We start from the raw sequence: 63,910 nt of genomic DNA on the forward strand, positions 1-63,910 counted from the left end.
GTATTACTCCGAATCAGAAATAAGGGCACGTACGGATACCAATCGATATGATCGATAACGCTCCTTTGCTTTTACAAACATATATAAATCCACTATTTCTTCACAAGAAGTTGTTCAACTTCTCTAATGTATTCTTCTGAAACTCAGGTATAAAATGTTTTACGGGCATTCTTAGTCAACTCTTCTTCACTTGCTGAGGCCTTTATCGACAAGCAAATACAAAATGAAGAAAACCAGATGTCATGATAAAGGTCGACAAAGATTTTATCAACTTTTATATGCAAGAAAGACAAAAAAGAACATTACATCCCTACCATCATCACTAACAGCTTAACATCTACAATTTCTATTTTATCTATCACTAACAGCTTAACATCTTCCAGGTGGCACTCTGTTAATGCGACACTGCAGAAAGGGCTTCTTAATTGTGAAGTGAATCACGTGCGGAGGTTGGCAGGTGGCATTCTGTTAATGCTTGGCAGGTGGTACTCTATTAATTATAAATGTCGTTAAAATAATGTTGTTGGAACGGTAAAATGAAATAGTTAATCAAAATGTGTTCTCGAATTTGAATAAAGAAGGCAAATGAAAACAAGAAAAAGAAAGAGGGAAAAATGAACGTTCATCTCGTTTTTAAATTTAAATCTCAGGAAATTAATATATAAATTAAAAAAAAAATCTATTTATTTTTATAAGATTTATTCCCTTTAAATTTTAAGAATAACAACATTAACCTCTTTCTATTCTGTCGTATCTTCTTCGTTTCTTTCTTGTTCTTAACTTGGGAGCAAATTATGGATGATTTTTTTTTAGAACAATTATATTACTCCCCCCCCATTCCATCCCCCCACCATCCCCCCACTCTATCTCTCTCCAAATTAGTTTGATCTCATTTCGATCTCGTTCCTATTTCTCACGATTTATGAAAAATTTTGCGAATCTAAAACCACGAACGTTTTCTACGTAATTTTCTCTTTCAAATGAGATCCATGATGACATACTTTCGGACAACTTGTTACAGAAGTATTTATCCCTCATCATGCAAGTATTTATATCTATACAGACATATGAAAATATTACTATCAATTATTATAAGTATTTATACTGACATATGAAAGTATTAATATCATGTATTATAAGTATTTATACTGACATATGAAAGTATTAATATCATGTATTATAAGTATTTATACTGACATATGAAAGTATTACTATCAATTATTATAAGTATTCATACTGAAATATGAAAGTATTAATATCATGTATTATAAGTTTTTATACTGATATATGAAAGTATTAATATCATGTATTATAAGTATTATATGCAAAAAAATACTTTCAAGTATAGATATAAATACTTACACGATGAGGGATAAATACTTCTGTAACGACTTGCTCGAAAGTATGTCACCATGGATCTCATTTGAAAGAGAAAATTACGTAGAAAACGTTCGTGGTTTTAGATTCGCAAAATTTTTCATAGATTGTGAGAAATGTGGACGAGATTGAAATGAGATAAAAAAAACCCACCTCTAAAAACGTGCATGGTCCCCCCATGTGATTTGAGATTCCCCCCACCCTCCATGAAAAAAATGTGCATGGTCCCTTAAATACTTTCGTACTTAGAGATAAATACTTTCGTTCTTAGAGATAAATACTTCTGTACGTAAGTATTAATACCTTATGAAAAAAAAAATGACAGCTGGAGTTTTTTGGCATTTTGTGCGGGGTTAATTGCGGGGTGGGAGGTGCGGGGTTAATTATCAACCTCCTTTTTTTTAATACTTTTTTTTTAGTAAATGTTAGACGTCAAGTCATCCAACTATTTAATTTAATGTCTACAAAGAATTGTTTCTTTCGGATTCCAAACCTGTGATTTTTTATACAAAGAGCATTGCCTTCGCTATTAGATGAAAGACTGGTTCTATTTTTTTTATTAATGAGATTACATGTTATTTTATATTATTAAGAAGTATGAAAACGTTATGCTATAAAATAGCATAAATATGACAAATTGTGTCAGATTCTAGTGATATGATAATTATTTGACACTAACATTTCATACTAAAACCCCTTCAAATATAATATTGATTTGTCCTCTATTTTGAATTTTGGACTAAATCGAACTCCTTAAGCTCCAAAAGATAGGGGCAATTTTGCATTATTTCAATATACCCTTTAGTTAGCATCAAGGAAATCAAATTACTTTTATCAATTAGGGGTGTCAACGAGTACGATACAGGTTGGGTGGAAGCATTTTCATATCTGTACCCATTATGATAACGGAAATATATCTTCATCCTTATCCGTCTTTTCGAATACGGTACGGAACGGGTAAAGGGATAAAAAAAGTGACATTGACATCTTGATTTGTGTTTCCGATAAAATATTTTTCAAAACAAGAAATTAAGAAAAAAAGAATAATGAATACAACTCCTTTGTATTATGAAAATTTAATAAAATACAAAACATTATTGTATCATGTATCATCGTCATACAAATATATCTATATATATAATTTTAGTTTTAAAATTTATCTTATACGATAATGGGTAAGATAATGGAAAAAGTTTGTTACCCTTCTCCGTACCCAATAAACAAACGAAAAAAAAATCTTACCTTTACCCGATAAAAATGTGCAATTGACATCCCTATTATCAATGAATTGGAGACACTTATTCTTGAGCTTGCTAGAATTGTTCATCTCAGCTACTTCCAGAGTAGAAAGAACAGTATCCATAGAGATACGCTCAACTAATTTCCACTCACATATAGCTTTTAACTTCTCTATTGCATAACGGTCTGCTGCCACTAGCAAATGTTGAAGAAAGGCAGTAGACGACATCGGCACTTCACAATCAACGAGGAGTTTCTCATTAACCGAGAACGATCTATTGTACATAAAATCAAGCATTGCTTTGAAAACTGAAGGTATCATCTCATTTATCTTTATGATGCTGTCCATATTAGATTCTACCATCGAGCCAAAGAGTTCTGCTTTAAATACTGGTGAATGAGCTGCCAAAATTAGTCTATGTGCAACAAAAATTTTACCGTCGACATTAAAAGTGACATCGGTATGTTCATTCTCCTCTCTGAACTTTTGAAGACGTTCACAAAGAAAGCCTGTGGATATTATATCACTGCCACTTTCTACAATGATTGAAACACGGAGTATAAAATAATCATCTTTGATATATGATTGTTCTAATTTGGTCCTTTCAAAAAAGTCCCAAACACCCCAGTTGCTTTCCTTAGATGTAAATGTGTGATATAACAATTTCAAAGTAGTCGTTGAAATATTTCCATACTTATCCAACAGTTCAAAACCAAATTCTGCTGTGACATCTATAGATCTTGTTTGAATTAGCTCTAAAAAGATGGACACATATTTGCCATTGTGATCCTTATTGCCTTGAGGGTAGTAACCAATAGCCCAATCATGTTGACCAACTTGGAATTTTGGTGAGGTGATCCATTTACCAATGCCCATGTTTTTAGTTTTTGAATGATTGATTTTGAACAAATAGCATCCTGTAGCCTTCACCATGATTAAAATTTCCATGGCTTGAATACAAAATTAAAGAACCAGTGAGATATAACATATATAAAGAGCAATTAAAGGTAGAAATAGAGAGATATTCAGTGAGAAATTAATGATGAGTTATTATATTGATACCTTGATGAGAATGAGATGCGAAGCAGCTAGGGCTTGTTGGAAAAAAAGAGCAATTTCAGGGGAAAGAATTAAGAGAGAGAGAGAGAGAGAGAGGATATATACTGGATTCATACTCTAATTAATAAAGCAAAGCATTCTTCTTATATTTTTTAAATTTCGAACTCTATATATTAATAGGCACTTTTTTTAGATTTGTATTATATTTTTGTTGTCTAAATTTATATTAATCAAACTTTTTATTAGCTATAACGATATGTTAACGACATAAATAACAGTTCAAATATTTACACTATTGTTTATTTTAAGGTTCAATCCAGATAAAAATGGTTACGTTCAATTTAAAATAAGAGAATCAAATATGCAAAAGAATAAATCTAGGAATATTTATTTAGGGTATTAATCAAGGTTCTAAATAGCGTTTATCGCGTCATAGCGGGGAGCCTCCAAAAAAAGCTATAGCGAATAGCGACGCTATAGCGAAAGCTATTCCAAATAGCGTTTTTTTATTTTTATAAAAATTATATTATATATTTGTATTAAATATGAACATTATTTAGTCTCATAGAACAATAAATAATATCAAATTGATTAAAAAAATTATAATATTCATATTGAACCAATACAAAGTCCAAATTGCAACTCAAAATATCTATAGTAATACTAATATCATAAACTATCGATCTTTTTCTATTTAAAATATCTTCAACATCATAACATAATTTATCTTTTTTTCTATTTAAATTTCAAAATAACCTAGAAATTGAAAAGAAAAAAAAATCATAATTCTAGTAAATAAACAGATTCCTTGAAGAAATTCTTGTTAGTCCCTAAAATTTTCATAATTTAGCAATTATTTATTTGATTTATCATCAGTTAAAAAAAAACCAAGAGCAAAATGAAAAAAATTATTATAGCGGACTTGAATTTAATATAATGTAATATTCATCAAAATTAAACAATATCTTCACCATTTATTTATTTTAAAGCTCATATAAATTGAAAAGAAAAAAAAACAGCAAATGTTGCATAGCACGCGCTATTTGCGCTACACGCTATACGCTATAGCGGACCGCTATTACCGCTATAGCGTCTGTAGCGCAAATAGCGTGTTTTAATGTCATAGCATAGCGTTTGGTCTCCAAAAACGCTATAGCGGCGCTATAGCGCGCTATTTAGAACACTGGTATTAATTAAGTAAAGGGTAAATTTGTCATTGAAAATTAAAAGAGGTGCCATGAGAAGAAAGGACGCTGTTAATCAAAGGAGCACAACCTATTAATATTCTCGGCTTCCTATTTATAGAAACCCATAGGAATATATACAAATTAATTAGAGAAAAAGAATATATTTGAAAATTCCAATAATAACAAGAAATAAGGAAGAATCGGGTTTATCTTAATTAAGAGAGCAAATAAAATTTGAAGGTTTTTATATTTAAAAAGTACTAACATGCATGTAGGCTGCAAACGAATCAAACTAAATAGAACTTAACACAGTTCGAGCTCGAGTTCAAACCAATTTCGAACCGAACTGGATTGATTTAATTGAATCTGGGTTTCGAACTAAAATGAAGAGTTCGAGTTTCGAATCGATTCGAACCAGTTTCGTTATTAAAGCAAGTTTCAGAACTGAAAAGAAGAGTATCCAATCGAACTTAACCCAGTTCGAATTTGAATTCAAACCAATTTCGAACCAAGTTGATGATTTAATTCTTTTCAGAACGATCGAAACAATGTCTAACCAAATTAATTACTAACTTTTGTCAAACCAAACTCAATCGAATCACGCGCGTATCTTTTTGTGAAGCCCAAGTGACATGCATGTTATTACAAAAGCATCATCAAACTAAATTTCTTTTTATCCTTGGCATACTAGAAGTATAGATAAATCCGAGTATTTTCCAACGTCTCAAGTAATTGAGTTGTATTGTAAAAAATTACAATGAGAAAACCCATGCCATCATCTATACACGAAAGAAGAAACACTACAACAAAGTAGACACTTTTTGCAAGGGAAAAAACGCATTTATGACAGTCGTCCGTCGCAAAAAAAAAGCTGAACAATGAAAGCAGTCCGTCGTAAAAAGTCATTTTTTTTTATCCTCACGAAAAGTGTCTCATTCTTGTTGTGAGACATGCAATTTGAAGGTCTAAGCCCATTTTCTATTTCTCACACTTCAAAAGTAAATTATAGAAATTAAGTTTATTTGCAGGAGCTGGATTGATTGAGGACACATGTGTGTGTGTGTAAAATAGTACTAACTTTGTAAAATGTATTGATATTTTTATACACAATGTACATGGATACAGTAGCGGACCGTGTGTCATTAGTTTTTTTAACCGTGTATAATTATGTTTACAGTAGTAGTGAACATTACCTATTTTATATTACGCACCACTAATTAAATTTATTATTTCCAACAAAAGAAGCTTAACGAAGTTGGTAAATTAAGGTTTGTTCACTGAAAATTATCTTCACTTTTGGCATGTGTTTTCTTTTGTATTGAAGCAATCTAATGCTTATGGATGGATATAGACCCAATTAGTACTGTACTTAAAATGTAGTCTATGCCAATTGAAATGGTATATTGGTACAGAGGCTACCTACTTTTTGGTTTTCTCCAGCACTTAAAATAATGAAGGTCTTTGAGTTGAGTTTATATCATTTAGATTGTTAATTTGTATGAGATTATCTAATAAGAGATGGACAAACTTGCTTTGGGAAACATTTCTTTTTTTTTTTTTAAAAAGAAAAGAAAAGGGAGGTCTAGCCTCAGATTTCATAAATTGCAAGATCAATCAGCAATGTGAGTTGGTCATAGTGTCCAAAAGTTACAAATTAAAGGTACTCAAGGTGAGCACATTTGCCAAAGAAAACTGTAAAACTGAGAAAAAAAAAGAGAGTAGAAATTGCCTAATTAAGCAAAAGATAATAAAATAAAATAAAATGAAATGGTTCCTGTATTGCCTAACTTCCTTTGGGAATTAAAAAAGATATTTTACTTTCTAGTCATATCTTTAGTTTCAAAGTTTAAATAGTCGATTAGAACATTCCAACAAAATCTTCATATTAAAATATGCTTAGAGACCAAATTTTACATTTTTTGAAAATATTTTCCTATTTCTTAGAATTTTTGAAAATCATAGCTTTTCATTAAATACAAAAATAATAAAAAGAATCATAAAAGCACTGATTTTCAAAAATTCCAAAAAAATAGTAAAAGTTAAAAAAAATGTAAAATTCGGTTTCCAAGCACAAATATGAATATCATGAAAGATTTGAATCGACTATTTACAATTTAAAAAAAAAAAAAATCTTAAAGCAAGTTAGCCCACCAAGCAGCACGTTTCATGTATATTCGTGGATAAAAGGATTTATGATTTATCTCCAGTGTTAACGATAGTAGAAGAAAACATTTGAATTCTCACAAGTACGTTTTACTCATAAATGGACGCCTGCACTTAAGGGACAAATGGAGGCCAATTAATGCGTAAACTTAACAAATTTATTAATATATAATTATACATGCAGCAGGATCATCAATTCATCATACTCCAAAGTCTAACTAATTAAGTAAAGATTAAGCCACGTGTCGCAATCCTTACACAACAACGTCAATACCCGGTCTATCTGAAAATTAATTAACATCCATCTTTGTGTTTTCCCTCCTCTTAATTAATTCCCCTGCCTTGCTCACTAGCTTGTCATTAAATTGCCAGAAAAGAATTAAACTAAAAGCAACAAATTAAGAAGCGAAGAAAGAGAAAAAAAATCAAGAAAATAAAGAAATCTAAAAAAGATTCAAGATGATGATAAGCGAAGAAGAAGCAGCAGCACGTCCACAGGCCAGTGAACCTGCCGTGTATCCTGCTGGTAGTTACAGTAGCATGTCTCAGCAAGGGTGGTGGGTATACCTCAAACATGTCTTTTCGAGCCTGGCCTTCCATATGGTGTTTGCAATTTTGTTGGCATTTATTCTCGTGTTTGTTCCCCCCGTTGCCAACATTTTTACTTCGATTCCAGGCTGCTTGGTGATTTATAATGAATTATGAAACTTGTAATTAAATAATTTTGCTCCATTTTTATGATTTGCAAAATTGTAAGGTATAATAGTTCTTTTCTTCCAGGTAATGGTAGTTAAAATTAAAGGCATTTTGATCTGGTGTGATAAAAAACACATACATTTTATTGTTCCATCTTCCAATCTTCCCAGAGTATATTGTAGTCCAATCAAAGAAAAGAAAATTAGTGATCTTTGGGATCGATCCTTTTCCTTTTAAGTACTCCAATTAGTTACAATATTTAATATATTCATCTAATTTATAATATATTGAATTTTATCTTAAAATCCTTGTACACAGTTGTTACCCAGCAATATCTCTTTGATCAGTCCCACCATCTACATTTCTTAAACCTGTTCAACCGGCCAGCCAACCACTTCTCCGTAGGCCTATTTACAGCGGCTGTCAACTTTTCTTTTGGCTTAATTGGTTTCTTCTCATACGAAAGGTAAGTAACTTGTCAGATCTTATATTGTTAAAATAGTGTTTGTAACTTCACAATACCTTAATAAATTGTACAGTAGTTGTAGGCTTGTAGCTGATTAGTTGCTGGTTTAATTATCCAGGCTTTCAATTTCTTCACGTGAAATGCGATTTTGGATGGGACGCAATAGTGGAATTTGTAATCATAGTATTGGTTACAGTCCTAAGCTTCACTATGTATAAATTATGGGGAAAAATTCAAGCTCTCCAGTTCAAGTTTATGGAAGGCCAATTCCTATTGGCTGCAGCTTTTACAGTTGCTTTTTCCCTTATTCAGGTCAGTATATTACGCTACTGGTTATCTCAGTATGATGTTCACTATGGATCTCTGATTTGCATTTTTTTTTTTTCATGTAGATTGTGTTCCCGCTTGCGAAAATACTAATCATTTTATGTGGTGTCATATTTGGCTACACAATAATTATACGGAGCCAAGCGCAAGAAGAAGATCATGATCAGCAATGTCCTCTGTAGAGCCGTATGGCTTTTTTGTTTTTCTTTTCCTTTTAGGTTAGAATAATTCTGCAAATTAAAAAAGCAATTGTTTTGGCGACTGATTGAGTACGTGTTTTTGGGTTCTTTCAAGATAGTTTGGTACATATATTTTTGCTTGATTTTTTTATAGTTGATCTAAGACTTACTGTTTCAAGTTTCTCATGATTAAATTTTAGCACAGTTTTCTATTTTTTCATGGGCTCTGCAAGTGTACGTAGAATATATACAAAAATGAGATATGATCTATCAATAACCAAAGTTATATATAATTTGGTTTTAAAAATAGAACCAAATTGAACCGATTTAGCATTGCAACCGAACCGAATCGAATCAAAATTTTATTTTAGTTTGTTCGATTCAAACCGAAATATATTAAATTTTTTTATTTAAAGCAATCGATTTATAATAAATCGAAGTATATTAAGAAATAAACCAAGGTATTAAGAAATACATTTTGGATATTAAGAAATAAATTGAAGTATATAAAGTAATTGATTAAGAAATAAATCGAGGTATTAAGAAATAAACCGGATCGGTCCGGACCAAATACATAATATATAAAAGTTCGGTCAGTTCGGTTATTTTTATTTTGAAAATTTTCAAACCGAGCCGAACCGAAGTTATAATAATTCGGTTTTAAAAAGCAAATCGAACCGAACTATTAAACCCAAAAAACCGAACCATTTGGTCCAATCTAATTCAGTTCGATTCAAAATTGACTAAACCGGACCCAATGAACACCACTAACTTTGCATGCACTCTTCCACAGGTGGAGGAAGTTTTTTCCTTTGCCCATTCTTAATCCGATTTCTCGTGATTTTTTGAGAAAACAAAACAATAGAGTATTTTATTCAATTTTTCTTTTTCAAATAAAATTCATATTACTTTAATTAGCTTACTGCAATGATAAATTATGATAGAAATATCTTATCTTTTTTCTCTTCTTTTGAAGATATTACATTTTTATTGTCAAAAGAATATTACTGTTGAAACAGCAGACTTAGCCAAAGATAGTTAAACCACTCTTATAATTTTTAAATTTTAATTATGTGTATAGAAATTTTATTGAATTTTATTTATTTTAAATATGTTATATAGTTCAATCTCTTCAATAAATAACAAATGTTTGATTGTAACAAATTTTAGAAATTGCCTAGATCAACTGTCAATCCTCAATTAGCTGTTTTAATTCAACTTTTCATATGCACAGATCAGCAAAAATTAAGAAATCCCAAATCTCTACCAAGTAACCCTAATTTGAAGGAACGCAAGTGCCCCAGTTTACTGGAGTTGAATTTTGTGGTCTCGTGAATAGGTTTCTAAGTGTAAAACTAAATTGAAGGAAAAATTGCATAGAATAATAACAAAAATGTGTATCTGAAGTAGTGCTAGAGGCATCGATCGATGGATTGATGAATCGAATATTTACCTGAGAGAGAAAGAAAGAGGAGAAGAGAAGAGAAGACTTAAGAGCGAGAAATTGCGCTGGAGGGAGGAGAGGCACCAGAAATTGCACTGGAGACTTGCTTGGAGTGGGAAGAAATCGCGCTGGAGACTTGCTTGGGTGCTCAGGAGAGGGAGAGAGGCGTCGTGAGGTTCTTCGAGTTCTCGACAATGGTCAAGGTGGAGGCGGCAAGGAAGAGAGAGAAGCGGAGGAGAGAAGCAGGAGACGTAGACGGGAGGGTAAGAAAATAAGAAATTTACTTACTATTTTACCCTTCCGAAAAAAATTTCGGAATAAATTAACATAAGATTAAAGTATTTAGCTATCTAATCTGAACCGTTCAATAAATAAAATTAATGATTATGATTGCATTTTGATTTTGCTGCACTGTAGACAAGCCCTATTTATATATATAATTTTGGATGGATTTTGCACTGAATGATCAGTGTTGTCTCCTTATCAGCCGTCCAATTTGAATCCAACGGTTCTCAACGATCAGCAGTTTGTTCTCTCCTTAATCTGATGACACGTCTTTCCCTTCCTCCACGCGTCCGCTGCTACAACTCTTCTAAATCCTTTCTTCTTTCGCCTTTCTTTGGTGTTTCTTCTCTGATACCGGTTTCTCTCATCTAACATCCCTTCTTCTCTCTTCGTCTCTTTGAAAAACTCCCCACCTCTCTCTCTCTGCCCTCTCGACCGCGCCAGTATCAGAGCGGTTGCTGGCGCCGCCGTTGAAGCAGTCACTTACGCGCGCTCCTCCCCTTGAACGCCGTCAAGGATTTGAGCACCTCTCTTCCTCCTATTGAGACCAGGGATCAGTGAGGTACAAGTTATTATATCCTCTTATTAAATTCTAAAGTTTAATTACATTATTCATTATCCAACAAGTAGATTTGGTTCCAAATCAGTGTTTCCGACTTCATTTTTATAAAGAAAAGAGATTGCTTGCTCATAGTTTTTTTCGCATGGTTTAGTTATGCCTATTCTTTGATGACATCTCCTCAAATCTTGAATTTCCGATACTGGTAAAAGTGACCAGTGTTGAGATAGGGAAATTGATTTTATTTTGGTAAACCATTGAAATAAAATTGACCAAATTAGGGCTTCATTAAGGTTGGGGTATCTATAGAGATAACAGTGAGGAGAATAGAGTAGATAGGAGATTAAATTCAGGGACCTTTAAGCAAACTTCCCCGAAAGATAGATATAATGTATGGAGTCCAATGCCTTCTCAATTTCCCCTTTCTTGCAGTCCTCCTAAAATAGTGTTGTTGGTCACCACATTAGTCTCCTACCATTATAAAATCATGACATTTAAGTTATATATAACTTAATTAACCCTCTCTGATCTGGTCCTGACCTGTTATTTTCCAGCAACATTACCAGTATCTCTCCTAGAGCTATTTAAAAAAAAACAGGTACGTATGATCTGAGAGTGGTTTTGGGCTTGAAAAAAACAGGTACGTATTCAAAAAGGAAAGAATTTTCTTATTTGCAAAATTTTCCTGTTAAGATCCGAGAGAGGTTTTGGGCTTGAAAAAAACAAGTACGTATTAAAAAAGAAAATAAGTTTTGTATTTTTTTATCTATGAATTCTGCTATACATGCAAATTTTAAAGGAGCACCTCTCTGGCCTTCTATATTAATATGTTGAGGAAGATTATTGATTTAGTAGGGGTTTTAGACACCGAAAAGAGAAACATTGAGAAAGCAGATTGAACAATTATTGAACATTGAGAAAGCAGATCGAACAATTATTGAACATATCAGCCTAGATTGATGGTAAATATTGGAGAGTGATTGTTGTCATTTTATGAAAATTGGGAAGGAATAGATTATGGAACTGGTATTAATAAATCCTCAACTTTCTCGAGCATAACTATCAATATGCTTCAAAGTACATGAAGTTTTGCAAATAACAGAAATGTGGTGGTTTTCAGCAGCAACAATATAATTTATTCTCTAAATCTCTCCTCTATTATTTGGGATTCCAACCTTGATTTCTTCAATTAGATATCAAAAAATCCTCAACCTTCTCTAGCATAACTAAAATCCAGATTTTACATTGCATTGCTGACGTCTTTCACTGGGTTATTGTTGTCAAATAAACTTAAATATTTCCTGATTTGGCCAATGTCTAATAATTTGGTTATTTTATACAGGCTACTTATCGAACGCGAGAAGTCTCATCTCTATGTATCGAAAATCTTGAATATTATGCTAAAGGTATGGCCATATTTTGTTTTGAGCATATGTGTTCTTTCAATTAGTCTATATGGCATTTTTACAGAAAAATAGCTTTCTTTGTTCTTATACCAAATGTATTATGTTGTTATGCTTTGTAGAATGGTAACCTGACTATAAAACCTGATACAAAGAGCAATAATTGGGTAATACAAGCATATACTAGATATGAGACCGATGACAGGTTTGTATCTAATCGATCAATTTTCTTGGATTGCAATTACGTGTATTTAATTGAGAGAAATGAGTTCCTGTGTTATCTAAAAAATACATAATACATACCTTTTTTTAATTGCCAAGAGGACACCACCTTCTTGGAGAATTAAAATGTATGCCCTGCCTTAATATTGCATCAAATGCATCTTCAAGTACAAGTTTAGTTAGTTCTGAAAAAATAATTTGCAATTAACACATAGTTATCTATAGTATATACTAAAGATGTTGAAGACTGACTAGGTTCAGGTCTTTGCTTATTGTTTTCATCATTCTAGGTGTTTTTGTGAAACTCAATCGCAGCATAAAATTATTTTCTCCATCATTGTGAGGGCTTTTCTCCTTTGGTGCTTTGGCATGCAACCATGTCCAGATTATTATTTTTCTAAATTTCTCCAACTTTCAAAATTTATTTTAAATAATTTATCAAGTAACTCTTATTTTATATATAGGGTGACAGATGTAGTTAAAACTGCTGGGAATGACGTTGGAGCAATACAAGAGATTGCAACCAAATGCCAAGGCTTATTCGTAAAACCACTTTTTTAATCAAATGGATTCATGCTTGATCTGGGATGTCTCCTTTATGCCTTGGAAGGTATCTTATGTTGTATTACTTGCAGCCTTTGTTCTTGACAACTAATTTGATATATGTGAAGTAGCCATCAATTGTGCATTGTAAAAGTCCTATTGTTACTGATATCTATGAAGCAGCCTGTTTGATGCCATTTTGGTAACATCACTTTGACATCTACAACTAATTTAACACTGCATGAAATAAAGCTTGACTGTCACCTAAGTTATTGCATCATGTTCGACAATCACCGTCCTTGGTACATAGGGAAGGTAGGCAATGCTTATGTGTTATTCCCAAATGTTTTTAAAGGCTTTCTGGAGTTTTCATATATGTCTCAGTACAACAAATGTTAGATTTGATTGCACATTTAAAAAATATATTAAGTTAAATGCATATTTACTATTCTGCGATCTTTGATATTTAATTTTTGGTTTTTCTTTAAGATGATACGAGTCCTTTTGTATTTATGAATTTTCAGGGGTAATTTTTCATAGAAGATAGAATGATTGCTCAAATTGATAGACAACAGCAAGGTTAAGGATGCTGGAATTTCTCAACTTAGGCACCGACTTTGGTCTTCTCCTCTTCTGCGAGAGAGGGCCAAAACATCTACAAAGGATCCTGAGATTTCTAAAATTAGATGCTTAGATTTCTGAATGTATGCGTTGACTTTGGTTAGTGTTTATCTTTGTCTGAAATTCTTTTGATGTTTTTGAATTGGCCTTATTGATTCCTTGATATTTTTTTCCCTGTTTTTCTCTAATTGTTAGAATTATGTAATGTACAAGAAAAACACATCAATGCACCGTACTTGACCTAATAAAAGATAGTTGCATAGTTGTTCTCAATTCCATTCATCATCAGCTGAAAATAAATGACTAAAATTAGAAATGCCTACTTAAATTTTTAATCTGGATAAAAAGTCTTCCAAAAATTTGACCTAATTTTATAATTGATTTTACTAATCGGATCTTATACAGGAAAACAAGTCAAATTCTTTAAAGATAGATTGTTTTAATTGTTTAATTTGAACTTTTACACCGTCAATGATTTTTTGCAATTGGTTCTTTACCACTAATTTATAACTTTATTTCTGTAATACAACAAGGATGTTATAGTATGTACCGTTTTAGAGTATTGCTTTTGCTACTAAAAAAGTATGTACTTCCATCACTAATTATTATGGCCTTTCTTTCTAGGTGGGTGGTGCGATTGTGAGAGTGGAAACATACTCAACATCGTGCAGCATTTTGCCATAGAGGAGCACAATAGAAGAAGGTTAGTCGATTTTTCCTTATTATATTTTTATTATTGTATTTTTTCTATTGTATCCAAGGCATGTGTTCTTGGCCATTGCATACTTGACCAGTATTAAACAGGAGTAAAGCTAGCGTGTGACATGCTCACCAAGAAAGTTTGGTGAGCATAACTCCAAAAGTATATCGGATCGACGTCAAATGCCAAATCCAAACCGTTGAAATCCATATACTTCATGAGTGATGCATATATATGCAAAATTTTGAAAGTTTCAAGTTTATTTGCTACACGGTCAAGTGGTCAACGAAATGAACATTTTATTATAAGTTATTTTATATATTCAATTTTTATTATTTCTTTGACCACTTGACCGTGTAGCAAATAAACTTGAAACTTTCAAAATTTTGCATGTATATGCATCACTCGTGAAGTACATGGATTTCAACGGTTTGGATTTGGCATTTGACGTCGATCCGATATACTTTTGGAGTTATGCTCACCAAACTTTCTTGGTGAGCATGTCACACGCTAGCTTTACTCATTAAACAGTACCAACATTCATTCAATTAAGCACTATATTTAGAGGTAATGTGCATGAAGAGAAAACAAAAAGGGCTAATTTTATGTTATTAAAATTTACATACATCCGCATGTAAAGTATGTTAATCAAGTTAATTATAGTCTTTTTAAGAGCAGAAATTCAACCATTAATTCTCAAATAGACACAGTACCATAAGCAAAAAGCCAAATAAAAAGTAACTGCCTTTACTTGCAGGTTGCCATTAGAAGTGGTTCTAAAATATAGAAGAGAACTTGATGAAGTCGATCACTCTCTTTTTGCTAGATTATTGATTGGAGTTAAAGATTTGTGTCATAGAGAAGCACATTAGGTTATCATCAACATCAATCCCCAAGGATGGAAGCCGGTTTATACACAATTTATATATGTATGACACTCCAAAAGAATTAAAAGTAGATTAGATAATTTTCAGTCTTCAGAAATTGCAAGAACTACATCTGGATATTGTCTCAAATCAAATATAAATGTGAAACGGACAAAATGTCATAGTCCAATATTTAGAATGTTTAAAGACACTTCCTTCAATTTGATATGTAAAAAATCACGTCTTAACTGCCACTGGTGAAGCAACGCGAGGCTAACCTCTAGCAGAGTCTAATCGTCGCTACGATTTAGTATCCGGCGCGAAATTTCAGGTGAAATAGGAATAGGAATAGGAATAGGAATAGGAATAGCAGCTGTTCCGTTATTCCAGTCTGAGATTCAGATGCTAAACATCCCCTAAAATCAACGGAAGGCGTCGTCATCAGTTTAACAATCTTGATCTTCCAAGAAGGAAAAAACCTGAGTAGAACTTAAAATCTCCAGAGTCCAGACCCTTACTCTGGTCGGTTCAAACCCTAATCTCCAATCTCCATTGGCATCTCGTATCCATGGGGAAAGCCAACAATAAGGCACACAAGAAGCGCGTGCCGGACTGGCTAAATAACCCCATGTGGTCTGCCCCCGCTCCTCTGGCTCCCTCCAGACGACCCTCCTCCGCGCCGCGTCGTGCCTCCGCCTCCTCCGCCAAAGCCAATGCCCCCTCCACCTCCTTCACCTCCTCCCGCCGCCGTCAAATCAGATCCATCCGAGGAGACCAGCTCCTCTGGCGCTTCAAACTCGCACTTGATCGCTGAATTCAGCACCGCAGTTAGGGTTTTAAATTGCTGTAAAGAAAATGCTGCTTTATTTTGTTATCTTTGTTTTTTTTTTCTGACGACCTGTAGCGTTGAATGAATAGTTATCAAAGAAGGTTGTGAATATGGGAGAACTACAGAGGCTGGCTTGCCAAGGCATACCTGATCATCCCGGTATACGGCCTACTGTTTGGAAGGTCTTGAACTAATTCTCTATGATTCTCTTTTTTCCATGATCTTTATCTAACTGCGAACTGCATGAGCAATAATAGCCAGATTAAGGTTCCTTGACACGCATTTTGGACAATCACCTTGGATTGGCTGAAGTTTGTGTTAGACTGTTAGCTAAGCTTCAGTCATGTGATTAACTGAACCTTCAACTAAATTTTAATGTCAGTTTAACTACCAATTCTGCAATTAAACATGACTTGACGTTAAATCTGCTTCAGTCAAATGTCAAGAGCGGAATTAAGCCTCTGTATAACAGATTGTTACCTTGGTCAAACTATGCATCTTCTAGTCTTCACTACCATTTTGTACAATTTGTTTTTGTAATTTAATTCTCTTAGTGGAAGTTAGAAATTAATTTGTGTTTTGTGATAGAGAGCCGCTTTTATTGGGATATCTGCTGGCTGACCATGCACTTTGGTATTATGAACTGGAGAAGAAGCACTCCCAGTACAATGTCTTTAGAGAGGAACTCCTCGCGAACCCTGTAAGTTGTTCCCAAAGTACCTGGTACTGTTACAATGATATGTTTCTGACATATATGGCCCAGAGAAAAATTGTTCCAACATGTAGGATCCAGTTTGATCCTCTTAAGTACTGATCGCCAAACTATTACCCATCATAAGTAGTTTTGTTTCTTGCTTTGATCAACATTTCATCTGCCTTGAGAAAAGAACTCCTGACTTGACATAATTTGGCAACTGTTGGCTGTAGCAACTGCTGATGCTGTACTTGATCAAGTGGGGGGGAGGGATTTCTGGATTTAGCACCAATCATCCTGTCTTTTAGGAGGCCAGTACCTATATATCTAGTGGCTGCATTGAAGAATGTCCACACTTCTTTACTTACACAGTCTTGCTTGTCAGTCAAAAATAACTCGAAAGATGGAAGAAGAGGAAGGCATACAGGAAAAAGACTTGAGTTCTGATGAAGATATGGGTTTTCTATCTAGGTCAGAGCTTCCTCATGGGGAGCATCCCTTGAGCCTTGGTGAAACCAGTGTCTGGAATAAATACTTTCAGGTTTTCCCTCACCATTTACCATTATTTTGTAAAGACCCAGCACCATGGCAACAACAACAAATATATAAAGTCACTGATCTTTGATAGAATTAGTATCAAACAGTATGAAATAATCCACCTTAATTCTTTTTTTTTTCTTTTTCTTTTTTGAAGAAGAAAGCACCCCACCTTTGTATGACATTTAAAATTTTAGAATTGGTTGGTCAAGGTAGTACAAAAGTGACCTTGTCAATAAAGGATATTCGTATTTGGGAACTGTTTCAGTTATGCAAGTTTTATCCTTTAGGTTGCTGCTCAGGATTATTCAAATTCGGTCCCAGATTCTCTTTTCTTTGCCTCTCCAGTTGCTTCACAAAAGCTACTTGGATGATATGCATTTTGTTGATGGTTAAAATGTTTTTTTTTTTTTTTTTTTGAGAAATAAGAGTTTTCATTCCATCCCAGTAACAATATCAGCGGTGTTACTGAAGTTCTTGGTTTATAACTTGTCTCTTGCTTTATAAAATATCAGCGGTGTGACGAACATTTTTTAGTTAAATAATTAAATTTATACAGTGAGATATTTGTGTTTTTGAATTCTCTTGCTTTATAAAAATAATAGTTAGAATTGATTGCATTTTGTTTATATTAGTAATGTGATTGTATATGTGTGAAATCAATCATCTTTATGTTCTATTTGCAAAATATAGTAAAATTAACTATTATATTAGTAATATTCATTATTCACCCGTTAATGTTTTGTTACCCGATAATTTTAACGGGTAAGAGTAGGGTAGGATAAGGTCAATTCTTAATGGGTATGGGTAGGATATGGATAAGATCAATTCTTAATTGGTATATGTATGAAAATGCTTCCACCCTATCCGTATCGTACCCATTGACCCTCCTACTCAGAAAGGAGGAGGATGTTCAACATGGTGTACTTGTGGTGTATTGTTTTATTTTCGGAATATTACTCAGTACATAGTGGACCATGTCTATACATGTAACTGAATACATATGATATGTTGTTTCTATTTGATACTAGGTATATATATACCATATCTGTCAGTCTCATCTTAGCAGTTTGAGAAGATTTCGAAATATTATTATTGTTGGTTCAAATTCTATCCATTGCGTACCAAATTTCTACGCATTGTCAAGTACGTTTAACCAGTCTCATCTTAGCAGTTTGAGAATATTTCGAAATATTATTATTATTTTCTTCAATGATTTCATTTTTCTGTGTTGAGCTCTGGTCAAAGTTTGTTTAAAGTAGAACTTAATGACCAGTTTGTCCTGAGATCTCCCCATTGGAGGTGTAGAGGATGGAGGAGTGCGAGAAGAAGGTGGAACTGTGGTAGATAGACAGTTGCCTGTTCTATGGCCCAGCCTACCGCACTCAAAACATACCACAACGTTGCGAAAAGGTGGTGGCCTGGACTGTGGTAGCTAGCAAGGTGACCTATATATGTCTCCGCACCAATAGCACATCGAAACCTTTCAGAGAGGCGCAGCACAGTGCACACAATTTATTATTATTATTTGTTTTTTGTAATCGCAATTTATGTATGCACCATGTGAATAGTTTGATCAAGAAAAAAATTTACACAATACGACAATAGTGATAATTTCATGTTGAAAACTAAAACAAGATATCAATGATTTCAATGGCTCTGTATGTGCTTCGTTTCAAACTGAGGTAATAAAATATCGCTATTTAAATACAGCCATTGTAATCTGTTATAATTAAGTAATTCTTCTTTTTGGTTCAATTAAATTGGATGATCAAAGCATGCCTTCTACATGGACATCAGAAGTAATAGTAATAATAATCCTCGACACAATCATGGAAAATGAGGCAATTAACAAATTTAAACGAGAATGCTTTACTCAGAAATTGATTTCCTTGGTATTTCGTACGAATTTTTTTTTAGAGAAAATTTCTAGTGTACTCATTCAAATTTTCAAAATAGCTAATTTCTCCATGAATATCTCATAATATCCAATATCCCCATGTAAACTTAATTCTCTTTCTTTTATCCCCTTTCATTTATTTTATCTCTTATTTAATTATTTTTAAAATTGTAATGACCAATTTATACTTTTATTAAAATGGAGATGTCCATTAAATATTTAATCTTTTCTTCTTCCCTGTTGGAGAAGCACCTCACCAGCTGGTAGCACCACAGTTCTCTCGATCCCTTCTAACATTTAATATGTTTCCTGTTCCCTTCGTTCTCTATTCATTTGCTCCCAAGAAGCACACCTTGTCTTAGCTTCCTAAATTCTATTCTCTGTCATTTCTCTTGGGACTTTCTTAATAAATAAGTTGTTAATTAACCATTCCAAATTCGTTTAAATGAGCTTTATCTATATCAATCTCACCTTCATTACAAGAATCCATGATCACAATATTAATTGAAGTACGGCTGATCGATTAAAGATTCTAATTGAAGCAATAGCAATTGTTCCTGACACTTATTGAATGAATAAATTTATGGTTGTCTAATTGAACCAACTTTAACAATGTACATCTTCTCATAATTAAATAAAATAACTCTGCCAAGTTCTTCTGGACATTAAGGTAGAGAGAAGGCTTTCTGAATCACCAAGAGAAATTAAAAAATGGATCCGATGATTTCATATTTTGAATTGTAACTTATTTTTTAGTGTATGACATTCCATACCTTGCATTGTGTTTTCTAATTAACACTAAACTGTCAGCCGAGTTTAATTCTTTGGTCGAGATTTGTTCGAATTTTTTAAATTTCAGCTCGCATTGAGTTTGGTAACTTGACGTCATAATTCTCAGGCAGGTTATTTGGGTTTGTGTATATGCGTGTCCCTTTGTGTTGGATTATATTTTGGCAGCCCCAAATGACAATATTTGTTAGCAAGAATTATATAATTAAACTGTCTAATTTGAATTTCTGTGTTAAATTTTAGGAAGATTAACTGTCTTCCATGACACTTAGAGGTACGTAAAAAATAATTTGATTGTTTGTAGAAACTAGAAGAATACGAATTAGACTTTTGTAAGGTCTTTGTCTGGTTCTGTTATTTTTTGTAAATATATCTGAAGAAACTGAGAAGGCTTTGACAAGGTGTACCTCTTGGGAGCAAGAGAATAGAGAAGAATGAGAACAGGAAATATATATGATCTTTGTGATCTTTGTCGTTGGGGCATGAGAATATTAGAAGGGATCGAGAGAACAATGGTGTTACCAGGTGAGGTATCTCTTCAACAGAAGAAAAGAAGAGTAGAGTGGGAACCAGATGAGAGAGATGGGATGTAGTAAATTGGTTTGATTGATGAAAAGATTAGATATTTAATGGACACTCCATTTTAATAAAAGGGTAAATTTGTCATTATAATTTTTAAAATAATTAAATAAAAAATAAAATAAATAAAAGGGGATAAAAGAAAAAAAGTAAAGTTTATATGGGGATATTGAATATTATGAGATATTCACGGTGAAATTGGCTATTTTGAAAATTTAAATGGGTACACAGGAAATTTTCCCTTTTTTTATTACCTCAATTAAATTGACTGACCCTATATTACAAATAAACCAAACCAAAACAAAGAAAATACTTGCAACGAACTTAAAACAAACCAGATCGAGCGACAAAAAGTCCTGAATAATTATTCTCCATGTGACCCACGTGATCAACCAAAAACATCACATCAAAATCAAAATTCTTAGCCTTGAATTATTAATTAGAATAGAACATAAAACGAGCAACAGTAATTATACTAAGCATATTATTGTGGAGCTAGCTAGTCGACATGCATCTTCTCAGCGGGCTCCGGAACTTTCTTTATAGTTGCTTTGATGACAAAGAAAGTGAGAGGAAAGTACATGGCGGCAAAGAAAGTGACCGTAAAGCACATCACGGCATATATGGGATACAAGGAAAATTTGAGCTTATTTTCTACATCAAAAAAGTTTCCGGCACTGAATGAGACAAGCATAGAAGCAAATGACATGAAGAGGGAGGTCAGCCCCAGGATAAGCTTCATGGGAAGTCCCCCATCGAAATCACTTACCTGATCAGCAAATTAATAAGAATTTCAGTTTTCTATGTTGAAATGTTAAAAGGAAGAAATTCTTTTTAAGATAGGGGTTTTGGTAACCTCGTAACCGGAGGTGAGTATTGCGAGGAACATGACAATAGATGTAACAGAGAAGCAAAGAGCGATAAGAGATGAGATGGCGAACAACTGAAAAACTGGGCTTGTACTGAGGACTGGAAATCCAGACTGCTGCTCTACACCTCCTGGAACTGTGCTTGCAGATGCAAAGACCACCGTAGCAACCAGACCAGCCACCACGGAACAAGACTGGGAAATGTTTGTCAGCCATGTGCTTCCGTCTTTAAGCAGTGAAGCATGCTCCTCTATGAACAACTCCTCTGGCTTCTTTCCATTCTTGTTGATTCTTGAGAATAATTCTTCATTAATTTTTCTACTACTACTACGCACGTACTGCACACCGCCATGCATATTACATATGTTTAGTTTTTATTTAAGTTTATTCCATTTTTAGAGAGAAGAGAGAGAGATCACCTGGTACCACTTGCTCTCCCATTGCATCTTAAATGCCGCTCCAGGGTTGCTCCATGGCCGGCTGTGGCTGAGCATGGCTGCAAGATGTAGAGCACTATTTTCATCTTTATCTACTTTCCCAAATATACCCTCCACAGTTGAAAAATTTTCCAGCATGTACTTATACACGTGGACCTGGCGGAACTCCACGGCTAATAAAATAATATTTTTGTTATCCTTGTCTCTGTCCATGACTGCCACTGGATAATTCTTGAGGATTTTTTTCACCATCTCTGTTATTCCATTCTTTGCAGCTACCAATACAGGGCTTGCTAAAGCACCTGTTGAAAAAATTGTAATTTGTCAATATTCGCAATTTAATTACTATAGTTGCTGTAATGAAAGGCTTGCTGAGCCTATATGTAAATAACTTTTTACTATTAATACAACAGTTGGCGGTATTTCACCGCCAACCATAAAAAAAAAATATGTAATTTATGTCAACAAAACGTGTAGCAACATGCTTTTGATTACTCATCTCTCTTTTATAACAGTATGCATAGGAAGTTTTCTATGGTGACTCTATAATGAATTTGTGTTCTATAATTTTATGCTTGAAAAGTAAGGTATCAATACCCTGATCTTGTGTCATCCTTGGAGGGGAAGCGATATTAATGATAACTGTTCGAGACTCATTATCATCTGGTTCCTTTCCACCGCTGGCTTCCTTGTATTTCAAGAATATTTTTTGATTCACCAGTTCATTCATTATTTTCTTTGCAGCTACCAAAATAGGGCTTGCTAAAGCACATGTTGAAAAAATTGTAATTTGTCAATATTCGCAATTTAATTACTATAGTTGCTGTAATTAATGAAAGGCTTGCTGAGCCTATGTAAATAACTTTTTACTATTAATACAACTGTTGGCGGTATTTCACCGCCAACCTTAAAAATAATTGTAATTAATGTCAACAAAACGTGTAGCAACATGCTTTTGATTTCTCATCTCTCTTTTATAACAGTATGCATAGGAAGTTTTCTATGGTGACTCTGTAATGAATTTGTGTTCTATAATTTTATGCTTCAAAAGTAAGGTATCAATACCCTGATCAGTAGCTTCTACTGGTGTCATCTTTGGAGGGACTTCTGAACCGATATAAAGAGTTGTTGGGAAATCATCATATGGTTCCTTTCCACCGCTGGCATCCTCGTATGCCCAGAGTGTTGAATGATTCACCAGTTCATTCATTATTTTCTTTGCATTTTTGTGTTGTTGTTTAATTTTCGTAATTGTTTTCAGTCTCGGTAATCCTTTAGGAAGACGTTATTCACAGAATGTCAGAATGATATACTAAATTAATATTGTAAACAGCTGAGCAAATTAAAGGTCGATAATAATTGGCAACTTTTCTTTCATTCAAAAGAATCTCAATTAACTGTTCCGAGTTATATTAAGAATCATACTCCTCTCTTTCTTTCTTTGGCCATGCACCGGGAAATTATAGTTGATACTATGGAGTCCGGAAACCATGATGTCATGGCATATGCCACCAATCTCCAAAATCTATCGGATATACCTCAAAGGATAAATCCAAACTATTCAAGCCGATCTACTTACACGAGTGATGCATTTATATGCAAAAATTATAAATTTTTGATGGTATATGATATCAAGTCAACCAGTCAAAAAATGACAAAAAAATGAATGAATTAAAATTACCTTAAAACCTTCTTTCTTTGACCACTTGATTTCATGTTGAATGCCATCGAAAATCAATAAATTTTGCATGTAAACATATCTCATGAAGTATATCATTTTGAATGGTTTGAATTTGTCATTCGAAGCCAATCCGATAAATTTTGAGATGGCAATACTTAGACTTAAATACTACCACTGATATCATGGTAGTCATACTTTGATACTATGTTTATATTTTGTCTTTTTCTCTATTTCTAAATACTTGTTTTCTATTGTCTAAATGAAACACCATCATGAACCAAATAAGTGTAAACAGGAATCGAATATTAATATCATTGCTATTTGTCTTTATCAGTCAAAATTTTACTTTTCTGACAAAAATTGTAATTCTAGAATTTTAAGAACTTCGAAAAGAATTGTCAATTACTTCATTTAGAAATAAAAAAAATGAACTGTGCATATTGAGCTTATAATTAGTTACTTCCTCATATACGTACGATATACCTTCTATAAGAACAACTAGTTCATCTTATTCATAGGCTCAAATAGGAGGAGCTTTTTATAATTATAAAATGACCTTTTTCAATCAAGGTACAATACCGATCACAAGAACTTTCAGCAGTTATAATTGGTATCAAAGAATAACTTGACATTTTCTTCAAGAAATTATGCAAACATATATACATGCACGTACCTATTCCAAGAACAACTAATAGGAGCTTAACGATCATCTTGAAAAATAAAATCATCGTATCATAGTTCTTCGGGTACTTTCTTCTCGGTTCCTTTTTTGCTTCAGCTTTCATGCAGGATAAAATTAAGGGGAACAATAAAAATTTATTAACACAAGTATGTTATCATTTTTTCAAAAATTTCGCTCTGTATTATTGTTTTAGTCCTTCATGAATCATTTTATGCTTTTAAATCTTAGCATGCCATACTGCCAAAAGTAATTCTTGACACAACAGAAAGAAATTCTCAATGATTATATCTTAAAATTTAATTGACGAAAGTGTATCTTGAAATTAATATATCGTACAAAACAAAAATTAAATAGAATGATCCAATGCCCGTGTATTTTATCCTTGCACAAAATTTAAAATGAAACAGTTTATCTTTCTTTTGTTTGTAAAGTAATGACGTCAAATTTTGACTTTTGTTTCGTACATATAAAGAAGCCAAGAAATCAATGGTTTATGGTGATTCATTTCCACCGTTGATTTTTTCATCCTTAGTAAAACACAAGTTTAAAATTACAATCTTAATTTAACGAGAATCCATTACTTTAAAAATAAATGAAGATCAATGGTTCACATGTACTATCTGAATTTATATTTTAAATTATTAATAAAAATGGACTTGTGTTCATGAGGGAACACCAAATACATTGATATTGGATTCTCCTTCATTAAATACTGTGAGGTAAATATAGTTAAAACATTTTTTCATTTACGGTTTTATAGGGTCTTTCGTTCAAATAGTTAATTATATGAAAGTCTCTTTCCATTAGATTAATAGTTTTATACCATTAGTTAACCTTAAGAATATTCTAGCTAAGTGTTACAAAACTCTAAGAAAAAACTGATTGGTATAATTATAACATAATGGTTTGTATACTACACATGGATCTTCTTCACCAGAACTAGGAGTCTTACCAGTTTCTGAGCTAGAAGTTGCAATATCAAATATGAAAGTTTAGAAGTCGAGTATTACTAAATTCTAGGAGAAATTTGATAGGTATAATTATAACATAATGGTTTGTAAAGTACACATGGATCTTCTTCACTAGAACTAGGAGTCTTACCAGTTTCTGAGCTAGAAGTTGCAACAATTTTTAAGCTAGAAGCTGCAATATCAAATATGAAAGTTTAGAAGCCAAGTATTACTAAATTCTAGGAAAAAATTGACGGGTATAATTATAACATAATGGTTTGTATAGTACACATGGATCTTCTTCACTAGAACTAGGAGTCTTACCAGTTTCTGAGCTAGAAGCTGCAACAGGTTCTGAGTTAGAAGCTGCAATAGGTTCTGAGCTAGAAGCTGCAATATCAAATATGAAAGTTTAGAAGCCAAGTATTGCTAAATTCTAGGACAAAATTGATAGGTATAATTATAACATAATGGTTTGTAAACTATACATGGGTTTTCTTGAACAATATTGGGAGACTGTTTCGGGTCTTCTTCATCAGAACTGGGAGCCTTACCAGTTTTTGAGCCAAAAGCTGCAATAGCAAATGTGAAAGTTTAGTAGCCAAGATTTACTAAATTCTAAGAATGAAAAGCTTATTGGTATGATTATATCATGATGGTTTGTATATTATACATGGATTTTCAACATCAATGCAGCAAGCCTCGTAGATACCAATTTTTGAGCAACAAGCTGCAATAGGGCAAATATGAAAGTTTAGTCAACAAAAAAAGAAATGATCTATATGAACAGTGTGTTCTTATTTTGGTTAATTATATTGAGTATTTTTTCTCATACCATTAGTATTAATTATCCAGATGATAGAATGCTTCATCAGAGAATATAGGTCAATACAAACTTTGTATATTGGCATTACTTCATTTTCATATGCCGGCGGAATGTTTGGTGGTTCACCCTTTCGATGTTTTGTTTCTTTCTTCATGAAATTAAAAAATTCATACTCGAGTGGCTCTGTAATTGTACCTACAATCAAAGTATCAAATGTTCTCAACTCAAATTGTAAAGCACCACATAGCAATTATTATAATTGTAAAAATTGCAATTAACAATTAATTTTCAATCACTGAAAATGGTGTTACAATTAATATTAATGTAATTTATTGAATAAAGTAGTCAAATTGTGAAGCACCATATAGCAATTATTATTATGATAAAAATAACAGTTAAGAATTAGATTTCTATCATTGAAAATGGCATCACCCTCAAAATTAAAGTAATTTATGTAAAAAAAAAAAGTTTCAAGTACAATGATATAAAATGGTATCATATAAGCCAAAGCGAGCTCCACTCTTGAAAACAGAAGGCTTGTTAGCCAGAGTGTGGAGTGCAGTTTCTCCCCTTGAATTGACATAATTCGAATTCACCAACCGGGGATATAGATGAATGATCTCATTTGCCAAATCTACAATCAATACATTTGAATAGTTATATTATGACTTACTTTTTATTTTATTTATTATTTTTATGTGGAAAAAGCGCATACCAAATTGTTCCACTTTAATGGCATAGTGAAGGATATTGTCACCATCATCTGCCCTACAGTGAGTGATGTCTCTCTTTAATAAGCTGTCTTTATCAATTTGCAACTTTTCTTTCTTATGGATGGCAAGCTCAAGCTGAAAGAAGACATCCTTATTTCCGTGACGCACTGCCGAAAAGAGAGGAGTCTCCTGAAGGTTGTTACGTGCACTGGTTACCATATCTGGACACAATTCTGCAATATTCCTGCAAACTTTCTTTAGTCCGATAGCCGCCGCCAGATGAAGTGGGGTATTCCCAGTTTTGTTCTTTTTGTTCAAGATTTCGGTCATATCTGTGAGAATTGCATCAAATATTCTTAGAATTCAAAATGAAAGTTTAATTGTGGTCTACATGGTTATGGATTAAATTGTTAGTATCCTCTCAAACTGGGTATGAACATAAATAAATCTCGTCATTGAAAAAAATATAATAAATTTTGGTGAAGTATAGAGATCTAAAACTATCATTTTTATCTCTTACACATACAAAAATTTCTTATGTATATATAGACCTAATATAGCATTTGAATTTTCCAACAAAAAAATAAATGACTATTATAGGATGTGAGGTACAATGTGGCATGAAAGACACATGAGGTACGTATTTCAACTCTCCTATTACGATATAAACACTTTTTCCGAAGCAATGCGTAGAATTCTGAATTAAAAAAAAAATTTGTTCCAAAAAATCCTTTTGGACTAACATTATAAATTATATATTCTTTTAAAAATGCATCTTCTTAATAACTAAGTTTATAGTTAACAGAAATTAGTAGGGACTGACGAAGTGTGTTATAACCTTCTGCCAAATTTGATAAAAAGTTAATTACTGTATCATCCTTTCTTGCATGTGTTTTATAATATTGTATAATCTCAGTTCTATTTGTGTACAATTGTCACCGTCTTTGAAATTTATCACTTATGACCTTTAAGTAAATAATATTTGTTTCGTCTTGATTGAATATGTTTCCAGGTTCATTGCTGATATACCATATATAATATATTTGAAGGATCCTACAGAATTTACATGCTCAGGAAGGGCTCGTTTTACATTTTCCTTGTTCAGTATTTAATCTTCTCATACTGCCAAATGGGCTCTACATATAGTTTTTATCCAATAGCTATAGGTAAAACATTTTAATTAATTCCATATTAAAAGCCCTAATTATTGCATTGTGTCCATAAAACATCAAGAGCCTCAGTTAATTATTTATATGTTAAAGCATTAGTTAATTAATACATATATTATTTCAAATTCTTTTCTGCAACTTTTAGGTGCCGATTTGAAAGTAGGTAATTGGGCAATTAGAAATAAAGATTTTTAAGTTGGGCAACTTAAAAAGGAATCATCAAACAGTACAAATAATTAAGGATATGTATATGTACATATGTTAGCAGTAACTTCCTGCAAACCCCACAACAGTTTTGGCAACTGAGGAACCAATTAAAAGGTTTGCATTATATGAAAATGGCAGAATTTTAAATGATACATCACATAGCCGTATATGATACCTGGTATATAGCTATTATATATATAGCATATTGTTTTTTTTTTCTTAGATATAAAGTAGTAATACCTTCGTTAAGCTGAACGATATTGAGGAGTTCTAAAACTACTTTTTCCGGGGCACTAGAAACTGCAACATGAAGTAAGGTGTCCTTGGCACGTGTAATAGGCATGCCTTGGACTTCCTCGTTTCTGTAGTAGAGACGCGTCACCTTGAACCAATTGCGATTCATTGCTTCATTAAAGAGCTCCATCCTGATCGGATTGTACAATGAGTTGTCATCAGAAGGTTTTGGTGGGGGTTCAACAGAAGGTGTGGACATTGTTATTACTCCCTCTCTTTTTTTTTTTGTGACTTTCGTTTGATAGGTAGAGAGTACCAGAGATATTATGATCCCTTTTATAAGGAACAAACTAGCAAGGAGAGCTTGTAGTTGTGTGTGATTCACTGCTCTTCAATGCTTAATATTTACGTAGTAGATTTATCATATCTGTGTCCTTACAAAAAGGAAAAGAGAAAGCTACTTGGGCCAGGAATAAAGAACCTTAATTACGTGTTGAAGTGCTTCAAGAGTCGTCTCTTTCAAATAAACTGGTTATAATTTTTTTTTAGTGAGTCATTAATACTTCATAAAAAGTAGGAGTAAACATAATATATATTTTTTTAATTTTATTCAAATTTAGAACAAATTAAGGTATATGTAATTTAGTAAAAAAAAGTGCAACTTAATTATTATTTATGTAATTTAGTAAAATCAATTTCAAAATGACAAGTAAACCTCTTATTTTTAATACTGAATATATTGAGACTTATAATTAAGAAAAGAGTAGAATTAAACAACTTACAACACACATTATCAGTTTACATGATTCAATATGAGCAACTAATATTACAAAACTTATTGACTAATAGACCTGGCAAATCAGACAAGTCAGTTTCTATTCGGATTGGATGGAGTTAGTTTCAGATAATTACTTTTAGGTTTAATAGATACGTATGTATTGGACTTAAATTGAACAGATCGATTAATTTCAGTGTCAGTATATTTCTAGATTTGAATAATTAACTAAAAAAAAAATGCATAGGTTTCTGTACTTGGTTTATGGTGAAATTTGTAATGTGAACAAGAACAGGATGATGCATGTGACAGGTTTCCATTTTGGATACCTATACATGTATTATTTTGATTCCGTAATGAAATCGGTGTGGTATACCCACTATCTTTCTAAAAAAAAAAAAAAAAAACTATATGAGTTGGATTATACAGGTTCTGAATTTTTCAAGTTTTGGACCAATCTCAGTAATTTGGATGTCGGGTTCATTATATTTATGTAATCTTGTATTTAGTTCCATATTTTAGACATAAATCTGGCGGGTCGGATTGTGTTTGAATTGAATTAAGCTGGATTCAGATTAGTATTGGACTTTGATAAGTATTAGATTTGATTTATTTCTGATTATTTGAATAACTATGTGTTGCATGTATGTGTATATAAATATATTTTTGGGTTTAATATAGAAACTTATAGTTTTATTATATTTAATTTAATTTAATAAAACCTTACTTTTTTATGAATAGAGACAAAACACAAAACAGCTCAGTATTATGGAATAATTTATAATTTAACAGTTTAAATATTATATTGTGTACTTTGAGCTTTACGTTAAAAAAAATTCTCAAATAACTGTCCTATTCAATACAAAAATAATATATATCCAAATTATAAAAGTAACACGTACGGAATTAATCCCTTAGAAAGAAATTGACCCACAATTATAATGAAATAGCATAATGCATCGGTAAAAATATTTGATATACCAACAAAATTTGAAGATTCAAAACCTTAGCACTGCAAATTGTTATAAATATCTTTTCCGGTTCATATATATTAACTCAGATTGTTATAAACATTTAGTTTGATTGCTAAAGGTTTGGAGATTTTTTGGATCATGGATGATTTGGGTTTAGATTATTTTATATTTGAATGTTCAATATTTATAAACTTATTTAGTTCGGATATTTTTTAATTCGATTTAATAATTAGTTCGGATCATTTATTTTTAAAAATTTTAATAGGTCTGAATTGGATTGGAATGTCAATTTTATCAAGAGAGTTATTCCGGTTGGTTCAAATTTAATCAAAGATATATATTAAGTTCTATTTTCTTCTTTTTGGTAATCAATAGGGTGCAGACAAATGTGAGAACTTTAAAATACTGCAACAATTGTGATCAATGCACAATGCAACATAAGATCATACAAAAGGGGTCGCTTATTGCTCTTATTCTTTGCCTGCATTGAGAGACAAATTGAATGCTTCTTGCTTCATTCTTTTTTTCTTTATGTCACTTCCTTCATTTAGAATGAGAAGAGGAAAAAAGGTTCTTGCTTCATCCTTTTTCTTTATGCCACTTCCTTCATTTAGAATGAGAAGAAAAAAGGAAAAAGAGGACATGCTCTGAAACATGCCAAATGCAGTGTTTCACAAGACAAGCTGATAAATATTTGCAAACCAAAAAGGCAAAACAATACAAATCAAAATTAACAACTTAGTTTTAAACAATTGCATCCCTCAAACGTGTTATATATATTGTCATGGCACTAATTAAGTTGATCAAAGTTTATGTGAAATGATTAGTATCTCTCAATTTAAGAAATACTTCAAAAACATTTACACCATATACAGGTATGGAGAACTTTATTATTGCGGATCATGGATCATTTGGAATTAGATTAATTTATGTTTCAATATTCAATATTTATAAATTTATTTAGGTTTGGATACTTTTGAATTCAATTAATCACGAGTTTGGATCGATCATTTATTTTTTAAATTTTTAGTAGGCCCGAATCGGATTGGACTGTAAATTTTATCAATAGAGTTATTTCGGTTGGTTCAAATTTAATCAAAGATGTATATTAAGTTTTATTCTCTTCTTTTTGATAATCAATCGGGTGAAGACAAATGTGAGAACTTTAAAATATTGCAACAATTGTGAGCAATGCACAACCCAACATACAATATAAAAGGGGTCGCTTATTGCTCTTATTCCTTGTTTGTAGTGAGAGAAAAATTGAATGCTTCTTACTTTATCCTTTTTCTTTATTTCACTTCCTTCGTTTAGAATGATAAGAAAAAAAAAAGGAAAAGAAGACATGCTCTAAGAGATGCCAATGTAGTAATAAAAAAAAAAGGAAAAGAGGACATGCTCTGAGAGATGCCAAATGTAGTGTCTGACAAGGCAATTGATCAATATTTTCAAAATGAAAAGGCAAAACAATACAAACTAAAATTAACATTTTTGTTTTGAACAATTGCATATCCTTCAAATGTGTTGTATTGTCATGGCACTAATTAAGTGGATCCCTGTTTAGGTAAAAAGTTTAGTATCTTTGGACTAAACAACCACTTTAAAAACATTTGCACCATATACAGGTATGGACTGTTAGCCGACAACATGCTATCAGAGCTTTGCAGTTGAAGACCTGGTTAACCCACTAGGGCTCTTGGGGATCTGCTAACTGACAAGGCACCAACACATATATATACTTTCAGGGATGATTGTAAATAAGAGACTGTTTATTGAAAATGATTGTACTTTTTGGGCTATTATATATACTTTCAGGATGCTTGCAATATATATATATATAGAGAGAGAGAGAGAGAGAGAGGTTGACTTAGGTGAGCCATGGAGTAAAACACATTTGTACTCCACACCATATTTATATTTTAAAAATCCAAACAACCGATTCGAACCTTCTAACATGTTCTCTATATTGAAATGTGCTTGGAGACTAAATTTTATATATTTTTTTTTAAATTTTACTATTTATTAAGTCACTTTGAAAAATCGCTGTTTTGCTGTGAACAGTAAAAATTTATGGACCGTCGGATTAGCGATTTTCAATGTGGCTTGATAAATAGTAAAAAAATTTCAAAAAATGTAAAATTTGGTCTCCAATCACATTTCAATATGGAGATCATGTTGAGCGGTTCGGATCGGTTGTTTGGATTTTTAAAATGAAAATATAGTGCCATGGAGCACAAACTTGTTTTACTTCATGGCTCATTTTAGCCCAACTCTCTCTCTCTCTCTCTATATATATATATATATATAGAGAGAGAGAGAGAGAGAGAGAGGAGGGATCCAATTACACCATTTTATGGTGACACATCTTGACACCATATTTGTATAAGCCATTTTTGCGATTTTAAAATCCAAACAAACGATCCGAACAGTTCAACATAATCTCCATATTAAAATGTTCTTGGAGACCAAATTTTACATTTTTTGGAATTTTTTTAGTATTTATTAAGATGTGTACAAATTTGTTGTTTTCAGGTAATTTTGGACCATTGAAAAACAACAATTTTAAAAAATTCTAAATAAATAGTAATAAATTACCAAAAAATGTAAAATTTGGTCTTCAAGCACATTTTAATATAGAGATTATGTTGAACAGTTCAAATCGTCTGTTTAAATTTTAAAATTATAAAAATGACTTATACAAATATGGTGTCAAGATGTATCACCGTAAAATAATGTAATTGGATCCCTCCTCATATATATATTTATAGATTTTTAAGGTTAGCTGCGCGGTTGCTTACTTTTTTAAAAGGTTGTTGGTAACGATAATACAACCTTTCTGTCTATCTTATCAAATAGCTAAGTAATTTTAATTAAAAGGGTCAAACGGTCAGATTGCTTTATGGATGTGCTAAGGATTTATTACTGCCGTATCTCCAATATCCTGTTACTTGTATCCTGTACATCCCATGACAGAATTTTTTTCCGCAAATCATAACAACATTTGAGTTATTGGTATCATCAAGTCCCATATATATAATATATAACAAAACAAATAAAAATAAAATATTTTTTGAAATAGTAAATGATAAATAATTGTTGGAATTTTTCTAGGCCAAATAGGAGGAGCTTTTTATAATTATAAAATGACCTTTTTCAATCAGGGTACTATACCAATCACATGAACTCTCTGCAGTTAACTGGTGTCGAAGAATAACTTGACATTTTCTTGAAGAAATTATGCAAACATATATGCATGCACGTACCTATCCCAAGAACAACTAATAGGAGCTTAATGATCATCTTGAAAAATAAAATAATCGTATCATAGTTCTTCGGGAACAGTCTTCTCGATTCCTTTTGTGCTTCAGCTTTCATGCAGGATAAAATGAAGGGAAACAATAAATTTTATTAACAAAGTAAGATTTCAATAAAAATTTCGACCATATCATGTTATCATTTTTCCAAAAATTTCACCCTGTATTATTGTTTGTCCTTCATGAATCATTTTATGCTTTTAAACCTTAGGATGTTATACTGCCAAAAGTAATTCTTGACACAACAGAAAAAAATTCTCAATGATTATATCTTAAAACTTAATTGAAGATTTAATTGACAAAAGTATATCTTAAAATTAATATATCGTACAAAACGAAAATTAAATAGAATGATCTAATGCCCATGTATTTTCACCTTGCACAAAATTTAAACCGAAACAGCATAGAAACATAAATGAAATCCCAAAAGAGCCAGCAATCAGGCCTGGTGAGCAAGTATTGCACTACAGGCTCTAATATATCTTGGGAAGTATTTGGCATATGGCAATGGGAAGATAATGATCTTGCAATTAATACTTATGTAGCAAATTTAAAAAAAAAAATTCTTCAGGTAATTGTCCAAATTTTTAGTCATGGATCAACAATGTTGTATATCAACTATCAAGTATTAAACTTTCTCTATGTGAGAAGTCATGGGTTCGAAACTCAGACGGGAGAAATCCTTTGTTATATTACAAAGATATTAAATAGTTGGGTGACTTGACCTCCAACCTTTACTAAAAAAAAAAGTATTAGACTTAACATCCAAGTTCTTTAAGACTCTTTTGGTACTTAGCATTATTGGAAGATCAAAGTTCTTGCTTAAACAGGATACATCAGTCACCATGTGCCTGAATGGGCTGTGTTCGACCTACAAAATTACAATTCAAAATCACGTCTTGTTAATAACCGATAAATAAAAAATCAGCATATTTGTTCATTCTCTTTGGTAATTTAACAGTGTTTTCGGGTTAAATAGATTCGAAAATCAGTACTACTATAATATCAATGTTGAAAATTTAAGAATCCAAGCACCTATTCACCCAAATAAAATCTTAGCCCACTCATCAAATCACATCTCAATCTCAGCCGCTTCTTCAGTTCTTGAGTTCTTGCGCTTGTGAGGCATGCTTACTGTCCGATGGAATTCCGGAGAACTTTGATCCTGTGCGACGCTGCAGAAACGGCTCCTTGTGAAGTGAGTCACGTGCAAAGGTTGGGACTTGGGTGGTGGCACCCTTGTTAAAGCTTGTACAGTTATATCAAAATTAAAATACCCAGTTTTGAGTATTCAATTGACATTATTTTTGGCAATTAATATAGATCACGACATTTTTCATATTATTTTGATTAACAATTGCTTGTAAAAATATATTGATGCAGACAAATTTTGAACATTAATTTTTCAACTTAATAATTTATATAAAACTAAAATTGAAAAGTTATAAAAAAAAAATATATGTACATGTGGAGAAAATAATATAGATCACATCTAACAATTTTATTTCAACAAATAAATTTTAAATTTTTTGTTATTAACAAATTAAAATAAAGATACGATGAAGGTACAAAATAATAGATTTATTAGATATGATAAATCAGGATTAGGCCTAAGTCTCTAAAGCAAGAGAAAAATAAGAATAGCCACGCACCTAAATCAGAATTACCTGATTTCTTGAAAAAGGAAACAATTAGAAGGGACACAAAGAATTGTAAAACATGGTACGTATTAAGTAATTTAGAATTACCTGACTCAGATTAGTCAAAGAATGAGACAAAGCATCTTAGCTACATGATGAGAATTATTTTCATAGTTACTAAAAGTTGAATAATTCACCTCCCGGATGGAGAATAGCGATTTCATTTCTCGTGTTAGAGTTGAAGTGTCAAGTGTAGTTGTTAAACGGTTAGAGTATGAATTGTTATTGGAGTCGAAGTAGACATTTCTTCATCACTAGCAACGTCACGTCAATGGCATCTGTTTGAGGTTGAGCTTTCTTTATTACACGAGAAGAAAGGAGTTGAAAATGGTATGCCAAATTACATTTTTGAGATTTGATGAAGGTCGGGTTGTAAGTTTGATGAAAATGACTAAATAACACAAGGTAAAAAGTTATCTCTTAAGGAAATATAAAATTGGCAATGCAAAGAGTGAGGAGAAACTTCATCCATTGTTGCTCAGCTACAATTTAATTCCAAATTATAATAAATAGAGAGAAAAAGAGAAAGAAAAATCATTTCCTTTTTTTTTGTTTAACGTCAAAGAAATTTCTGTGATCGTGTAGTTTAGAGTAGCGGAAGCGTATTATCTGTGGAGCCAATCGCTGCGGAGCTTTTAATCTGATCCGTTCGTTTCAAATCGGACGGATAAGATCAGATATTGTCCGAATTGGAAAAAAAATATATATTCTCAAAATTTGCAAAATTTGATATGGTCCGTCCGATCCGAAACGAACGAAACAGATTAAAAGCTCCAACTCCGCAGCGATTGGCTCCGCAAAGGATACTCTTCCTAGAGTAGCTTGGGAGAGGAATACTGTTCAAACCCATAGAGAGTCTAATCGGCGTTACGATTTAGTATCCGGCGCAAAATTTCAGCTGGAATAGGAATAGCAGCTGTTCCGTTATTCCAGTCTGAGTTTCAGATGCTAAACATCCCCTAAAATCAATGAAACTATGAAAGGCGTCGTCATCAGTTAAACAATTTCGATCTTCCGAGAAGAAAAAAAAAACCGAAGTGAGAACTTAAATCTCCAGAGTCCAGACCCTAACTCTGGTCGGTTCAAAGTTCAAACCCTAATCTGCGATCTCCATTGCCATCTCGTATCCATGGGGGAAGCCAACAATAAGGCACACAAGAAGCGCGTGCCGGACTGGCTAAATAACCCCATGTGGTCTGCCCCCGCTCCTCTGGCTCCCTCCACCACCATCCCTTCAGACGACCCTCCTCCGCGCCGCGTCGTGCCTCCGCCTCCTCCGCCAAAGCCAACGCCCCCTCCACCCCCTCCACCTCCTCCCGCTGCTGCCAAATCAGATCCATCCGAGGAGACCAGCTCCTCTCGCGCTTCAAACTCGCACTTGATCGCTGAATTCAGCACCCAAGTTAGCGTTTAAAATTGCTGTAAAGAAAATGCTGCTTGATTTTGTTATCTTTTTTTTTTTCTGACAACCTGTAGCGTTGAATGTATAGTTATCAAAGAAGGTTGTGAATATTGGAGAACTACAGAGGCTGGCTTGCCAAGGCATACCTGATCATCCCGGTATACGGTCTACTGTTTGGAAGGTCTTGAACTAATTCTCTGTGATTCTCTTTTTCCATGATCTTTATCTAACTGCAAACTGCATGAGCAATAATAGCCAGATTAAGGTTCCTTGACACACATTTTGGACAATGCTGCTTGGTTTGGCTGAATTTCATGTTAGCTAAGCTTCAGTCATGTGTTTAACTGAACCTTCAACTAAATTTAGTGTCATTTTAACTACCAATTCTGCAATTACACATGACTTGACGGTAAACCTGCTTCAGTCAAATGTCAAGAGTGGAAATTAAGCCTCTTTATAACAGATTGTTACCTTGGTCAAACTATGCATCTTCTAGTCTTCACTACCATTTTGTACCATTTGTTTTTGTAAATTCATTCTCTTAGTGGAAGTTAGAAATTAATTTGTGTTTCGTGATAGAGAGCAGCTTTTATTGGGATATCTGCCGGCTGACCATGCACTTTGGCCTTATGAACTGGAGAAGAAGCGCTCCCAGTACAATGTCTTTAGAGAGGAACTCCTTGCCAACCCTGTAAGTTGTTCCCAAAGTACCTGGTACTGTTACAATGATATGTTTCTGAAAAAAATCGTTCAACATGTAGGATCCAGTTTGATCCTCTAAGTACTGATCGCCGAACTATTACCCATCATAAGTAGTTTTGCTTCTTGCTTTGATCAACATTTCATCTGCCTTGAGAAAAGAACACCTGACTTGACATAATTCGGCAACTGTTGCTCTGTCAGCATTGTTATTTCAACAAGCTGTAGCAACTGCTGATGCTGTACTTGATCAAGTGGCGGGGGGGACTTCTGTTTTTAGCACCAATCATCCTGTATTTTAGGAGGCCAGTACCTATATATCTAGTTGCTGCATTGAAGAATGTCCACACTTCTTTACTTACACAGTCTTGCATGTCAGTCAGAAATAACTCGAAAGATGGAAGAAGAAGAAGGCATACAAGAAAAAGACTTGAGTTCTGATGAAGACAAGGGTTTTCTATCTAGGTCAGAGCTTCCTCATGGGGAGCATCCCTTGAGCCTTGGTGAAACCAGTGTCTGGAATAAATACTTTCAGGTTTGCCCTCACCATTTACCATTATTTTGTAGAGACCCAGCACCATGGCAACAACAACAAATATATAAAGGCACTGCTCTTTGATAGAATTAGTATCAAACAGTATGAAATAGTCCACCTTTATTCTTTTTCATTTTTTTTTTTGAAGAAAGCACCACCTTTCTATGACATTTAGAATTTTAGAATTGGTTGGTCAAGGTAGTACAAAAGTGATCTTGTCAATCAAGGATATTCATATTTGGGAACTGTTTCAGTTATGCAAGATATTATCCTTTAGGTTGCTGCTCAGGGTTATTCCAATTTGGTCCCCGATTCTCTTTTCTTTGTGTTTTTTGTTTCTTTACCTCTCCAGTTGCTTCACAAAAGCTACTTGAATGATATGAATTTGTTGCTGCTTAAATTTGAAATGGTGGTTGATTTTTTTTTTCTTTTGAGAAACAAGAGTTTTCATTTCATCCCAGTAACAATATCAGCGGTTTTACTGAAGTTCTTGGTTTATAACTTGTCTGTCAATCAATATAATCTCTATACTGGCCTCCCATGCTCACCAACACTTAATGAAGATAATATGTTGGTATCTTTCCTTAATTTGTTTATTTTTATGTTGAGCGTTTTTTTATATGATAAAATAGGAATCAGAGACTGTAGAACAAATTGATAGAGATGTAAAGCGTACACATCCTGAGATGGAATTTTTTTCTGGGGATTCTCCTGTTGCCAAGTCTAATCAGGCAAGAACCTCTTTTAATTGGCCATTAGAGCGTGTCTTGAAATGATCCCTGTAAATTTAGTTCCTTTCTTTTGCTTTTTATCAAATCTGTAACCCAAACTATGTGAGTTTTTGTTCTATTCATACTTGAGATGGTAACATTGCTTGAAAAGACAATGACAAGAAAGAAGAAGTTTAAAACTAGTTGTTCCTTTACAGTGTCATCCTCAAAGAATGAGAGAAGGCTATTGTATGTTGAGGTTCCATTTAATAATTACTTATGCCTGTGCATCTCTCCTTTATTGCTTGAACTTGTAGATGTTTTGTACTGTAGTGAGTACCATGGATTTCATGGATAGATAAAGAGTATTCTGAAATTAATTATTGTTTGCTCGATGGTCAAGAATTTTGCTTGTTTAAGTCATGACTCGTGAGAATGATCATTTGTGAATAGAATGTCTTTTAGACAGTTATCTTCACATATGCCTACATTCTCTATCCTTCTCTCTCCAAATGTGCTACTAACTGGAAAGGTCAAATGAGGATCGCCTGGCTTTAAACTAATATGTTAAAATCAGAAATGAATGCTATTTTTTGTTGAATAAAGACAGTTCACAAAAAGCAAAATTCACTCAACCAAGAAGTAAGAGTCATGGTCAATAAGTAGAACAATTTAGTTTTGCTGATGTCATTGACAAATTATGTACTCTAAATCAAGAAATAAGAGTGCAGGATGCACTTCTCATTACATGTAAAAAGTGGAAGGACCATTTCATACTCAAAACCAATTTCCTTCTTTTGGTCCTGTAGGGATCATTGAGGAGAATACTGATGATATTTGCCAAGTTGAATCCGGGTATAAGATATGTACAGGGCATGAACGAGGTGCTGGCTCCTATCTTCTATGTTTTCAAGAACGATCCTGACCTCAATAATGAGGTATTTCTTGTACTTATTGTTTGAGTTTCCAATTGCCACCAAAAGTTGCAATTTTTTTTTGTAGCTATTATTTTACAAAATGCTATACAGATACTATGGAACTTCAAAAACTATATGAAAGCCAAAAAATATATAATAGAAAATCTTAGATCAAACTGGCAATGGCCTCTGGAGGTATCTGGTTCAATTAGTGTGGTATCTTGTTAGTGGTGTATTTTTTTCTTTTTTAAATTTAAGTTGACTTTTAGCTTTTCTGTTTGCACTTGTGCTCAAAAAGTTGGTTTTTGTTTGGTTATAATTCCTACAGGCCCATGTAGAAGCTGACACATTCTTTTGCTTCGTCGAGGTGCTTAGTGGATTTAGGGATAATTTTTGCAAACAACTGGACAACTCCATTGTTGGAATTCGTTCGACCATATCAAAATTATCTCAGCTCTTGAAGAAGCATGATGAGGAGCTTTGGCGCCACTTGGAGGTTACTACCAAGGTATCTATTTGACGAAAATGCACCACCATAATAGTTCTCTGTTCTGATCACCTTGTTTGTAGTGGATGTTTCTTTGTCATTCGGTCTTTCTCGTGTCTGTATCCTCTCTGATTTTAAAGGGTGAAATTCTCATATAAAATTTAACACCTATACCCTTGTCAACCTTACAAGGATGGAAAGGTTGTTTTATTCCTTGTGTTCCTCGTTCCCTTAGCAAAGTCTGAAATAGCAAAACTAGGAGGTTTTTTTTCTGGTTTGAAAATCACCAAAGCTCTCAATTAAGTCTCATTTGCACTGAGCTTCAACTTATCTAAAATAAGAACTAGACGAGTTTAGTGGACATACCTGCATCTACTATATTGAAGTTGGTGTAATTGCTTTCTTGTTCTGTTGTACTTCCAGGTGAACCCTCAGTTCTATGCATTTCGATGGATTACATTGCTTTTAACACAGGAATTTGATTTCACCGAGTGCCTGCGTATCTGGGACACTCTTTTAGGAGACCCTGAGGGACCTCAGGTTTGTTTAATTTTCCTTTTGGATTCCTTCTGGTCTTGTGGATGTCACAGTGATTATTTGAACTGTTAAGACTAGTTTGGGATCAACTTTTTAGAAGTCAAAAAGGAAAGGCTTCAGATTGTGGATGTCACAGTGATTTCACTTTTAGTAGTCAAATTGTTTGCTACAACCAATTAATCGCACATTTTTTTTATCCATCACCAATTCCTTAAATTATGGAATGTTAGCCTCATGTAATATTCAAATCTTGATTGTATTGATCGAGACTTTAATTTGAGTTCATGTAACCAAGGTTATGTTATTTTTTACTGAATTGTATAATCAAACCTTATTTTTACTAAGCAGTTTATAGTATATACAGTTTTTAACATACCTTTACAATAACTGAAATTATCAACTGCTTAGTCATCTGCTCATTGTTCTCTTTTTGTTTTTAATTGTGAAGGAAACATTGTTACGAATTTGTTGTGCAATGCTGATACTCGTCAGAAGGCGCCTCTTGGCAGGTGATTTCACTGCAAATTTGAAACTTCTACAGAATTATCCTCTGTCAAATATGGACCATCTTTTGCATGTTGCTAATAAGTTGAGAGGGGGTGCTTTTCCCGGGTAACTTTTTTTAATAGAAAAGCTATTTGCAGCTGCCAACTTGGTTTTGTGTGTTTATATATAAAATTGCATCTTTGGAGAGCTGCAGTTTTTTTTTGTTGGGACTCCAAAAGCTATAGGCATTTGTACATGTAATCATCCTTAGTACCTTAATTGATAAACCTTTGTTTGTTTGGAGAGTTGGAGATTGGTATGCGACATATTGGGATTATTATTTTTTTTTTCTCGTGTTACTTGATCAATTTATGTAAATGAGACACCTGGTGTGGTTCCTCTTGAGAGAACATGATCGAAACATATTTCCTTCGGTTTCTTTAAAAATACTTTCTTGGGGGATGCGTGGTCCCTTAGAACATGTTGGTGCATCGTGAATTGTAAAAAACACTTGACATCTCAATGGGGCACGAGGGCCATGCCTATGCAAGGACATGGCGGAACACGATATGTGGTGTTAGACGTTTGGTGTTTGGTGTTTGAATGTGTCTGTGTTGTGTTCGTAAGGATATTGTCTGGAAAATGATAAAATCAGTACGGTTTAACACGGTACAAACAAGACTTGTCAACACAGTGCAAATTAACACCAGTGGCAAGGGCTAATATAGAACATGGCACGGGCTTTTTCTTTGTTTTTTGTTTTTTGCGATGTCTAATCCGGCAATCCCTCGCTCCATGTGGTTTCTTAATTTGGAAACCAACAGCCTTTTTATTGGACCATGCAAGGCCTCAGCTTCTGTGCTACCAAATGCCCGTTTCTCAAGTTCTCTTTATTTCAAAACTGATCAATTAAATTTGGCACCTGAGAGTCACCGTATTTCTTTTGCCCCGGATGGGAGTATTGTACTTAAATTTGGTACCTGAGAGGATACAGATTACACTATAAACCATATTCTATATTATTAGAATAATCATTTCTGTACCCGTGCTACAGTACCTGCGCTACAGTACCCGCATTTAGAGGACCGAAATTTTTAAAAATACCATTTTATTAAAATTAATAAACCAAAACACCAAATTGAACTGGAATTATTAAATTTCGCATGGCCGTTGCGAGGGGAAGCGGCCAGCTAGAACCGGGCCGCTGCGAGGGGAAGAGGGCACTTATTTGGGCCGCTTCTGGGCCCAGCGGGCAGGGCCGCTTTGGGGGCCAGCGGCCACATTGATTTTGCCTTTTTTTTTTTCTTTTTTTTTCTTTTTTGGAAAACAGATTTTTTTTTTTTGTATTAAAATATTAGAAATGTTGAATATATTTCTTTGAAAATATATGAAATACAATATAATTTGATTTATTAGAAAGACTGCAACAAATAACCCGGATCAATATTTTTCAGATCGGATTTTTCGCGACTGTAAGAAAAATTAATATATTTCTTTATGTGTTATTGGAAAAAAATAAAAATAATTAGATTCTGAGTTATTGATCCCGGTTCAAAAGTCACTTCTAGGTAATCCAGAAAATATTGTGACCTTTCTAGTACATTTAATTTATAAAAAGTTGTATCTATTTTGATAATTCTTTTTGAAAAACAATAATTAAATAAATAAAAGATTTTGATTTTTTTCAAAAATAGATACAACTTTTTATAAATTAAATGTACTAGAAAGGTCACAATATTTTCTGGATTACCTAGAAGTGACTTTTGAACCGGGATCAATAACTCAGAATCTAATTATTTTTATTTTTTTCCAATAACACATAAAGAAATATATTAATTTTTCTTACAGCCGCGAAAAATCCGGCCTGAAAAATATTGATCCGGGTTATTTGTTGCAGTCTTTCTAATAAATGAAATTATATTGTATTTCATCTATTTTCAAAGAAATATATTCAACATTTCTAATATTTTAATACAAAAAAAAAATTATGTTTTCCAAAAAAAAAAAAAAGCAAAATCAATGTGGCTGCTGGCCCCCAAAGCGGCCCAGCCCGCTGGGCCTAGAAGCGGCCCAAATAAGTGCCCGCTTCCCCCCGAAGAGGCCATGCGAAAAATATAATTTCCAGCCGAAATTGGTGTTTTGGTTTAATAATGTATTATGGTCCACACTAATTATATTGTGTCCACTAATTATTATTCTTAAAAGATATTATATAGTCTCAACTAATTATTATTCTAAAATTTCAGCAGCACCCTTTCAAAGTCTCGGCACTAATTCCGCGTCAATATTTCTCTAACAAAAATAGTTGACCTCATAAAAATAAATACTTCAGTGCATAGATATAAATACTTTCAATACTTAGATATTAATACTTTCAGTGTCATATGTAAAAAGATGAGGGATCTAATTACAATATTATGGCAGTTTAGGTCCCCACAAGAAGTTATGTAAAAATTACAACATTGTTTACTATATAGATATAAATACTTGTGTTCTTTGAACTATATACTTCAAGATTTGACTATTAATATTTTAAAATAAAGTTGCAGATCTTGAACAGTTGCGGTCCCCACAAGTAATTATGGCAGTTTAGGTGCGGGTACGACATCATAAATTTAAAAAAAAAGTGCGGGTACGATTATTTAAAATTAATTAATTTATCATTTACATTGTTTACTATATAGATATAAATACTTGTGTTCTTTGGACTACATACTTCAAAATATGATTATTAATATTAAAAAAAAAGTTACAGTATATGATTATTAATATTAAAAAAAAAGTTACAGATCTGAAGTGCAGTTATGACAGTTTGATCCCCACAAACAGTTATGACAATTTAGGTGCAGATACTGTAGCGCAGGTAATCATATCAGCTTCCATATTATTAATGGTCTTAACTATCTATAAGTTGTCACAACTCAATTAGTGTTTCGTCGTAGCTAATTATATGCTGCTGTATGACAATTTTGAATGCAGTTTTTAATATATGCTTAATATTACATCTGAGAGTGATAAAAATATTGTATAACAATACAACATTACTTTTTTAAGTAATGGTTACATTTTTTTATACCTTATGAGTAGAAAAAAATAAAATTCTAAGAGAACTGAGTTTCTTGAAAGTTAAGGTAAATTGCAAGCAATCTAGTATGTTATACAAATTACACTTGGCTAAACAATACAGCAATTGGACAGCAACCCTCCTTTTGCACTCTCCTCTTTTTAAAATTTTTGTTATTCTCTGCTTGAACTATTGGGATGTTAATTTGCATATTATCAAGAGGGTGTCACAAATTACAAGAAGACATGTCAATCATTACGAATTCCACCCATGAAAGTTCTAGGATCAGGACAACCTCCAGTGAATTGAGCTTGAGAAAAGTCAAATCCTGGGTTCTGCACATCATCACAAAGGAGAGCATAAGCTAAAATAATGCTAACGATAAGAGTTCCTTAAACCAACTGTGAGGAAAACTTATCGTACCATACAGCACATCAAAAATTCCCCATAATCCTATTATAATATAAGTACTTATGTTGCCCCTTTAAAGCTGGGAAAAAATCATCAATTTTGTTCAGCAGCTAATTTATTCAAAACTATACAAACTAGCCCTTTTCATCCTCATTTCTAGTACAGAGAAATGAAGGGTAATTCAGGCATTGGTACAATGGATATTTTTTGGGTAGGACTACAAGTCATATATATATATATATATATATATTAACATCATCACTGTATCTTTGCATACTATAATCTAATCAGTAGGTCTGGCAACCCAAACTGATACACAAAAATCTTGTCAGTGATGAACCTGACTGACATATTGCATTACCAAAATTTGAGAATTTAGCCTAATTCTATGTGCAAACCTCTTCTTGAAATCTCTGGAGCATGAGGCGCTTCTGTTCAACGTCTGCTGAATATGCGTCTAGGTCACCTTGCCCTGGAATTGGTGATGCCCATGTTTGCCCCTTGTCTCTTTTCTGGAGTGTCACATGCATTATATCATCCTCTTTAATGCACAAAAAGATACACCAGTTAGCATGAAGCAAATAGCTTATAGTCTGGAAGAACACCTGATACTTTCCACAGGTATTATATTGTCTTAACCTTTATTTTAGTGGTGTGCAATGTTTGCAAATAACAGAAATGTCAGCAATGGTGGATGCTATTGCATAGAAGGTACAGCTCTGATGTTCAAATGAAAGAACACCAAAATTTGCTATTCTAGTTAGTTATGTAAAATAACTTGATATAATAAATGGTGCATACCCAAAGTCCAAAACGATGAATCGGTCTTGACATGAGAAGACAGATCATGCTGAAATCACAACCAAAACAATACAAGGGTGAAGGAATTACCTACACTTAGAACAAACTACGGAAACAAAAATTGACTTCAATTATGGAGATACCTTGTTACCCAGCTCACATGCAAGGGACTATAAAATATAGTCATGTAGTCTTGAGTTTGGTCTAGTACCGGTAGCAAATCTGTATGCACTACCTCAGTAAGGACTGGCATAACTTGCTTTCTCTAACTTCTCCGTCTATTTCAAACTTTATTTTGTGGTTACAATTTTATCACTGGAGCCCTAGTGATTGAACCTGAGATTTTGTCCACTATATTTATAGAAAAGCAGGTATTATCAAAGTACCCGCCAGGTCAGATGCAAATACCACAAGGTACAAATAGTTGCATACTAAGTTCCAAATTCAGTAAACTGACACGGCTGGAGCATTAAACCAAAAATTATATATTGTTGAAAGGACCAGATAAGATAGGAGTGTAGTTTCCTACTTTTTGAAACATTATAGTAAAAAGCATTTTAGTTCTTTGTAACGTGGCACGAGTGACACTCTTAGTTATGGCAAGCAAAAAACTTCCCATTTTGCACAAGAAAAAACATCTTATGATGTGTGCTTTTGTGGGGTCCATATCAAATTGCCTATAAAACTAAGGATCGCAAGTTCTTTGTATGCAAATTGTTGGCGTTGGTGATCATGTTGTCTAATAAATTGAAAATGTGAAGTGCATTTCACAATTTACATACATTGAGGTAAGGAGGATTTCCTTTTATGCCGAGTTCAATATGCTTCGATTGGATCTTACAATAGAAGAGCTTCTTTGGTACATTCTGAGGAAGATCTATGTACATGTCCACCTCTTCTAGGGTTTGGTCCCATTCAAACACCTTCTGACCTGAATGAGCAAACAATTTACCATTTTGAGGTTAATGGCCGGTACTGGATCAACGCAACAGCAAATAGTTATAAGGTTTGGTCTTATCCAAATAGTTATGCTACTGAACCAATTTATGTTGTCTATTGGCTCTTATGTTAAGCATAAATTACTCCCTGAACACTAATAAACCTTGTTCAAGGGCAAAAGAAACCAGCAATAATTGCAACCCACCCCCCCCCCCCCCCCCAACCCACCCACACACACCAAAATAAATAAATAAATAAAAAGACAAGAGGAAAAACAAAATAGAGAGGGTAATCCTGTAACCCTCTTTCTTTCCAATATATATCTCCCTCTGTAATTACCCCAATTTATTTTATTAACCCTCCAATCTCCAGTTCTCTCTATTACCCTCTTCTCATTACTGATCCAACTCTTTTAGTTCTTTGGCATTGAATTAAGATCTATTTTTACCGTTGTGCACGAATTTATGCCTCTTCTCTGGTGCTAGCTTCTCCGCCATTGTTTCCTGCTCTTTGGCTCTGATCAGAAGCTAAGCTAAACCTGTTAGAATTGAATTGATTTCAGTAAAATAGAATAGAATGGAGTTGATTTAGAATTGACTTAATTTGATCGAAAGCAGTGTTGAGAGAAGAAGAAGTTCGTTTGGATAAAAAATTATCTATTTACTACCATTTTCACCGCTGCAGTAAAAATGGAGATGATTTCTGAATGTTAAAATCAAAAAGAGAAGGAGAGTTTAAAAGAGGACTGGAAGCACCTTGTCGGAGCGTAGGCAGCAGAAAACGCTTTTTCACCTTGGAAGAACTGAACTGAACGAAGACGGGGGCAGAAGTGTCTTTCGCCGCCAAATTCTCGTCCGTACGAAATCTCTTCCGATCAGGCGAGCAGCGTCGATCTATTCTGTTTAGCGTTTGCGCGCAAAAAAAATTTATTAATAGAAAATTTTCAGCTCATAGAGTGGGCCCCTTTCCTTGGAAAGAGCTCGAGATATTTACATCAGCTGTGGATCGACATTTTGGATTCATTCAATTTCTTGCTGCGTATTCAGCCAAAAATTTTATTAATAGAAAATTATTTAAATAAATATCGATAATGGAGAATGGATTTGAGTTTTTTTAAGATACAGAAAAAACGTGATAATTTGGATGTTATAGACTATCACGGCCAGAAGCAGCCTGTTTCGGTCTCTGTTTTTCAGAAACGGACAATGTTTTGGCATGAACTGGTACTGTTCCAAGCCGTGATAGTCTATAATTTTGGACGTTATATACTGTCACGTTTTTCTTATATCTCGAAAAAAACTCAAATTCATTCTTCATTATCGATATTTAATTAATTAATTTTCTACTAATAAAAATTTCGGGTGTATTCAGACCAGAGTAATGTGAATATGGTATGTATTGTCAAATAGATATAATATTGTTAAGTAATTAATTGATTATTCGGAAAAATTCATAAAAATTTAATCGTCTTCAAAGATATATCAGCTGATTAATTGATGTAAACGATCATTTTTTTACAACAATCAGATATTCAAATTAAAATAAATTATTTCGAAGTGCTTCTCCTATTTATTGCGTTTGTAACAAAGATGTCTATTTATCTCTTTATAGCTGTCCTTGAAAACAACACTCGAGAATTAAGTAAGCTCTCATACTAAAGCTAATATCATGTTTGATTGAAGCATAACATTATGCAAGTATACCTTAAAATCATGCCATGGTAAATAATAAATGACTGAAAAATTAATAATCATATCCTGCGTTAAAAAATAGAAGTAATAATAATAATAATAATAATAATAACAACAACAACAACAGTATAATTATAAATTTGTAATTATATATACATCAATCATAGACAATTACTACATTCTTTTTCCAATTTAATTATATTGTTTCAATCATTCAATTGACAGTACTTTCTTGCTCCTCGGCCTCGTAAGAAAAATAATATCGTTAATTAATTATCATCGTTATCATTATTATTTGTGTGACAATGGTAGTCAAATAAAACAAGAAAATGTCGAAATTAAGACAATAATAACAATAACAAATGAAAACATAAAACAATAATAATCATAAGTAATTATTTTAAAGATGAAGTAATAGTAACAAAAGTAATCATAAAGATATTTTATTTAAATAATAATACTTAAAGTATTATAACTGAATAATAATAAAATAATGATATTAGATAACGTAATTGATTACAAAGATGATGATAATGACGATAGCAACAACAAGACTGATGATGACGATGATAATGATCAGGGGCGGAGTCAGACTTTTAAGTTACGGAGGTCAAAAAACTATAAATGGAGGTCAGTGATATAAAATGTTTATATTGTGAATGGGAGTCAATATTATTGTATCTATAGTATTTTACCTTATACTATATAAAAAATATAAAAAAATTCAAAATAAATGAGGTCAATTGATCCCATTCCTTCAATATAGCTCCGCCTCTAATGATGATAATAATATAGTTTTATTATGAATTGTGGAATTATTTAGTTATCTAGATCGATAAACTCCATTAGTTATAGAGTCGTCACTTTTTTCAAATGTCTTCTTTGAGTATAAATTCAACAAATAAATAATATATAAGACATTACTCCGATTAAACGTGATTTATGTAAGAATGAGAGAGATTTGATCCACAACAACCGACAAAAGTTCATCTGAAATGCACAAGAAATAAGCAATTGACACTATGAAACTTCATTGATAAATAAATAGTATATATTTAGACTTTTTACAAAGCCCATTTAATTTGAAAGTATTTAATTGATCCCGCACCAGTTCTCGTGCTTACAAGGGGCTAAGCTAAAGGATATCTCTGTTTTTGTATTCGTTTTATGTTGTTTTAATGAAATTTTAATTGTATAGTTAGACTTGAAATACTCTTAATGTGATTGACGATTTTGAAGTTATTGGAATGTTTTTTTCCACAAGTATCCAAATGAGGATGTATCAATTGGGGCATGGCTCTTTGGTTTGAATGCAAACAATATAGATGACCATCATATGTGTTGTCAGATCTCAGTATTATTTTTCTTTTCTTGCTACTAGGACATCTTCACACCCTGTTTGGATGGAGAGAGGAATGAGGAATAGAAAGAAATGCAATGTAATAGAAATGAAAACTAACATATTTAATATTTTCGTATTTAAATTATTAATGAGATAATATAAATTTAATTTTCCTTTCCGTTTTATTTCTTGTTTAGTCAATTAAATTTTAGAAGGTTAATGAGAAATTTAGTGACTGTTGTAGGATTGTGATGAAAAACTTGAATGAGAATTATATTTGTAAGATATAGAATTGAGTATTTGTATTATTTTTTCTAAAAACATTTGCGACAAAAATTATTTTCATATGTTACACCTCAAATTGGAAGGAAAACCAATTCTATTGATTACAATGATACAATAGTAAACATTTTATCAATCGTACTCTTCACATCCGACATAATTTTGTTAACCAAACACAATTAGACAAAATGTTCCATTCCCTCCCTTCCTCAACTGTATCCCTTTCAACTTTTCTCTTATTTAATTTAATTTTACGGGACACTCTCTATGTGGAAGGAAGAGTATATTTATATTTGTCAATTTTATTTTTAAAATAGCTAAATAATAAATTTTGAATTTTATGAATTAAAGAGGTTAGAATAAAGACTATTAATTTTTTTTTTCGAGTATATTAAATATTACAATATTTTCACGAAAAAATATGCTATTTGAAAATTCTATGGATACATTGGAAAATTTCCCTTGTATTTTTGGTCCAACAAAACCACGAGAACTCAGCCGCAACCTATTTCCACAGTCCCCATTTTACCCTTCATCTTCTCAACCCCTCGTAAAACCCCAAGTAGAGTTAAGAGTTAGAGCCAGCTCGAAGCTCCGACACGGCGACCATGGAGAAGAAGAAAACGCAGAACGGAGGGTCCGACCCGTTAGCGATAATGGAAACATTAGGCGATTTCACGAGCAAGGAGAATTGGGACAACTTTTTCTCTCTCCGAGGCACCGGCGACTCTTTTGAGTGGTACTTAGTCATTTCATTTCATTAGAGTGAACCCTTGTGCGTCCAGATTTACTGGTACTGTTACAGTAACAGTACCAGTACCAGTACATTTTAGTCACAAAAGTAAGGTTAATCGCATGGTTAATACCCGTACAAAATAAAATACTACTCAGTAGAGAAACTTCAAACCGAATTCAGCACCAAGTGGCACATATTGCTGCCTTGACTGCACTAAATCTATTTTTTAAATTAGAGAAAACAAAAGCCAATCAGGAAACTATAATAAAAGTAGATATAATATATGGTCCTGCTCTACTGGTACTGCCTTACTTGACAAGAGTATCTCTGCTCTATTTATCAATCAGTGGTGTAATTTATTGAAAGGCTTGGCGAATTAAAAATTTACAGCTTGAATACGGCAATTTAGCCACAGTACACTGGTGACAGATGATAATAGCAGTACGAACGAAACTGCTGGCATTAATGGAACACAACTCTTCATTGCCGGTGTATCCAAGTATCCAACTTTTATGGGTTCTATATAAGCAATAAAAAGGAAATCCTGGTGTTGAATCTTTGATTGATTAAAGTTGTCAGTGCTAGTTGCCAATACTAAAAAGTTGGGGTGAAATTTGCAAAGACAGCTAGTTTAATGTGATTTTACATTGTAGGTATGCTGACTGGCCAGAGCTGAAAGGACCATTGCTGTCTCACCTCTCTGCTCCATCTGATTCAGTTTCAAGTACAGATCTGGTTGAGATCCTTGTACCTGGTTGTGGCAGCTCCCGTCTCTCGGAGTTTATTTATGATGCTGGGTTTCGCCGCATCACTAACGTGGATTTCTCGAAAGTTGTAATATCTGATATGTTGCGGCGATACGTGCGGTCGCGGCCTGAGATGAAGTGGCGCATAATGGACATGACTAACCTCCAGGTAATAAATACCCTGTGCATGTGTTTTTGTCCATGCGTGCATGCTTTGAGCATGAGTGTGTGTGAGAGAGAGGAGAGGGGGACAGGGAATTAGGGAGGGATGGAGGTGGAATATCAGGCATCTTCACATGTGCACTTACAGTCAGACTTGTGCTTACAGCTACTTGTACGGCTAAATATATTAAAACCAAAATAATCTATAGAAAGGGAAATATCAGAGCAGCCCCATGTACTACTGGTACTATTTTGATTTATGACAATTAACGGATGAGCTATTTAAGTTTTGGGTTTACCAGCCAAAATGTTCAGTACAGACTGGCATGTGATGGTGCAGCTACTGGCACCACCCAGCACAGTACCAGTTATTCATCTCTTGCTTTATGTTTCTTGTATTTTGCTTTTCTGTATAAACAAAGCGAACTAACAGTTCAGTTGTTTTTAATTGCATTTATACATTTTATTCTACCAATGTTTATTGTTTTTTAATTAGTTTTCCGATGAGGTGTTTGACATAGTCCTTGACAAAGGAGGTTTGGATGCTTTAATGGAGCCTGAGGTTGGGACAGCTCTCGGGAGTAAATATATTAAAGAAGTAAATGCTTTTGTAGATCTTGCTGATACCTTATAGTAACTGTTGAAATCACATCCTTCACCTGATCTCTCTTTCTGACAATAAATAATATTTTTTTTCAGGTGAAAAGGGTACTTAAGAATGGTGGGAAGTTCATCTGCCTCACTTTGGCTGAGTCTCATGTTCTAGGTTAGTTTTATTTCCAATTAACTAAATAATATGACATGACACTTTGCTATCAAGTTCGGTACAAGTACAGATGGTTTAGCCTCTTTGTCTTGTTACTTGTTAGGTTCTAAAATTGTGAGTGTATTGAGTGTCCTGGGTCAACAGGCCTGTCTTTCTGTTTCTAATTTTGATTTTTCTTTACCAAAAAAAAAAAAAATAGAAATGATAATATCATGTGAGATTCTTTCACTGATTGATTGTTAATTCAGTTTTATTGTGGTATAGTTGACTGTGCAGTGACAATTCGCATGATGTACTTTTAAGTTCTTTCCGGGTTCAACATTAAAGGATCTGATTCATTCCCTGTGGTACATTTTGTAGGTTTGCTTCTTCCTGAATTTAGGTTTGGTTGGGAGATGACTATGCAAGCCATACCAAACAAACCATCTTCTAAATCTAATTTCGAGACCTTTATGGTGGTAATAGTAAAGGGTAAATTCGCAACACCAACTCCAATTAAATCACTTTTCGATGATACGGCTCTTTCTTTCAGCACAAAGCAGGTGCAGTTTGGTTGTTTGATTAATTTATTTTGACATTTTGGAGATTGCTTCTTCTTATTTGGGTTATCTTTATGTTGTTCCTTGGCTTGAACCTTCTTAATTGAATTGAGGGTAAAGTGGCGCAATTGTACAACTTAATGGGGTAAATTTGGGCTGGTTGCAGAATTGAGGTAAATCCAGTCTTGGTTTGGGCTTAATAGTGTATAATTGTTGGCTGGATTGAAATTTGTATGTATACAGGATTAAACTGTTAGTCTCAAGAAGCAAATTCTATAATTTTTCAGGTGAATGCAGTAGTAAATGCTGTTGAGAAGGAGAATAGCATCAGAATCCATTACTCGTCAGGTGAAGATGTGCTATTCTCTTTGAAGGATTTACAACTGGGGGCAAAAGGAGAATTGAAGGAGCTTATTCCTGGTCAAAGATTTCAGCTTATTCTTGGTGAAGAAGGAAATTCTCTATATTGCTACAAAGCTGTCCTGTTGGATGCTAAGGTGCAATCTGAGCCATTCACGTACGACTGTGCCATATTTATCGTCCCAAAGGTTGACACGTTGAAACTTAAAAAATATTTTATGTATGCCCCTATTTGTTTTTTTTTTCAACACAATCTACACATACCTAAAGGAATTGGAAGTATCACACATACCCCTCTTTTCTTATATGTTCCTTTAAAAGATAGGAAATATCACACATACCTCTCTCATTTGAATTTTTTTTAAATACCCAAACAACCCATATTTTTTCGTGATTTGTCGGAAACAAATTATGAGTAATTTGGGTATGTTTGGATAAATATGGGGATAAGTTTCGCAGAATGCTATATGTTTTCAATGCTTACATGATTTTTTGACATATGGAAGGGTGGCATACATCAAAAGATGAGGATCCATTGACAGTAATTTAACTTGGCAATCTTGACAATTGTCAAACATAACTTTGAAAAGAAACAATTTTGCAGGCAATGATCTACACAATACATGTATTGTGTCTAACCCATACAATACACGCAGCGTGCCTAAAAATGATGAGATTCGCTGCATTCATCACCCGTTCATCAGATGATGTGAACTTTTTAATGATCTGAATTAATGGTCCCCAATGCATTATCAAACGATACTTGAACTGCACAAAATTTTATAAATTGGCTAGCTATATAATTAGATAACACCCATAAACTTATTTAGTGGTTTCCAAGCTTTTGTGATTGATAAGAGAATTATTGTCAAGGTTGTGAAATAATTCCTTTGTCAAGAAAGCCCGTCCGTACATTAAATCACACTATAAAGTATTTATGAGAAAACAATGTGAAAGCATGCAGTCATTAACAATAGGTACTATGTCAAATATTGTAAAAGCTAATTGATTGTTGGAAGGAAACAATTAGATTGTTAACTCTTGCTTGCTTAATAGAAAGGTTAACAACAAGTATGAGATAAACTTTTCTGAAGGACCGCATACAATGCAGTAGTAAGAGGGTTAAACATTGTGGTAAACATCATCTTTTCAAGGGGCAGACCTGAATTATGGACTTAATGTCCCAAATTAGGAGAAATATTTTGATTAACTCATTGCGGTAATTTGCATCGGAGTTTCTTGTGAACTTAAAGCACATTAGAGTATCTGGTCTGCAAGGATATATTTGCTACTTGTATGTTTTGTATAGATGAACTTATTATTGTTTCTTGATCATAAGACTAGTTTAGAGATTTGACTATGATTTGTTAGGTTTTCAGATTCGAGCTCATGAGTGGTTATTTTCCTCTGAGGAAGGACAATGGATGGTCGTGGAGAACTCAAAGGCTGCTCGCCTGATCATGGTACTTTATTAGCCTTGAAATTGAGGCGAAATTGGGTAATTTTGGGTTAGTACTGGTCTTAATTGAGGCATATATGACTATGGTTTACTTAATGCTCAGTTTAACAATTAATGGTTATTTGAGCTCGATTGAACTCCATATCCGTCTTACTTGCCATATTGAGGACATAGGGCTAAATTACTGCCAAGTTTATTCCCAAGTGAGTTATAACTGCTGAATTATTTAGATGGCATTTGATTATGGAGGCTTAATTGCTATTAAGGGTCTGAAGCTTAACTGTAGTTAATTTGGGTCTTACTTGCATCCTTATAATGCACTTGGAATTTGGTCAATTGTATTAAACTAGGCTAAAATCAAGCATAGTTGATGCACATATGCACAACTATTGAACAAAACTCAATTGCCCAATCAAAGGTTGTTCAGGTTAATATGACTCGACTTTGGTGGGTTGCTGGTACCTTCTAATTGCAATTTCTTTTTTCCTCTTATGGATTGATGAATTACACTTTATTAAAGCTTTATTTGTTTGACTATGCATAGTCGGCCAAATTTGTGAATATTAAAGGTGCCATATAAGGCCATTTGGTGTCCTTTATATAAACAAGCAACTATTTTTGCTGGGTCCATATAAATACATCCACTTTTGCTAGTGTATATTCTGAGAGGTTAATAAACAGTCATGGTGACGTGCCATTTGTCATTTTAGGTTTTCTTGGATTCAAGACACATGCACGCTAGTATGAAACTTATCCAGGTATGCTTTTTTCAAGTATTGTTTCCAATTCACAAAGAGTGGCACACTGAAACAGAGCCCTCTTTCTCACACTTACAACGCATGAGGATGTGTGCTTGCAGATCTCTTTTTTCTCACATACACATCACACAAACAAGCACACTTGCACACACACTCACACAAACAAACGCACACTTCTTTTTTCTCTCAGACATACCAATAGGGTATACATCCATCCAATCTGTTCATGTACAGGTGTATACATTCTGTAGTGCTTAGTTTTATGGTTAATTAATTTCTTTTGAATTTTCAGTCTGATCTCTCTCCACTCGTTGTACATTTAGCTCCTGATAAAGTGGAAGATCAGTCTCTGATTCCGTATGCCTCTCTCTGTCCTCTCTTTATCCTATCTAGTTCTATTATGTGCTGTAAAAGTCTAGTATAGCTTCATATTATATAACTTCCTCTTGATTAACCACATTTCATTATTAATTGATTTTTTGTTGTGGCAATTGTGATAACTTAATTAAATACATTTTATTATGGCATCAAAGCAGATGTCATCTGGTGAAAACCCTTTCAATTGTTTAATAATTTTTTTATTGGTTTGTATATGGTTATTCACTCTATGTACTTGTTTCTTTTTTTTCTTTTTTTAACTTTTGCACATGAATATTTTTTAAGATATATGATGGCTGATGACGGTATCAAGCAGAGAAACATTGTGGAAAAGGTACTATATTTTTTGCACTGTTTGAGATTTTGCAGTGTCATATATAATTTCATCATGAAGCAATATAAGCTGTAACATTGGGTTTTCTCTGTTTGTTTATCTGGTTGTGTACTTTCTGTTTGTGAGAATATATAATCTCAAGGTTCCACCGGATAGTCTGATATGTTATCGTATTGCACCCCAATTAACTCTCTGCTGCAATTATTGATTAACCTCAATTGAATGCAATTTTGCCTTCACAATACCTCATTGTGCAATTATTAATTTACTTTAAGGTGTGAAGATGAATATGCAGAGCATACAAAATCAACACTGCACCCCCATCAAAAAAAAAAAAAAATTGTCTATTTCTAACCTACAGTTCAAATTAGGACCATAATGCATCTGCTGGTATATACATGTTTATACTACTGTGGTACTGCTACAAGAACTTTGCCTGCATCTGCTACTAAAGGTTTAATTTAGGAGACTTTTTTGTTAGGTGTTTATTTTATGTCCTCATTTTGTTTGTTGTTTTCCCTTTTATCAGGCTGTATCTAAAATTACTGGCCCTATAATAGTAGAAGACGTAGTTTATGAAAGCCCAGATGAAGAAAACAATAGCAGTTCAACTTCTGAAGGTCCAGTGTACCGGCGCCTTGTTTTTGAGAGAAGTGCTGGTTTGGTACAGTCTGAGGCATTTTTAACTAGAGAAGGAAAAGCAGAACAAGATAAAAGGGTTTTGCCTTCTGTTTCCAAAAAGAAGAAGGGCACCAAGAAAAATAACCTATGCAGAGCATCTGGTAAATTTTGACATCTTTTTTGCGCGTTTTTATTTAGTTGGAAAATTTGAGTTCGTTTGTATAGCAAAGCTTCTAATGGTAGTTTTCTCTATCCGACTGTCATTATACCTTTTTCCTTCTGAATTTTACTTGAAACATCTCGAGATGCTTTCAGAATATTATGAAATCATATGCCAATAAGAAAAAATTCCAATTTTATTTGGTGTTTCTACTTTAATATGATGTCATGTAGTAAAACTTTGGAGGGTTCATCTTTCATGGATGCATGGGGCATTTTACTTTTCTGTTCTAATGGTAGTTCTCTTTATCTGATTGTCATTATATCATTTACCTTTTGAATTTACTTGAAACATTTCGAGATGCTTTCTGAATATTATGGAATCATATGCCAATGAGAAAAAATTCCAATTTTATTTGGTGGTTCTACTTTAATATGATGTCATGTATTAAAACTTTGGAGGGTTCATCTTTCATGGATGCATGGGGCATTTTACTTTTCTGTTCTAATGGTAGTTTTCTCTATCCGATTGTCATTATATCTTTTACCTTCTGAATTTGACTTGAAATATCTAGATATGCTTTCTGAATACTATGAAATATGCCAATGAGAAAAAATTCCAATTTTATTTGGTGGTTCTACTTTAATATGATGTCATGTAGTAAAACTTTTGAGGGTTCATCTTTCATGTATGCATGGGGCATTTTACTTAGCCTTGAGAACATGGAAAATGCCCCATTATCTTACCTTCCCATCCAAAAAGCAATGCTTTCATCCATGGAGAGGATTTCTGTATTTCATTTCTAGAAAATAGGAAACAATTGTGGATGTAAGAATATTTTCTGCTTAGTAAGATTTTCCATGTTCTTTAAGGGTGTATATATAATGCTTTGAGGTTTCAAAGGGGTATTGATAGAATTGGCCTGTATCTTACTCTTGATTACACTTTCTTTTTTTTTTGTTGCAAAAATAGATTCCAAGAGCGATTTCAGGATCGATCATACCAGGCTAGCAAGCTCATACCATACTGGTATCCTTTCTGGATTTTCACTGATAGCCTCTTCTCTCAAGACAGCTGTTGAAGCTGGAGAAAAGGTGAGAATCACTAGTGATGTGTACCATAGTACCATTCTTCGTTTTCAGTTTATGGTATCACCAACATCTGCATACATACTAGTTTTTAAGCTAATCTAACATACTAAAACAAGAGCTTCAATTTAGGTTAAAGTTGTTATTGTCGGTCTAGGAGCTGGGCTTCTACCAATGTTTCTTCATGAATGCCTTCCTTTTCTTCAAATAGAGGTATGCTACTTTTGTATGTAAATTTTAATATTAACATGCTTTGAGGTACAGATACCAATGTTCAGCTTGATACCAGTTTGATTAGAGACCTTGTCAGTACCTTGTAAGTTCCAGGTAGAAATGTCAACTCAAAAATTGCTGGCTAAGGGTATAATCTTAATACACTTTTGTACATACTGGCACTTGCTCTCACTGGTAAACCATTGATAAGTAACTTGGTTGACGCTACAAGTGATTTATTATTGAAACTCTTTGTTTGTTTAAATATTATGGCATACCAGTACTGATACTGCGCCTGTTCAAGTGCCAAACTTGTACATACCAGACTTACCAGTTGTAATAGAATCTATACTACTGTTTCTGGGTGAAAGTCATTACTTATTTTCTTGTGGCGCTAAATTTATCCAATATTTGTGGAGTAATTTATATATTATACCAAAATGGTAGATATTTTTATTTAATGCTTGTAACTAACCATGGTACAATGAAGGTTATAGAGTTGGATCCTGTAGTTGTCGATTTGGCAAAAAAGCACTTTGGCTTTATTGAAGACCAGCAAATGAAGGTCTCTGTCTCTCTCTCTCCTCTTAAAATTTGCATATTCAAGGCATCAGGATAAATAAAGAAATCTAAATGGCACACTGGTAGATCTAAACCCTATCACAGCACGGCCATACCTGTGTCAAGCACTTTCTTTTACTTGCAAAATATGTAATAAAAAGTAATCCACCAGCAGGGGTCATACTGATTTTTACATAACTTTATGGAGCCCCAACTTTGAGCCAAACAATTAGTTGTTGCTGGATAAAGTATGAATTGTGCACAATAACAATTGTTGAATTGGATTTTTTTTTTTTTCTTCTGTTTCCTGTTTTTTCAGGTACATGTTGGGGACGGAGTCAAGTATGTTTTCCAATCTACAGAAAGAGAAAACGACAAAAGTAAAGATGCCTTGTCTAGTGGAACCAAAAATAAAGAGACCACAATCCTTGTTATAGATGCAGACTCATCTGATCTAAGGTCTGTAACTTGTGCATCTTGTACTAGAGATTTTCGGATTCAGTACCCCATACCAATTGCGTTAAGCATACCAACCACCAAGTATTACATGACATATTTCATTAATGTTTCAGTCTGTACTGTGCTAGTTAGATCCACTATACCGATTTATATTGGCATCCATAATGCTTTAGACCATGCTTGGCAATATATATTTTCCTTGCTTGGGGATTATTTTCAACAACTGAAGGTGAAATTAAAACTTGAGCAGGGTCATGAGACCCAATTTTGGTGCTAAAGAGTTGGTCATACCGAGGCTTGAACAACTAGGGGCTGGAGTAGAACTATACTATATACAGTATGTATTGATTAGAAATAGTTACATTGACCAAATTTGCATCCGTTGTTCTGTATTACACCAAAACCCTCTATGGATATTTAATTTGTTTTTGTTTCTTCCAAATTATTATTATTTTCTGTTAATTTGTCTTTTTCTCCTATCAGCTCGGGGTTAACATGCCCCCATCCAAATTTTGTAGAGGAAGTGTTTCTGAAGGCAGCAAAAGAATTTCTATCACAAGGGGGTCTTTTTGTAACTAATCTAGTCTCGAGGTCAGCAGCTGTCCGAGAAACTGTTATTTCTCACATGAAAGAGGTAAGACATAGTATAGTTCTTTTTTAATTTATTATTATTTATTTTAGGGTTTGTAGTCGTGTGCGGGTGTGGAAGGGGGTTGGGGTGGATTTTTCAAAGCAGTACATAGTGTGATTTGAGGTTTTGTAGGACTACAACTGACAACATGCCTTTTTTCGTTTTTATTATTTCAGGTTTTTGATCACCTGTTTTCGCTTCAGCTAGAGGAAGAAGTCAATGAAGTCCTATTTGCATGCACTAACAAAACAAAAATCGAAACCGAAAAATCTATAGATCTTGAAAAGCTAATGAAGTTTCCTGTGGAGGGTATAGAAGCAAGCGTTTCTACCCGAATCCAAAGGCTGAAATGATAGATGTACTTTCTGCTTTCATGGAATTATGTGACTTTATGTAGCCTATTTTTGTTATTTAATACATTACAAAATTTACAAAACAAGAGTTTATGCGATGTTAGGATTTGAGAGCATACTTAGTCTTTAGATAGTCCCATTTTGATAATTGTTTCATATTTCAGTACGAAGGTTAAGCTATTTTAGAACATAATACGGAAAGTCTTAAGTAAATTTTAGCCTGTTTTGTATTTTTCAACATTTTGTTTTAGCTTATTAGGAAAGAAATATTGGGTTCTTTAAAAATCTTATATCGGATCTGTATTGTTTTATCTAGGCTAAATATATCTGATAACAAATATCATGCCATACTTAAAAGAGGGCATATGGTGAAAATATATATATTATTGCTTCTGTTGTTGATAAATGATAACAAATAAAAAGCTGAACAAAAATTTGTCATCTGCCAGGTTCTTTTCTGACCTGACAAATGCAATCAGTTTACAGTACATGTCGGTTTTGTTACTGGTCCTGTCAATTTTCAGATAAAAAGGTAATCTGATCTGTCTGATCGGATGAAGACAAGAAGTGCGTTATGCTTGTCTACATTTGGACTAAATAGATTACCTTTTCTTATTCTGTTCAAGCATGTCTCTAAACCTTTTTTTTTTTTGTTTGTTCTATGTTTGCCAATTCAACGCGTTTAAGAGAACACACAGTACAGGTAAAAGAATCTATGTTTCCCAAAGTTTTGGCAAAGAGAGACAGTGCAAATTCAACGAAGACATGTTGTACTCAATAAATAACTAAAACAATCATTTTCGTTACCCATTTAAGTCAAGACAGAAAGACCCAGTCAACGCTATTTGTGTCCATTCTCAGTTGCGTTTCGGATGTCATCTTTGGAATTTGGAAATAAAAAAAATGACTCAGTCTATTAACTTCTACTCGTTGTTGGACTACCGTGTTTTGAGAATTAAAAAAAAAATGTTTTATTTTCTGCTTATATTATCACTTTCAAAGTTTAAACAGTAGATTCGAATATTTCAAAATGATATTCTTATTAAATTGTTTGGCAAGCAAATTTTACAATTTTTTGAAACTTTTCTACTATTGTTTTATTTTTTTGAAAATAATTGTTTTCTATTAAATTTTTGAAAAATTCGGATCAGCTGTTTCAACTTTAAAAATGAAAATTGAACAGAAAGTAAATCAACCTCTTTATTTTCCAAAACACCGTAGCTCAACTCCTATCATTATTATTATTACTATTATTATTATTAATCAAAATAATTTGGTTTAAGAAACAGTCCATAAACAGACAGTTCTTTAGAAACATTAAATAGAATTTTGAAAACTATATCTCCGTCTTTTTATTAAAAAAAATATGTCCATAAAAAAAAGATTAAAGAACGTGTAAGACTTTTCTTTTTTGTCCTTCTTTCTACAAAGAAAAAACTGTTAACATATATAGTCTAGTGGTCTAGTCACAAAATGGCGGAGACAAGAGAAAGCATTTAGGAGATACATGTCTCCTAATGTATCTGCAAAGGGGAGTCATATGAGACACAAATGCAATATCCTCAGTTTTATATTAAAAAAAACTAATTGTTTCAATAAGGGCCTGTTCGGATGTAATCCCGAAAATACTGTTCACGTGGGAAAAAAAAAATTCACTCAGACTGAATTTTTTTTTTCCACGTGAACAGTAAATTTCAGTTCAAACTTTTTCTATTCCCGTTCCTATTCTCATTCCCACTGTGCAGCCGAACAGGGCCTAATTGTTTCAATAATAAAAAAAATGCTACAAGAACTGATTGTTTCAATAAAAAAAAAGGATTCTTTTTCTCATTTTTATTAAAAAATGTGCTGAAGGACACCGTTGGAATTACCATAGTTAATATTATTCTTACTTTATACATCTGACACAAATTACTTGCAATTGTAAGATTACAATATTACATTTTTGTTATTTGGTGTTTTCCAAGGGACCAGTATGAGAATTGGTTCTGTTTCCATTTGACGTCACAATGTACAGCGCATTACAAGTGGAAGTGGTCAAGTGTAACTAATCTAACAGAAAGTAGTTACAGCTTTAACTATTGATTTGACTATCTAATTCACTACTCGGTCTATTAACTAGCGCGGGAAAAATAATGAAATAGAAGCGTGAAAGTGATCGTTGGACATGCTTTCTTTCGTTGGCTTGACCAGGTCTGAGGAACATTAAACCTACAACAGAGATTCTGGTCCTCTGCGGCGGATACAGATAATAACCTGGTGTGACGACTAAGACCAAGTTACAATCATACCGACAAATAAATTATTCAGGTTTGGTTTGGCCGAATCAAAAATTCATGATTAGAGAATAATTCGGCTATAATTCGGAAATGATTTGAAATTATCCAGACCAGAGTTGATTAACTGAATAATTCAGCATTCAGTTCAGTATCATCAAACAAACGATTTATTTAAATTTAATTTGCAAATAATTCGCGAATCTTGTGACTATGGAACCTAGGATCTAGTTTACCATCTCTCACAAAATTCAGACAAATTATAGAAAAAGGCCAGGTGTATTGTATTGGTTGATATTTGTTCTCGGATTAATCTATTATTTAATTCGGTGTAAAATCGCTCTGTTAAATATAGTCCAAACAAATAAAGTGATGTGTCATGTTTTTTAAGTTTAGGCAATACCAAATCAAGATTGAAAAGAAATATTCTTTGCATTTATATATTAAATACATAGTCAACAGCCATCGACCAATATCTATAGCTTGGGACATTGATATAATTATAAATAGATAGATTCTGAAATATGTCTCTGAATTGTCAGATGATTAATAATAATTTATGACTAGGTCTGCCTTTTTTCAGTCTTCCTTTTCGTACCTTCTACTTGATTGAATTAATGAATTCACTATTCATTTTTTTTCGTTTTCATAACAACTGAATCGATAGTCAAAAATTTCAAAAAGGCAGCCATTGACTTGGATGGATTCCAGCTGGATGATTGAATATCTTTTGGTGTCAAATTGGATCCAAGAATTATATATATATATATATAGGTTTAGACAAATGGGTGCCTATAGAATATAGATACAAGTCAGATATTGCATTGTTTGTTTGTCCCACGGCTTGTCAGAGTCACAGCTATACAACTGTGTGTGTGTTGTTTTGCGTGTGGGGAGCACCGTGTAGAATGAGATGTGCATTGCGTGTTATAACTTATAACCAGACAAATTTTAAAGCTGACCTCCTATAATTTATTTAATAGATATCAAATAATGTTGGCTCCATTAGAGTATGATATTGATATCTATAATTGGATCCAAGAATTATATATATAGGTTTAGACAAATGAGTGCCTAGAGAATATAGATACAGATCAGCTATTGCATTGTTTGTTTCTCCCACGGCTTGTCAAAGTCACAACCCTACAACTCTGTGTGTGGGCACCGTGTAGAATGAGATATGTAATGCGTGTTATCATAATGACAAATGAATAGTTCAGGTTCAATACGACGGAGTCAAAATTTTGTGATTTGGATATAATTTGAGAATGGTTCGATCCAATAAAGAAACAAAAAAAGCTCCAAAAAAATGTAAAAAAATTATAAAATTTTTTTTTTTTTTTGCGCTGATAATTTGTTAACTCGTGTTTTATTCGCGAATAAAACATATTATACATTTTTTTGCGTTTTATTCGGAGTTCGGTTCAGAAACGAAAAAAAAAACGTTTAATACGTGAATTATTTGCGAACTAAATGCGAGTATTGTTACTATGAGTGTTATAACCTAAATAATTTTGGTTGGGACAGATGTTTGAATACGGGATGTCTGATTAGAATCTGAACTAATTTTGTCTGTAATAAAATTCAAGAAGCTTCTTTAATATTCAATATTCGTGCAAATTTTGATTGGACGATTCGTATTCAAACTCAAACATTTGAATTAATTTAGGAAATCTTAACATTGAAATAAAAGAAGCTTGAGCGTGGACTTTTTCATGAATTCTTAACAAAACAGCTCAACTAGATTGTATGTGCATAGGGGCGCAACTAGAAAATTTAAATAGGGGTTGAAAAATAAAATGTAAAGTTAT

At 33.2% G+C, this 63,910-nt stretch overlaps 4 protein-coding genes and 2 long non-coding RNA genes across 9 annotated transcripts; 4 read left to right on the forward strand and 2 right to left on the reverse strand.

Annotated features, from left to right (window-relative positions):
- Positions 1–2,224: 2,224 nt before the first annotated feature.
- LOC144551597 (BTB/POZ and MATH domain-containing protein 2-like) lies at positions 2,225–3,493 on the reverse strand. The gene is made up of 2 exons (XM_078299627.1): positions 2,620–3,493; positions 2,225–2,265 (listed from the first exon to the last, which is right to left on the reverse strand). Exons 1-2 carry the CDS (start codon positions 3,491–3,493, stop codon positions 2,225–2,227), a joined length of 915 nt encoding a protein of 304 aa, XP_078155753.1.
- An 8,404-nt stretch (positions 3,494–11,897) lies between these two features.
- Positions 11,898–15,585, forward strand: LOC144551937 (uncharacterized). The gene is made up of 6 exons (XR_013510893.1): positions 11,898–12,388; positions 12,508–12,590; positions 13,072–13,150; positions 13,675–13,870; positions 14,396–14,474; positions 15,229–15,585. It is a non-coding gene; the product is annotated as an uncharacterized LOC144551937 (long non-coding RNA).
- A 257-nt stretch (positions 15,586–15,842) lies between these two features.
- Positions 15,843–41,316, forward strand: LOC144552133 (uncharacterized). Of its 2 annotated transcripts, none has more exons than XM_078300247.1 (9): positions 15,843–16,164; positions 16,256–16,348; positions 37,185–37,289; positions 37,677–37,832; positions 38,465–38,563; positions 39,352–39,480; positions 39,788–39,967; positions 40,370–40,486; positions 40,932–41,316. In XM_078300247.1, exons 1-9 carry the CDS (start codon positions 16,051–16,053, stop codon positions 41,097–41,099), a joined length of 1,161 nt encoding a protein of 386 aa, XP_078156373.1. In that variant the 5' UTR covers positions 15,843–16,050; the 3' UTR covers positions 41,100–41,316. The 2 variants fall into 2 exon arrangements, with proteins under 2 accessions (XP_078156373.1, XP_078156372.1); XM_078300246.1 differs by lacking the exons at positions 15,843–16,164; positions 16,256–16,348 and adding exons at positions 36,201–36,598; positions 36,687–36,779.
- Positions 16,497–17,436, forward strand: LOC144552134 (uncharacterized). The gene is made up of 3 exons (XR_013510956.1): positions 16,497–16,599; positions 16,721–16,866; positions 17,246–17,436. It is a non-coding gene; the product is annotated as an uncharacterized LOC144552134 (long non-coding RNA).
- A 2,768-nt stretch (positions 41,317–44,084) lies between the features above and the next one.
- Positions 44,085–47,053, reverse strand: LOC144552135 (uncharacterized). 3 transcript variants are annotated; one of them, XM_078300249.1, is made up of 6 exons: positions 46,993–47,053; positions 46,633–46,711; positions 46,028–46,176; positions 45,246–45,294; positions 44,843–44,985; positions 44,085–44,368 (listed from the first exon to the last, which is right to left on the reverse strand). In XM_078300249.1, the coding sequence occupies exons 2-6, from the start codon at positions 46,679–46,681 to the stop codon at positions 44,282–44,284; spliced, it is 477 nt and encodes a 158-aa protein (XP_078156375.1). In that variant the 5' UTR covers positions 46,682–46,711; positions 46,993–47,053; the 3' UTR covers positions 44,085–44,281. The 3 variants fall into 3 exon arrangements, with proteins under 3 accessions (XP_078156375.1, XP_078156376.1, XP_078156374.1); XM_078300250.1 differs by having other exon boundaries at positions 46,633–46,700; positions 46,977–46,993; XM_078300248.1 differs by lacking the exon at positions 46,993–47,053 and having other exon boundaries at positions 46,633–46,949.
- A 2,891-nt stretch (positions 47,054–49,944) lies between these two features.
- On the forward strand, positions 49,945–59,936 carry LOC144552136 (S-adenosyl-L-methionine-dependent methyltransferases superfamily protein). The gene is made up of 17 exons (XM_078300251.1): positions 49,945–50,238; positions 50,889–51,150; positions 51,640–51,741; positions 51,843–51,909; positions 52,270–52,451; positions 52,736–52,996; positions 54,188–54,271; positions 54,978–55,025; positions 55,318–55,382; positions 55,689–55,737; positions 56,267–56,519; positions 57,491–57,612; positions 57,739–57,819; positions 58,310–58,384; positions 58,700–58,839; positions 59,323–59,473; positions 59,647–59,936. Exons 1-17 carry the CDS (start codon positions 50,108–50,110, stop codon positions 59,821–59,823), a joined length of 2,250 nt encoding a protein of 749 aa, XP_078156377.1. The 5' UTR covers positions 49,945–50,107; the 3' UTR covers positions 59,824–59,936.
- The last annotated feature ends 3,974 nt before the right edge of the window (positions 59,937–63,910 follow it).

The sequence above is a fragment of the Carex rostrata genome, chromosome 3, assembly GCF_964058835.1.
Source record: "Carex rostrata chromosome 3, lpCarRost1.2, whole genome shotgun sequence".
NCBI lineage: Eukaryota > Viridiplantae > Streptophyta > Magnoliopsida > Poales > Cyperaceae > Carex > Carex rostrata.

Bases quoted from the DNA above. Each gene is read 5' to 3' on its own strand.
- LOC144551597 (XM_078299627.1), bottom strand. From the start codon at position 3,493: ATGGGCATTGGTAAATGGATCACCTCACCAAAATTCCAAGTTGGTCAA. The intron at 2,266-2,619 runs GTAAGATTTTTT...TAATGGGTACAG, and splicing joins CACATTTTTATCGGGTAAAG to ATATGAAAATGCTTCCACCC.
- LOC144552133 (XM_078300246.1), top strand. From the start codon at position 36,326: ATGGGGGAAGCCAACAATAAGGCACACAAGAAGCGCGTGCCGGACTGG. The intron at 36,599-36,686 runs GTTAGCGTTTAA...TTGAATGTATAG, and splicing joins TCGCTGAATTCAGCACCCAA to TTATCAAAGAAGGTTGTGAA. The intron at 37,833-38,464 runs GTTTGCCCTCAC...ATGATAAAATAG, and splicing joins TCTGGAATAAATACTTTCAG to GAATCAGAGACTGTAGAACA.
- LOC144552135 (XM_078300249.1), bottom strand. From the start codon at position 46,681: ATGGCGGAGAAGCTAGCACCAGAGAAGAGGCATAAATTCGTGCACAAC. The intron at 46,177-46,632 runs GTAAAAATAGAT...TTGCTCATTCAG, and splicing joins GCATAAATTCGTGCACAACG to GTCAGAAGGTGTTTGAATGG. The intron at 44,986-45,245 runs GTATGCACCATT...TGTGCATTAAAG, and splicing joins TTCATCGTTTTGGACTTTGG to AGGATGATATAATGCATGTG.
- LOC144552136 (XM_078300251.1), top strand. From the start codon at position 50,108: ATGGAGAAGAAGAAAACGCAGAACGGAGGGTCCGACCCGTTAGCGATA. The intron at 55,738-56,266 runs GTACTATATTTT...CCCTTTTATCAG, and splicing joins AGAGAAACATTGTGGAAAAG to GCTGTATCTAAAATTACTGG. The intron at 57,613-57,738 runs GTGAGAATCACT...GCTTCAATTTAG, and splicing joins CTGTTGAAGCTGGAGAAAAG to GTTAAAGTTGTTATTGTCGG.